This window comes from Misgurnus anguillicaudatus, chromosome 3, assembly GCF_027580225.2.
Source record: "Misgurnus anguillicaudatus chromosome 3, ASM2758022v2, whole genome shotgun sequence".
Taxonomy (NCBI): Eukaryota; Metazoa; Chordata; class Actinopteri; order Cypriniformes; family Cobitidae; genus Misgurnus; species Misgurnus anguillicaudatus.
Window position 1 is genome coordinate 32409239 of NC_073339.2, and position 50620 is coordinate 32459858.

The window sequence follows — 50620 nt, forward strand, 5'->3', positions numbered from 1 at the left end:
GTAAATCAATATTTTTATTTTCTACATGCAGCATATAAACGTGGTGCTGCTTGACTTCTATATTATTGTCATATTATTTATTGTATTAATGTCTAAAAGCACTGTTTGTTGTCACTCACTTTCCATTACAAATTCTTTCATTTAGACTTAGACGTCAGACTTTCTGATATAACTTTCTTTGTTACACCCTTAATACTACTTTATTAACATTTTTTAAATGAATTTAACTGGCCTGTCATTAAAGCCATTATGTACCCGATGCAATCTCAGAAAGTTTTGGTGGAATAAAATGAAAGAACAAATGATCATGATATAATTGCATGATCGCTCTCTCTTTGCAATGCTTTCAGTGAAGGACAGTTCATCATCAAAGACTACACCGAAGTTTTTGGCAGTTTTGAAATGAGTAATGTTTGTGCTGCCACCCTGTCATGTGACCAATTCGTTTCACGTCAACAACTGCAAACATATCAGGTGTTGGTAAAAAGCTACATTTACATCTGAAAAGATCTGCCTGGCTTACTGTAATTTATTCACTCTTTGAAATTGACGGCTCTTATAGGATAGAAAAGTGTCCATCCAATGCTTACTAAAATATTTAAGATATCAGGGGAAGCAGTAGACCATTGGGACAATTTTCATGTTTTTGGGGCAAATTATTAATTACACGTATTGATTTTCTCCTACTACTGTATATAGCGGGCCTAGATGACAATTTTCTTAAATTTATTTTGTACCAGTTTCGTTGCAAACTTTAAACCATGGGGAGAAAGTCTTTCTCTGGTCTTATTCCAAGGATATGGAATTCATTGGTCTTTTCTATTAAGAGGGCTCCATCTGTTGGTCGTAGTCTTTCCTTTTGTCTGTCTTATCGCCTTTTTTATGGATATGAACTTTTGTTGCTTTTAAAACGTAGAAAGTAGACTGTCAGAGTCAAAATTTGGTTTGTGTGAACAAGCTTTTTGATTCAAGAAAAGCTAAAATGATGGGTTGTTAGGGGTAACATTTGGTCATTAAATTCAGTTAATCTGTTGTTTTTTAACTTGTACTCCACTTGCATGTGTTTATAGGTCTTGCATGCTCAATATGGCATATTAACATTTTACAACAATGAGCCAAAATGAGAATAAAAGTAATACAATAAATAAATACAGTTTTTACAGTTGATAATTATATGAGGCAAATCAAAGCATAGGGCTAGTTTCAGATTCTATTTCACTGAATGTTTTAGATTAAGTTTCATTTGAGAGAAACTCATTTTAGAGATCCTTAAATCTCTATTTAATTTAATCTCGAATGATGAAAAGGTCACCAAACACATCACCCACAGATTCACTACTTTAAGTATGTGATTGACATATACAGTGCTTACCAAAATTTTCAGACCACGCGTCTATTTGTTTCAAAGACCGCCCAACATCATGAAATGCTTTAATGCAGACTTTAACACATAACTGTAATTGGGCATCTGAATAAAAATAATAATAAAGTGATTTACTATTTTCCTGCCTTTCTTGTAAAACTGTACAAATTCATAGTTAACAACAAAAAATATATTTTAGCATTAAAAATATTATTGTGACTAAAAAGACTTCACTGTAAAAAAAATGTTGCTGCCTTGAATGTTTTTGTTCAATCAACTCAGATTTACAAGTCATTTTAACTTATTATTATTTATCTTGACTAAAGATGAGTTGTTACAACTTTTAAAATGAAGTTGATATATGTCAAACAAAAGGCAGTAACATTTATTTGCAGTGTACACATAATGGTGGATACAGTAATTAACATTACAGAAACATTACTTCAGAATGTTCTTCCAGTAAAGTCATGAAGTAACTTGAGCAAAGATGAATAAGAGGCAACAACTGCATCTTAAACATGTTATAAAAAATGCAACATAGCCTATGTGGCATCAGAAGTAGTTTTAGTCTTAAATTAGATTTAGTTGTTGTATAATGTATCATAATTATAATTTTCTATTATTTCGTGATTTAAAGAAAACCAAGTGTGGTCTGCTTTCAGCTTGGTGAAAAACATGGTGGTCTGACTTCAGCTTTGTGAAATTAAATAAACAACACTAACAAAACAGCAGATGGGCTGAATAAAATGTAAAATTTTCTTGATACAGTTCGCTTTAGAGGTGCATTAATATAACAGATTTGTTTCCGAAAAAGGAAGGTTTGTAGAATGGATGGATGTATTTGGACTTACTTTTCTTATATTTAATTAAAACAAGCTTTGTTTTTTTGTATGTTAGGAATGTGTGTAAAATAAAACCTACTTTTTGCAATATTATCATTGACTTTATGTCATAAAGTCTATTTTTCATAAACTTTGTATAACACATAGAAAGAAACTGAGGATTTTTTTTAGACAGGAAGTCAATCTATTATGACGACTTATTGTGATGATCTATTTTTCAATCTCCCAAAAAAAGCTGCTTAGCAGGACTGTGTACAATAAATGAACAAAGAATAAACACCTAGCTGAAACCCACTCCACCTTTCTGAGAAATCGAAAGCAGAGCTTGCTTAAACTTAAACTGAAACTTACTGTACAGTTACCTAAACCGGACTGGTGAGATATTTCATAACACCAAGGAGACACATTGTTTTCATATTTATACTTCCTCTATTTTTTTTAGTGGACTTAGCTTTTGTTTTAGTCCGATATACAGAATCACTGTATTATACATGTTCTGTATACAGGTGCCAAACAAGCAACTGACATAATTGTATTGACAGACAGAATGTTAGGGTGAGTGATTGAATGCATCCAAAACTGAATCTTAGCACTGACCTTAGTATCTTGATGTGACAGCCAAAACCCCCATACACATCCAGCTTTTATCATATAATGGATATAGAAAATCAGGATAATGTAGGTGAAGATAAATAAAGGAAAATAATTAATTAGTGGTAAAAATAGGACTTTTGTACATGCAGCATAGTGGCACTGTTTGACTCCAGGGCAACAAAACAATTTTGTTCCAGAGTTTGTATGTGGCTGTCAAGTGACAGATATGCAAAGTTTCAAACACAATTCACAAAACACAGTACACTGTAAAAGCGAACAGTGTCATATTATTAATTGTTGTATTAATGTCTAAAAGCCTTTTATTCGAGATGTGCAGCATTGTTTGCTGTCACGTATACTTTCCATCATAAATTCTTTCATTTAACTTTCGTTGTTCCACCCTTAATACTCCTACTTTATTAAATATATCTTGGATTATATCATCTCTGGGACTGCCGTTCTGTGGATTCAACTATAATCAAATACACTACACACTTAAAAATAAAAGTGTTACACAATGCCATTGAAATTTTATTTTGACTATAAAAACTTAATAAATGATTATTTTAGAAACTTTGATGGAAAGATACTTTGGGCAACCACAAATATAGTTCTATTTGCTGTGTGAAGAACCTGTTTGTAGCACCTTTCTTTTTAAGAATGTACCCGTTATAAGTAATTTTAAAGGCCTTCTATAACCTGGTTCAGTTGATGCTGATTGGACTGATAGTAGCGTTTCAGTATCTTGGCATGACACCCTAAGGCCAAGTTATAGGGCGAGTTACCTTTTTCAGTGTTTTTAGATTCACTAAATGTTTTTAGATTATGTTTCACTTAAAACTATGAAGAAAAGGTCACCATATTCATCACTCACAGATTCACAACTGTAGATATGTTGGTTTTGCCGGTTGTTGATGAATAACAGCTGTGAATTATCCCAACATGCTTAAGCAGACAGTTGTAGCCTAGAGGTTGAGTTGGGCATGTAATCAGAGAGTTACTGATACTGATTCTGTTGTATTACTGTAATACTGCAGCTCTATCTGTTATTAGATACTGCAAATAAAAAAATCATTTTTCTATGTGTAACAAAAACGTCTCGGTTATGTATGTATCCCTCGTTCCCTGAAGGAAGGGAACGGAGACGTCACGTCATGACCGACGAATTGGGAACCGCTTCGCGGGTGACCTATCTACTTCGAGAACTATCAGAAACGCCAATGAACTTGGCATGCAGGTAATTGCATAATGCCGGCGCCGCCCCGCCAGGTGCGTATATAAGGGGCAGGTGCATAATACCAAATCATTATTGCTGAGAAGCCGAGCAACAGTGCCCGGCCTGAAAACAGCAATGGAACAGCAAACTGTGGCGAAGGGACGTGACGTCTCCGTTCCCTTCCTTCAGGGAACGAGGGTTACATACGTAACCGAGACGTTCCCTTTCAGTCGGTCACTACGACGTCACGTCGTGACCGACGAATTGGGAATCCCTACCAAAACGCCACTGCAGCTGAACCCTTCCAGTGCCTGCAAAAGCCCTCCGCCCTCCACATAAAGGGGCGGAACCTAAGGCGAAATGCAGAAGGCCGGTCACTACCTGTTCCTTAACCCACGATAGTGAAGCAGCGAACTGGGGAAGCGTCTAAACTGAGCGGAGCTAGAACACTGCGGAAGCCATCCCCTAAGAAGGTTAAATGGATGACATAAAATATATGAAACAACCGACAGGTTGCTCAAAAAAGTCTCTGAACAATACATGGTATGCCGAGAGATGCAGAGCAGGCTCTGCTAAGGAAAAACGTGGAGGATTAGAACCCCACGGACTATACACACAAATGAACCCCGCGTAGGGGACAAATGTGGACGCCTAGCCTACACAGGTTTACAGAGAATACAACAGTGATAGGTTGACAGCGGATGCTCCGCAACATCAGCTATCAGGGCGGTGGAGGAGAGGCAAAAACAGTTTTTGTGACGTTTTTGCCCCGATGGCCTTCCATAGTGGTGCAAATGTACAGCACCAAAACAGAGGCTCCAAGCCGACACACGAGCCGACCCTCGGCATTCTTAACTAGTTAGTAGAAAGAACCCGAGTGGAAACCGGCTCGACACGAACACTATAGAATCTTGTGAACGTATTAGGTGTCGCCCAGCCTGCAGCTCTACAAATATCTGTTAGCGAGGAACCGCGAGCCAGTGCCCAAGATGATGCCACACTGCGTGTAGAGTGAGCACGTAAATTAAATGGACAAGGCACATTCTGCTTTTGATATGCAAGGGCTATAGTATCCACAATCCAATGGGACATTCTCTGCTTGGTGACAGCTTTTCCTTTCTGCTGACCACCGTAACAAACAAAGAGCTGATCTGAGGTCCTAAAACTTTGCGTCCTGTCTATATACACACGTAGTGCACGAACAGGGCATAACAAAGCCATGGCTGGGTCTGCCTCCTCCTAAGGCAGAGCTTGCAGGTTCACCACCTGATCTCTGAAAGGAGTGGTGGGAACTTTGGGCACAAAGCCGGGCCGGGGTCTCAGTGTTACGCTGGATGCAGCCGGCCCGAACTGAAGGCACGAATCGTCGACCGAAAATGCATGAATATCCCCTATCCTCTTAACAGAAGCCAAAGCAAGGAGAGTTAATGTTTTCATAGTAAGAAATTTAACACTCACACTATGCAGAGGCTCAAATGGGGCTTCCTGGAGTGATTTCAGCACCAAGGACAGGTCCCAAGGAGGAATAGAGGGGGGACGCGAAGGATTCAGTCTTCGAGCGCCTCTGAGAAATCTAATGACCAGATTGTGCTGACCCACTGTCTTACCGTTTACGGGTGAATGGTGAGCTGATATCGCAGCGATATCGACCTTAATAGTGGATGGTGACAGCCTATTCTCCAAATGGAGCTGGAGGTACAAAAGCACAACACTAATCAGGCATTCTCGGGGGTTTTCACTTTGGGAAGAACACCAGTCGACAAACAGGTTCCATTTAAGCGCGTAAGCCTGTCTCGTAGACGGCGCTCGCGCAGCAGCAATAGTGTTAGATACCTCTTGCGGTAAATGACTCACATCCTCCGTGCCCCGTCCAGAGACCACACATGGAGGTTCCACAGGTCGGGGCGCGGGTGCCATAATGTGCCCTCTTGTTGAGAAAGAAGGTCCTTCCTCAGGGGAATCTTCCAAGGAGGGGCTGTCGCGAGGAGAGAGAGTTCTGGAAACCAACTCCTGTTTGTCCAATACGGTGCCACCAACAGCACGCTCTCCTCGTCCTCCCGGATTTTGCATAGGGTTTGCGCAATGAGGCTCACCGGAGGGAACGCGTATTTGCGCATGTTACGCGGCCAGCTGTGTGCCAATGCATCCACGCCGAGCGAGTCGTCGGCTAGTGAATAGAACAGGCGACAATGGGTCTTCTCTGGGGAAGCAAACAGATCTATCTGCGCTTTGCCGAAACGTCTCCAAATCTGCTGAACCGCTATGGGGTGGAGTCGCCATTTGCCGGGACGCGCAGCCCGAGAGAGCGCATCCGCCTCTACATTGAGCGTGCCCGGAATGTAAATGGCACGAAGAGACCTCAAATTCTTCTGACTCCAAGTGAGGAGGTGACGGGCGAGATGCGACAGGTGACGCGAGCGTAAACAACCTTGACGATTGATGTACGCCACGGTCGCAGTGTTGTCTGTGCGAACTAATACGTCTTTGCCCCGTAACTCGTTGCTGAAATGGACGAGCGCAAGATATACAGCCCACATTTCCCGGCAGTTTATGTGCCAATGCAGCTGGGGTGTCGTCCAGACCCCCGAAGCCGCAAGTCCATCGTACGTGGCCCCCCACCCCGTGTCTGAAGCATCTGTGTATACTATTGCATGCCTGGAGACCTGTCTCAGAGGCATACCGGCTCGGAGAAACGCACGGTCTAACCACGGAGTGAAAGTGCAACGACACGCAGGTGTAATGATAACACGGTGAATGCCGCGCAGCCACGCTCTCCTCGGGACTCGATCGTGAAGCCAATGCTAAAGCGGTCGCATATGAAGCAGTCCGAGCAGAGTTACAGCTGCGGCTGCGGCCATATGCCCCAGGAGCTTCTGAAATTGTTTCAGCGGGACCGCCCTCTTGCTCTTGAATGTATTCAGGCAAGTCAGAATCGACTGTACACGCGCTTCTGTTAGACGAGCTGTCAAATCGATCGAGTCCAGTTCCATCCCGAGAAAAGAGATTCTCTCCACAGGGCAAAGCTTGCTCTTTTCCCAGTTGACCCGAAGACCCAAACGAGCGAGGTGTTTTTAAGTTAAATCTCTGTGATCGCACAGCGTCTGACGTGTTTGAGCTATTATTAGCCAATCGTCCAGATACGCGAGAATGCGCACACCTTTCTCTCTCAGGGGTTTTAAAGCCCCCTCCACTACTTTGGTGAATACACGGGGCGACAGAGAGAGCCCGAATGGGAGGACTTTGTACTGGTATGCTCGCCCCTTGAACGCAAAACGGAGAAACGGCCTGTGTCGGGGGAGAATCGATACGTGGAAGTACGCGTCCTTCAGGTCGATAGATGCGAACCAATCGTTTGTAAGAATGCATGGAAATATGCGCTTGGGCGTCAGCATTTTGAACGGCATTCTGTGAAGTGCACGGTTCAGCGAACGCAGGTCCAGGATCGGTCGCAAGCCGCCGCTTTTCTTGGGTACAATAAAGTAAGGGCTGTAAAACGCCGACCTCATCTCGGCTGGAGGGACCGGCTCGATCGCGTCCTTCGCCAATAAGACAGCGATCTCCGCACGGAGGACGTGCTCATCGGCAGCTCTCACCGCAGTGAAACGAACGCCGGAGAATTTGGGGGGACGCCGGGCAAATTGGATCGCATAGCCGAGACGAATCGTGCGTAAAAGCCAACGCGACGGGCTGGGAAGCTGTTCCCACGCCCCCATATACCGAGCGAGAGGGACTAAAGGCACGATCGGTGTACCCGCGGCGGGCGCAACGGAGGTGATCGCCGGTGTGTGCGTAATGGCCGCACCGACAGCAGTGTTGTGTATGGTAACACTCACCTGAGTCCGCTGCTGGGTGGGTGAGTAAGGGAGGCTCTGCTGAAGACACCTCACACCACTCGATGCACCCTCTGGCGAAGGAGGAGGAAGACGATGGGTTATGAGCCCGTAGCTGTCTCCTACCGCCTGAGAAGTTGGAGAGCGCGGTGGGGTTATGAGCCTGTGCGTCGCTCTTGTTCTCCTCTGATGAGTCGGAGAACGAGGGGGGTTTATGAGCCCGCTCGTGTCTCCGGAACTCATCTGAAGACCTAGAGATGGAAGTGGAATTCGCTCTTTCTGTGAATTTGTGGGTGCCGACTGAAAAGTCGGCGGAACAGAAAATTGAAACAAAAGATTCCCCAACCGGCCCTCCTCCGGTGGGGGGAGTGGTGCCTTCACCATCTCCCGAAGAGCGATCCCCTCCATCTCTAGGTCGCCCGTCTCAGGGCCGCTTCGATCTCCTCTTTCCACCCTTCAAAGCGGGCTGAGCGGGCGGGGCGGGCTGCTGACGACCGGTTCCTCGCTGCTTAGAAGAGCCCCAGGGAGGAACGGAGGCGGCCGCCGCAGGACGCCCTCGGCGAGGAGCAGGCTGAGGCGCCAACGTGGACGGGGCAGGCGCAGGACGCTTCCGATGTGGCATGATCTGAGCGATGGCCTCAGTCTGCTTCTTGGTCGCGGAGAATTGCTGGGCAAACTCCTCGACCGTCTCGCCGAACAGGCCGGTCTGGGAAACCGGAGCATTCAGGAGCCGGGTCTTATCAGCATCCTTCATGTCCGCCAGACACAGCCAGAGATGGCGTTCCTGGACTACCAGGGTAGACATCGCATGCCCGACGGCGCGTGTGGTGACCTTGGTCGCACGAAGCGCCAGATCAGTAGCCGCGTGCAGGTCCCTCAGAGCCTTAGCCTGGTGAACCTGCAGCAATGCCATGGTCAGCGCCGAAGACTGCTTACAGGCCCGTGAGGGGAGAGTAGGCTGGTCCCGCCAGGAGGAAGCGACACCGGCCGGACACAACTGCATCGCGACCGGCCGCTCCACTGACGGGATACCAGTATACCCCTTGGCATCTCCACCCTCAAGAGAGGTGAGGGGTGAAGGCTGAAACGGCCGGTTCCAGGCGGAAAACGGGGTTTTCCACGACTGCGTCAGCTCTTCATGCACCTCGGGGAAGAAAGGCACCGGGGCGAGGACTGAGAAGCCCTGGCACCCCCGAAGAACCAATCATCGAGGCGGGACGGTTCGGGTGGGGGAGGTTTAGTCCACTCCAAGCCGACCGCCTCCGCCGCCCGAGCGAGCATGGCTGCCATCTCAGGGTCGAACACAGAACCCGCAACCTGGCCCGAAGGCGGGAACGGATCCGGATCGACATCCGAGGCTGACAACCCCCCTTCCGACGTTACGGTGGACATTGCGTCGGGTGGAGGCTAGACAGAGCGCCAGGACACCGTAGAACACGGGCCGCTCGTCTCCATTGGGACCTCCGCTGGCAACGGATCACGGCGCTGGGAACTACTGGACGAACCAGCAGACCGACCCAGCACCGTTATACGGAGGTCATCCTTCGCAAGTTTGGTAGCTGCGCCCTTAGCAGCACCAGACTTGGAAGGCGGGGGCCGTTGCCGGAGGAACGACACCCGTCTCCGCAAATCCGCCATAGTCATGCCCTCGCAGACGGAGCATGAACTATCACGCAACGCTGCCTCTGCGTGCTGGAGCCCCAGACTCGAAAGACAACGCTCGTGGCCATCCCGGGGGGGCGATGAACACACCGCATCCAGAAACGGAGCACGGACGGAAATCCATCTTTAAAAAGACGACCCCGACCGTGACACGAATGAGTGGCTGTCTTTAAAAAGACACAAAGCTCAAACGTGCTGCTCTTTTAGGGAAATCACTCTTTGTGCAAGCTGGTGAAACACACAGGGAGAGGCAACGCACTAACTCGAACTCAAGTCCTAAATTAAAGAGACAGAGAGAGAGAGAGCAAGGGTGGAGAAAAACACTGCGAGCCTCCGCTGAGGTGTCTTTGCCCAACCAACTTCAGCAAGCTGAGATCTTATTTTCTTCCCTTCACAGAACAGGATCTACGAAGATCAGTTTTGAAAGCTTCTCGAGAGCAGATGTCTGCCGGCTTCGAAGCAATAAAAGCTGATTTGGTATTATGCACCTGCGCCTTATATACGCACCTGGCGGGGCGGCGCCGGCATTATGCAAATACCTGCATGCCAAGTTCATTGGCGTTTCTGATAGTTCTCGAAGTAGATAGGTCACCCGCGAAGTGGTTCCCAATTCGTCGGTCACGACGTGACGTCGTAGTGACCGACTGAAAGGGAACTGCAGTATTACTTAAAAAAAAACTAGAGTTATCTTTTGTAAGGGGTATCTTGATTGTGCCAAAAAAGCTAAGTTCAACTGGAGGTGGTGTTTCTTCATCCACGCCGAGGTGTCTTCTAAGCAGGCTGTAATGCGTGATCATCCTGAATGAACGCCCGATTGATGGGATTTAGAAACAGTTTTAACTGTAACATCGACGAGCTGAGCTTTTCACCCAAAGTTGAATATTTTTCAGCTCTCAGAAAATCAGCCCAGTGCCGTATTTCAGTGCGGCATTTTTTTGCGAAATGCTGCACATCCATTGTAAACAATTGAAAACATACGCTGGCTGCCAGCATAAAAGCTTTGGTGTGCACGCCCCCTTAAGCTCTTTATCGTCTCCCCAGTGCAAAAAGCAGGTTTTGTTGTAGTTTCCAAAAATGTGAACTTTGAAGCCTGTTTACAAAAGTTTGCCTTTTCAGGACCTTAAAATTCTGTCGTCTTAACAGAATTAAACAAAAACACTTAAAAGTTTCCCATTTCTGGGAAACTGTTGTCATGTAAACTGCTCGTAAGATTAAATTAATATTACATCACAGGAACACAACTTAATTGTTGAAGAAGTATGCATAACATGCAAACCTTCTTGTGTGGGTGTGCGCTCAGTGGTTATGCAGGTAAAACAAGTAAATGCTCCTGGTCCTGGACCAATATAAAAGGACCAATATTTGATTTCTTCACAAACCCAAATTTCCTTCAACTGTTCTGTACTATATTATATTATATTATATTATATATTTTGTATTATAACTGCATCGTTAAAAGAACAACTAAGACACTTCCGTTACCCGGAGGCCCACTGTTCCACATAGATTCGACCACAGTCAAACACACTAATCAATTAATCTTGTATTGTTGGGGTGCCGTTGGACAGCAGGAGATCTGGGAGACAGTGGGCCTCCAGGCTCTGACAACCCTAATCTTACATATGGTGAGTTCATTTTTTATTTGAGTCTTTTATGTTTTACTTTAAAACCCACATTAGAGGTATTTGGTTCTGATGTCTTTTATTTTATTGTAGTCTAAAATGAAGAAAGATCCAGCCGATAATCCACAGCCGTAAGTAGATCAACATTTACTGCTAATGGCAGTTTTCTCCTTTATATTTAAACTCTTTAAATCCGTATCTAATTGATTATATTCTGTCTATAAATTTAACTTTATTAAAATTTTAGGGGCGGTTTCCCAGACAGGGATTAGGTTAAGCCAGGACTAGACCTTGGTTTAATTATGAAATATAATTAGTTTTAACAAACTTTACTGCATTAATAAAACATGCATTTTGTGTGCATTTTGAGACAAAACAAAGGGCACTGATGTATTTTTAAGATATGTAAGTGCAAGTTGTTTTCAGTTTGCAAATTTGAGTCTAGGACTAGTCTAATCCCTATCCGGGAAACCACCCCTTATTGTCTGTAGTAATCTAAAACTCCTTTTCTGAGTCTATGGTCGATTATTGTGATGGCTATCACAGGTCCGGAACCAGAAATGCCTTTTCAGCATATTAATGTGGTTTATAAATGCAGACACTCTCTTGCTGCATGCATCGGCTGTGTGGTGTGTGTGTGTGTGTGTGTGTGTGTGTGTGTGTGTGTGTGTGTGTGTGTGTGTGTGTGTGTGTGTGTGTGTGTGTACCTGGTAATAATCACGTTGTGGGGACCAATTGTCCCCACAAAGATAGGAATACCTGTGTTTTTGTGACCTTGTGGGGACATTTTGATGTCCCCATATGGAAACAAGCTTATAAATCAAACAGAATTATGTTTATTGAAAATCTGAAGTAGTAGAAGTGTTTCTGTGATGGTTGGGGTTAGGGAATGGGGTAGGTAAGGGGAATAGAATATACAGTTTGTATGGTATAAAATGCATTACGTCTATGGAATGTCCCCACAAAACATGGAAACCAGAATGTGTTTGTGTTTGTGTGTGTTTGTGTGTGTGTGTGTGTGTGTGTGTGTGTGTGTGTGTGTGTGTGTGTGTGTGTGTGTGTGTGTGTGTGTGTGTGTGAGAGAGAGAGAGAGAGAGAGAGAGAGAGCTCATTATTTTATTTTAATCTTGATTTGTATATTCTCTTCTTCTATCTTAAATTGTGATTGTTCATTTCAGTTCCTTAGCTTGTAGTTCTCCAAAAGAGGTGCCTGATCATGAAGTAGTTGAAGTAGTTCTACAGAATGGGTGAGTTCATGACTGTGAAAGTAGGCTACCTGATCTTGATCTTGTCCTTAAGAAACCGATGCCATACATTCTTAATTTTACATTTTAAAAGAAACATATTTTTTAAGACGGTATAAGCAACACACTTCTAACATTATTTGTTTTATTTTTTTATAGATCTCTTTCACAACAGCTGTCAGATGAAAATATGGATGGGCATTGGATTCTTAAACATGCAAAAAAACTTTACTACAGAGTCATACGTAATAAAAAAAATGCATTTTATGATATGCAATATTATGCTATAAATAATTATAAAATAATACAGCGAAATAATTATTATCTTCCTGACAAAGAAAATAAGATACTTTTAGAACTTCTTAATAAAGGAAAAACATTAGAAGAAATAAATAAACAACAAACAAATCAACGTGGGTATTTTTGGTTAAAACGTAAAGATGGAATATATGAGCAATATGGACCATTTCCTCCAAAAAATGGGAAACATAGTGAAGATTTTATTGTTGAAGAAGTGCTAAAAATATTAAACAAATGTTATACAAATTATGAAGAACTTTGGATTTATTCTACAAACAGCCCATGTTTAGCTAAAAACAGCAAAAATCGGAATCCTTGTATGATGAACTTGTATAGTTTAAGGGACATATTGAAAAATACTTATAATATAAAAACAATAATTGGCTTTTCAAAGTTTTATGTTTTAGCTGATTCTTTTAAGAATATTAAAAAAAATAACGAGGATAATATACCATACCATTTTTTGACACAAAATATTTTCCCAGAACTACAACTAGAAAATAAAGCATTTGAAATGAAAAAATATAAGACATCTGATAGTTGTGAAAGATTTTCAAATCCATTAAATCTTATTCCAGCCACATTAAGACAAAATGTTTTGATCGAGCAAAAAAATTTGTTCCAACATCCAGATTTACTGTGTACGTTTAATGAATTTAAGGAACTTGGTCGGGAAAAGATTAGAAATACTAAGGAAAAGCTCAAAAATATGTTTGGTAATGATTTAAGCAAAGTTCGGAAGGATTATTTTATGCTTCTTGAAGATATATTTTTAGAATGGTGGGATAAAAAGGTGAATGAAGCATCCAGCATATTTATAAACAAAATTGTAAGTGAATATTTACAAATGTGTGCTTTTCAGCTCTTTCTTAATGACATTCCAGACACTGTAAACAAAAACTTTATTGGCCTTTTGAACCACACTAATGATCCTACTCCCCCTATAATTAAATCTGAAAATGTTATTTTGATGAATTGATTAGTGTATTTGTATGTTACAACATTTATAATGATTTAAATAAACAATCCCAGTTACACTTCTCTATGTTTGATTTACTTTTTAGAAGCTACTATTTTTTTAAATCATGTTTGGGAGACTTCCTTGATATAAGATGTTGCACAAGAGTCCTATAGCGGCAGCATCTAATAGCTTAAACAAGCGCAATGCAGTGGGATCCTGACAGAAATGACAACCTGCTTTTGTTTGGAAACAGCTTGTCACATAATACTTTGTCAGTTTGTTAAACAGTTGTTTAGTAGGTAACACTGGCCCACAGCAAGAAGGTTAGATTGAGTCCTGGCTAAGCCAGGAGGCCTTTCTATGTTCATAGATCCTGTCAACAACGCCAAAATGCAGATCCAACTATGGCTAGGTCCAAAATTGTTATACCACAAATCCAACTTGATAGCTCACCAGAGCTCTGTCATGACAGGGTAAAATGACTCAGTCCATAACTCAAAATGTTAACTCTTATAAGTTCTTATAAGAAAAATGCAGATACAGAGATGGATGGGAAAACAGCAGGCAGTTTAGCTTTGTCAATGGTCGGACTAACTTCGTTGATTGACTGTCTGACTGTGTTGATGGTTGCACTAACTTTGTCTTACATAAAGCTGCATAAAGTCGAACAAGCTTTTCACAATCATGTGCAACACGCAGTGCCGAATAAGGCTCAATGAAACCTCTATTGCAGGTATGATGAATGATGATGTAGTTGGGTTGATAGAGTAAGGTTCAGACTTGGAAAACAGGGGTTGCAGTCCACATTTCAAATTATAATGTTAATATTAAAAAAGGGCAACTGATCATCTGGCCATTTTTACAGCAGAAATGTTAGCAATAATTCTGGATCTACAATGGGTGGAAGAAGTAAAACCCAATAAGGTGATCATCTGTTCAGATTTAATGTCCTCACTAGCATGCATTCAGAGCGGAAAGTCTACATGTAGACAGGATCTATTAGATGAAATGAATCAACTCATTTTTAAAATAAATCAACAAAACATAAGCGTAGGATTTAAATGGGTTCCTGCACACAGGGGAGTGGAAGGGAATGAGAAGGCAGACACGCTGGCCAAGAAAGCTGTTATATCAGAACTGGTTGAACTGAATATTACATTAACCAGGTCAGAAATTAAAAGTGTTATTAAGGACAAATTAACAGAATGTGGCAGGAGAGATGGGATAAGGAGGGAAAAGGCAGACATTTGTATAACGTACACAAAGAGGTTACAACTAGTAAAATCAGTGGGTTGAAAAGACAGGAGGAAACATAATAGAAAATGTAAAACCCATACTTCTAGAATGCACACAATACACCAGAGAAAGGGAAAACATGAAGAAAGCAGGAAATAAAGACCTAACAATGGAAAACTTGCATACAGTATATAAATAAAATAACCAGCATACAGTCCTCAGTTAGGGCGGTTATAGCTTTCCTTAAAGAAACCCAATTAGCAAGTAGAATTTAGTTTTCTTATCTTTTTATTATTATTTTTATTATTATTATATTATGATTATTATTATTATTATTATTATTATTATTACTATTATTATTATTATTATTATTCCATCCCAATGTGATCACACCTCAGTCCAGTACATATCTATGAGTCCAGTAGATGGCGGTAATGCACATTGATTGCAAACTGCACAAGAAGCAGAACGATCATGTGATCACGACAGTCAGCTGACAAGGAAGTCACGCACTTGTTCATTGAGCGGCTTTCGCTCGCAGTAATATTATTCCAGCGTTATTTTCAGAAAATCATTATTTCTTTTTTAAATACCCGTTAATTGCTTTAAGGATCTTGCTTATGTGTTTAAGATGAATCCTCGCGTGGCAGCGCTCATCACGCTGTTTTTGTGCGCTGGTGCAGCCCAGCACCACCTGGACACAGGTAATGTATATAGAAATAAACACACCGAATAACTTATGATGATTCAACTCATATTTTATGTGGTAGTTTACGTCAATGAGTACAATTCAGTTTGATGTGCCTGTGATACAGAGTGGCTGTCGGGTGATCTATACGAGTCTCCTCAGCTCCTGCAAGTCTCTAATAGCACAAACTCGTCAGGTTTGATCTATGGATTCATATCCTGCGCCGTCTCCGCGCTTTTCTACGGAAGCAACTTCGTACCAGTGAAAAAGATAGACACTGGTGATGGTAAGTCAATATTTTAATGCAATTTTCTGAGAAATGCAAAAAAAAAATATACTTTAAATCACGTAACTCAGTTCACACACATGCCTCAATGTTTTCATTAATTTTCACCCTCATGTGTATGAATATGCAGGTATGTTTTTCCAGTGGATTCTGTGTGCTGCTATATGGACCGTCTCCCTAGTGGTAAACATCATTCTGAACAGCCCAAAATTTTGGCCTCTTGCTATGCTTGGAGGAGCCATTTGGGCCACTGGTAATTTCTGATCACCTGTTATGCTGTTATAATTTACCGGCTAATATTGATAACAGCCCACATTTGAAACCCTGAATTCTGGGTGTAATTGTGCATACACCAAAAAGTAATACACTTATACATTCACTCTGAAAAGGAGCTTCTTGTATATGATTTAACGTATTACAAGTGAAATTATATAATTTCTTCCTGTGTATGGGCTTTATTTCTAGGTAATGTAACTGTAGTTCCTATCGTAAAGACTGTTGGGCTTGGTCTCGGACTTCTTATATGGGCTTCGTTTAATCTGCTTATGGGCTGGGCTAGTTCACGGTAAGCACCTGTTAAGAAAAACCACTAAAGATCTAGCGCTTTAATTTTTATATTTATCTATAATAGTCTGTGATAGGAAATTGCGTTCATTAAAGAAATATGAAAAAATGCTGTATATTTTACTATGAGGTTTTTAGCAATATGCACACACATGCTGACTATTTTTGGTGATTTTAGGTTTGGCTGGTTTGGTATAGAAGCTGAAACCGTATCCAAACCAGTACTCAACTACTGTGGAGCGGGTCTTTGTTTTATCAGGTAAATGAGCATTCATATCCTTTTTAGTAAGCCTTACAATTCAAAATGTTATGTTATCATTGAGTCTCATCATTCAAATAATATATTTTCATTATCTACCTACTTTTTCGTATGTTTACAGTGCCATTGTGTTTTTCTTTGTGAAGAGTGACGGTCAAAGATCAACAACATCTGAAGAAACACCATTATTAATAGACCATGTATGTATATGTTGAATTTGGAAAATTCTTGGAACAAATCCAAGTTTTATTTAATCCAATTAACTAATTGTATCAATTTTACCCACAGTCTGTGAACTCAGAAACGGTGAACGCGACAGATGATTCCTGGGTGGATGCATTAACACCACGCTCCAAACGTATTGTGTATGTTTACATATTCATCAGTCTAATGTCATTTGTTTATATTTGCAAAAAAATAATAATCAGACCACTTATTGGCATAACAGCTATTGTTACACAATAGCCTGGTTTCCATTACAGATTTCATTGCAGAAACATTTGTGAGATATTTTCTATGTCGATTTAAAAAAAGCAAAATTACATCTATTCTATTAACTGATATTTCAGACTACTATACCCAGAGTACTTCCCCCTCTATAACTGGGATAGATGCACCAGCACATAGTGAGGCGATGGGGTATACTGCAAAAACTGTCACGGGACAGAAGTGAGGGACGGCTATATATAGACCCTTTTACAGGTCACGTGATCAAATAGCCTCCACGTGCATTTGGGCAACAGAAGTGGTGTTATTCCCCATTGGTTCTAACGTGTTAGCAACTCAGAAAGTTTATTAAAACGGTTTCCCAGCATCAAAATGTCTGGTTGTTCAAGTTTGGTTGCACCAATATAATATACATATATATGTATCTGGCAACTTTATTTTTGGCCATCTGCTAACATCTTCTATCCACTCCACTATAGTACACGGATCTGGCAGCTGCGTTGAAAAAGTTGATAAATTCAACTTTTTTTAAAATAACTTTCTTTGTCTGTGTTGCTTCACTGCTGATTCTTGTCATACTTCCATTGCCTAAATGCGCGTGCATATGCTGCCACGTCATCATTATGTACAAACAGTAAAAGGGTCTATAAAGACCTCTTTGCGCTGATTGGTTGGATTGCATGCCCTCCCGAACTTAGTTAAATAAACTTCATGGTGCGATTTAAAGTGTACTCAATTATTGTCTGGTATTTTTTTTATTGGCTTGAGTTTGGCATGATTCTGAGGCAAAACTTTAAATGTTTATTTGTTGCAGTGGGTCGCTGCTTGCTGTCGTTGCTGGACTGCTGTATGGTTCATCATTTGTTCCAGTTCTGTACATTAAAAACCATGCAGCTGATCCAGATAGCCAATACAGAGGAGCTAGCCAGTTTGGTAAATACAGTTTTCCACATTATAAACCAGAGTTGTTGTTTTGGGGGTGGACAATTAGAAACATAGTCCTTTCCTTGTGATGATAAGGGCCCGGTTGCATAAAGCACCTTAAGTGTAATTTTCCCTTAAAGGGATACTCCATCGTTTTGTCATATTTAACTATGTTATTACCTTAACTAGGAAGAGTTGACACATACCTCTATCATCTTAGTGCATGCACTGAACCGCTGTGGCTCACTGCGACACTTTGGTAGCACTTAGCCCAGTTCATTCAATGGTACCAAACAGAGATAAAGTGACCAATGACCAAACACATCAAAGTTTTCCCTATTTTAAACGAGTAGTTATACAACCAAATATGGTGGCACAAAATAAAATGTGGCGCTTTTCAAAGCGGGTTAAAAAGGGTAACTATAATGTATGGCGGAATAGCACCTTTGGGAGTACTTCGACTCGGCGCAGTAAAACTCCCTCTCACTATGAGAGGGAGAAGGGGAGCATATTTTTTAGGGGTGACTTTTTAATGTTTAAGGGATTATACTGTATGCAACACTCCTTAAATTATTCTCTTAGGTAAGGGGAATTTACCCCTTAAGTGTCATACTTAAGAGAAAAACTTAAGGTGCTTTTTGCAACCGGGACCAGGTTCATACTATACTTATACACTGCTTGGTTGAGGCCCTTATCATTTTGTCCTAAGCCCCATGACTTTTGTGATGAGCATCTATTGAATTCTCAAATAGGACTTTATAAACAGGCATTCATATTTTGTTTGTTTAATTTGTTTGTGTATAGATCTGGATTATGTCTTTGCACAGTATAGTGGGATCTTTCTCACCAGTACCGTGTATTTCCTCCTGTACTGTGCCTTCAAAAAGAATAAACCACAAGTGTTTCCTAAAGCTGTACTGCCAGGTAAACTGCCCGTAAAAATTAATATTATTTCCCCAGCCTTTTTTTATTACTGAGGTTTTGTATAGAATTGCATATTTTTCTTCCAGGGTTTGTGTCTGGCTTGATGTGGGGCGTGGCCACATGCTGCTGGTTTCTAGCCAATCACTATCTAAGTGCTGTAGTGAGCTTTCCTATTATCACCACGGTAAGTAACAGATCTTTCTTCCAATCACAACACTGTTGTATACTATTATGGACTGTTATGTTCCTCCATTGGGTAGATTTCTACAGACTGAATTTAGAATTACATCTTCATCTGTAATCTAAAAACCGCTTGCTGTATTGCATTTTGTTTTGTATTACATTTTTGAATATTTTGTTTGTTTTGTACATTACAGGTTCCTGGAGTGATTGCTGCTCTCTGGGGTGTTGTGGTTTTCAAGGAAGTGAAGGTAAATACTTGCATGTATGGTATGTATGAGTGGGTTTGTATACCCTTTGGTGCTAAAATATAACTAACTCTCCGTCTTTCTCTCTCTGTGTGTGTGTGTCTCTCTTTCTCTTTCAGGGTTTGCGAAATTACATTGTCCTCATCTTAGCATTTTGTCTTGTTATATCTGGAGCTTTATTGACTGCATTTTCAAAGGTTTAACTAAATCTTCACCCAAGAAAAAATCCGTAAATACTAAAGACACATGGTTGGGGAAATGTTTTAATTATACCTTTACAAATTATTTTTTATAGTATTTTCAGAAATATTTTTAATACTTCAAATGAGATTTGTAGCAATTTTATATACTGTATAAAGGTCATGTTACACCAATAACCTAAACAATAAGGGTAATATAACTGTTTGTCAGGAAAAGTGCAATATTTTCATAGATTTTATGTTATTGGGAGTGAATTAGAAAACTTAAACATGTTTATTTTTTCATGTTTACACAATAATGCACCTCGTTTTACTTGTGTTTATTGTCTTTTTGCACATGTATTGATTGCTGGTTTTCATTTATCTAATAGATTAAGGCACATGATAAAAAGGGTTGCATCTGTAAAGTTGATTTGAAATCTTGTGCATTTCATTGTTCTTTTTATTGAGATACTTTTTTGTACAGAATCAAAATCATCTCCAGTTAAATTTGCTTGATTTTGTATTACTTTGTCATTTTAAGAGACAAGATTGATTTTGCAATGCAACTTTGTAAGCACCCTTTACTCTCACATTTGAATGTTTTAGTTTTTTTTTTGTCATTAATCTCTGTGAATCACTTCATTGACAATCTTCAACAAGAACATAATGCAAATTGCCAGGCAACATTTGTAATGTAGCCCTTTAAACACAGTTATGAATTTCTGCACAGGTATCGGTTTGGTTTAAGGAGCATTAAGATTTCTTTTGCGATGTAACTTTGTAAGCACATTTTCATTTCACATTTGAATTGTTTTTTTAAATTAGTTTAGAAACTAATTAGCATAAAATGCAACAAGTACTACTAACTTAACATAAATTTTGCATTGAAGTAATGATGGTGCTTTCTTTTTTATGTTGTAGTAATAAGGCAAATTGTGAAGTTTATCCAAATCTTTTTTTGTTGTTGCATGAAACAACATACTGGCTTGTTCTTCACAAGTTTTGTGGGATTCACAAAGTAATTGAGGAGTTGTTTTATTGTTATTATCACCAAAATATTTATTTTTAAATAAAGGGAAATTTTCAAGCTTTATGCTGATTTAATGTGAAAAAGAAAATATTCAGGAAAGGCTTGCTAAATAATAACTTATGCAAGACCAGAAGAGTTATGAGATGCAGAAAGACTAAAATAAGAACTGGAAAGAAAATTATCAAAAAAAATTTATTCTGAACTGTACAAAAGGTGTTAATGTCAAGTATAAACAATCAAAAATCCCCCAGCAATTAAACCGTTTAGTTCCACTTATTCCCTACTATTTCCTAACTAAAGCACTACGCTTATTGTATGTCTTTTAGCTGACTGCTGCATATCTGTCTAGTTAAGTAACAAATATGACTAACTTGTAATCAAACTTAACAAATCGATTCAGTTATAAATAAAGGTATAACATTCTTGGCATAATGTCAGACATTTAATGACTTGTGGTAAAGCTGCAAGCCTTTGTCAAAAAATAAACAGCTGTTCAATCACTTCACTGACATAAAACATGACCGCATCATTGACTTAATCTTCAACAAGGACTTATGGTACAAGTTGCCAGGCAGCACTTATGAAGTAGCCTTTAAACACAGTCTGAATAAGTTTATGAGTCTCTGCCCAGGTATCAGTTTGGTTTCATTGGAGCAGGAAGGTTGGCTGAGGCCTGCTCCAGGAAGGCTAGTGGGCCCTGTGGCAGTTCTGTGGGCTTCTTATGTTGGACGTTGATGTCCTCCAACACCTGCTGCCAGTGGTGAATCTTGCCAAGATGTTTCTGAATCAGCATCTCTTTTCTCTGTAGTTCATTCTTAAGTTCTGATGCATCCTGAAATAGACCAAAAAGTACATAGCTTATATGAGTGTTTTTTCAGACGTTACAATGGCACTAAATAATAACACAGAAATATATCTTAATTCTGGCATAGGGTTTACCTCTTTTTCCACCTGTTCTGGTTTTTGCACAGACAGCTGCAGTCTCTTCTGAAGAAAGAAGCATTCGGTTTGTCTGGCCACATCTAGAAACTTCTGTATACACTGATCTACCCCTGAAACACACAAAACACAATAGTAAATCCACAAAATACTACATTACATTAGAGAACGTCACTGGTAAAGTATATTATATATAAAACATATAAAAATAACTGTAAACATTTCCATGTTTTTGTACAGTGCTTTGAACTATACGGTATACGAATATGCTCATCTTTAAGTACCACGTCATCAAAGTACCATACTTTGAAATATTTAAAAAAAAAGAGATTAAAACGTCTTACCAGTCCTAATTTCCTCCTGGTCTGTCCCATTCACATAGTCTTGACTCACTAGAGATGCAAAACACGCCTGGAAGAAAAAATCTAATATTAAGGCTTGCAGAAAGTATCTGATACACGTCTTCTGTCCGCAACAAAGCAATTAAAACAACCCATTTTAACTATTGATTGCACGCAAATGTGTTTAAATGGTTAACTTTAAATATCAAAGCGTATAAAATCTGTTGTCTGTCCAGAACCAGGTATTCTGCAATGCATTTTAACTTTCTATCAATGGCGTGGCGTGTAAACAGCACCGGTTTCCTGACTATTCCTACCTCGAAAGAAGCTTCCAGCTCATCTACCAAAGTGTTGTTTGCTCCTCTATTTCCAGGAGTACCCGTGAGAAGCCCTGGCTGACCTGGACCGCCAGGACCTGGAGGTTGATGAGATCCAGGAGGTTGCTGACCAGGGAACATCCCTCCCATGGAAGACGCCATTTCTACACTAACATCAGCGGTCCTTCTGCGCATGCGTCAAAGGACGATACCGTTTTGTTTGATTGTAAAGTGTCGCCACCTTCTGCAGAAGACTTGCATTGCATTTCAAATACACTACAGCACGTTGTATTATTCATTAATAAAATACAGTCAGTGTACACCCAGGTGTATTTATATGATTTAATATACTTAAACTCAGATATATTATTGATAGAAATAAATGTATTTGCTTTAAAAACATAAAAACGCAACAAACAAACATATACACACATTCTTATGTTTTTTATATGGTGTTCATGTATTGTTATGATAATGATGATGATAGTTTTGAAAATGTCCCTATTTAATCTAGTCGTGATATATGCTTTTCACTTCTAGAATGCAACAGTTTAGCCTATGGATTAAACTGTTAACACATTCTTTATGAGCCCTAGTGTCATTTAATCTTAATTCTAATTTTTTATCTTCAGTTTTAAACTGAAGATTTTGGGTGACCAAAATCACATCACATGGTTGGCAGCCATACAACGTGCTCAAGCAGCTATTTCAGTCATATTAGTGCAAGACTATTAGGTGAGAGTAGGCCTATGCAAAATAAAAAGTATGTCTAAAACAGTATGTGAGAAATACCCAGCCAGAGGATCTGCTTTTGCCAAAATTTCTTATAATCCATGAGATGAACTCTTTTCTATCCTACGAGACCACAAGATCTGAGGAGCCGCTAAATATACCAGTACAGTTAATACTGGAAAACAGAGTCTGGTGACACTTTTAAGTGCAAGTAAAAATGTATCCTTTGTATATTTATTTATACCAGACTGGTCACAGTATGCAATTTCGGACACAGGGCATTTCCTATATTAAATGTGAGAAGACTAATATTTTTTAAGTCTGCTTGTACTTAGTTACTGGCTTCAGTTGGCTATAGTGATTTCTTGGGCCCTGTTTATACCTTGTATTAAAGAGCACCTATTTAATTGCTAAAATGTTATTTTGTGTATTTGGTATAATACAAGGGGTTTGCGTGGTTTATGGTTAAAAAAAGTCATTATTTTCGACATTGTTGCTCCATAAATCACTGACTTCCTCAAACGCTCTAATTTTGTAGAAACTCATTGTTGTAAAAGCGCTGTGTGTGTCATCCGATTGGCCAGCTAACCAGAACATTGTGTTTGGCCTGAATACCTCTGACATAAGACGGAAATGTGACGCTCCTTACCATGTTTTGAAGATTAGCAAGTTAATATCTTTACTACCTTATTAATACGAGCCAAATCTGATCCAGAACATGCAGATGACCAAGTTGATCGATCAACTTTGCCAGTGTGGCTTAAGCAGAACGTAAGATTGGTAAGGTCTGTCCCTTTCTGAGGATTTGAGAATTATAATTGTTGCTTTCCACAAAGATGGTAGGCCAGGGGTCTCCATCATGGTGCCCTGGTTGCCCACACGTGAGTTGCCCGCCAAGCACATTCTATTAATAACTTCAATTTTAATATTCATTTATTACATATTTTTATATAATCTTGGCTTTTTATGTATGTTAACATTGTAAACAGTAATAAAACATATCAACAAGTAGAATAAAATCAAATCAACAAGTAAAACAAAATTTTTTTGAGTAGACTATATCAAAAAAGTAGCCCTCCAGATTGATTTATCCAACAAAAAGGTTAAAGACCCTGACTCTAGGCTATAAGGAGATCGGTAACACCCTGCAACTGAGTTACAGACAGTACAATGGCCAGAGTCATAGGTTTTGTGGTTCCACCCAGAACAGGACTTGCAAGGTCAATCAAAAAAGCTGAGTACTTGTGTTGTGCGTCAGGTGCAGAATTGTTTTATTCTTTTATTTTGCAGAAGCGAAAGGTTAGATTGTCAGTGCTCAGACCATACGCCGCACACTGCCAAAAGTCGGTTTGCATGGCCGTCGTCCCTAAAGGATCCTCTTCTGAAGCTGGCACACAAGAAAGCCTCTAAACAGACATCAACAGACAAGCTTTTGAAGACAAGTTCTTAAGAAAAAGAAATATCTCAGACTATGAATTAACACATTTATTAAAAGGCAACATAATGCTTTTATGCAGTGGTGTAGTGGTGTCTGGAGAAGTGGGTATACTCTTAATTTATGCCCCCAGTAGAAGTGGGTATACTCTTAATGTATGCCCCCAGTAGAAGTGGGTATACCCCCAGCCATCAAATAAAGAGGTGGGTATACTCCGTATACCTGCGTATACCCTGCACTACACCACTGCTTTTATGTGCTAAAGATGTTGTGGAAAGAGCTTACACAAGTATTGTAGTCAGTATAACATTATACATGCTGGCATGGAAATATTGGTGGCCTGGAACAAGATCACATTAAAACTAATAAACTAGAAAAATCCCAGTCTAACATACTGTACATACAATACAGACAAAGAAGAAAGCCGCAGTGGTCCATTACTCTTGTATAAATTTGGAACTAATTATGTGTGGAAAATTACTGCTTTAAAGAAAATAATAAAAAAACTATTTAGACACTGAATCTCTGCAAAATTGTTATAATAAACCAGAAGAAGACACTGAGAGTGAGACCTTGGACTAATAAAAATGTAGCTTTTTGTTTAAAATGCCACCCATGGAGTGTGCATCCAATGTTATGGTCTGTTTTTTTTTGGTACAATTGAGCATGAGGATTATGTTTAAGCATTGAAAGTTATCTATACCAGGGGTTTTAAACGTTATGATGTCAAGGACCCCCAAATATGATTAACATTTTGTTAATCTGTATGTAGCAAGAAATTGGAGATAAATTAATAAATAAACTTTTTTTTATTTCTCTGAAATTTTCTGCGGACCCCCTAGAAGAGGGGTGGGCATTCCTGGTCCTGGAGGGCCACTGTTTTGCAAAGTTTAGCTACATTTTTCACATTAATATTATTTACAGTTACTTTTCTCTGACTACAAACACTCAACAAACAAACGGTGCTATATAGCACCAAAAGTGGTTCTCTGCTCGCAATCACAGAAGAACCACCTCCAGTGCCACACAGCACCGGTGAAGCACCCGCAAAGCACCCGTGTAGAACCACACAGGGGCCATATAGCACCACATATGGTTCTACATAGCACTATATGGTTCTACACGGGTGCTTTACTGGTGCTTCACCGGTGCTACATGGCACCAAAAATGGCTCCTCCATGACCACGAGCAAAGAACCACTTTTGGTACTACACAGCACCGTTTGTTTGTAGAGTGTATATAATATAATATATTAAGTTTCAAACTGTGCGTATTTATAAAACATATCATTCACTTATAAATCTGCTGGATTAATAACAGTGTTTATTCAGTTTAGATTCTTGTTCAGGTCAATAAGTGTCTGTTTTGGTTTACCAGCTGAAGCTCTTGAAGGTTCCATTATGAATGTGTGACTGTTAAACACTGTAAATACTGAAAAATGTAGGAGAAAAGATCAGGCATAATCACAGATGTTATTGTTCAATTCATGGTCAAAAAAATAAAAGCATTAAATTAATAGCTTACTCTAATTTCTCCAGTTTACAGTCCGGATCCCTCCGTAGATCAGAAAGCAGTTTCTCTTCCGAGTCTCCTAGTTTATTAAAGCGTAGATCTAATTCCCTCAGGTGTGAGGGGTTTGATCTCAGAGCTGAAGCCAGAGCAGCACAACCTTCCTCTGTAATACTGCAGTCACACAGCCTGTAGAAAGACAAAGGGCAAATTCAATGGGAAAACATAACACTGTGATGTTATGTTTATATGAAATTTGACACATTGCAAGATCATATAAAAAACACTAAATTGCAGTAAAAAAGCTGCAAGCAATATGTCAGAAATTATCCGTTTCAAAAAACATTTCCATTGATTAATGGATAATATTACACACACCATAGTTTCTCCAGTTTACAGCAGGGATCCTTGAGTAGATCAGAGAGCAGCTTCACTCCTAAATCTCCTGGTTTGTTAAAGCTCAGATTCAGTTCTTTCACGTGTGAAGGGTTTGATCCAAGAGCTGAAGCCAGAGCAACACAGCCTTCCTCTCCAAAATTACATTCCCACAGCCTGCAGGTAATGAAGAACATGAATAAACATAAATACACAAAAACACATTTAAGAGCTTTTCACACTGCGCTTAACCAAAGGTTATCTTCGTTCTAAACCCCGCTTTTAACCCTGGGTTAAGGAGCATTTCACACTTGTAATTTACAAGCAGGGTTATCCCTAAAATTAACCTGGGGTTATGAAACCCTGCTCCGAAGCAGTGCAATGCAGTGCCAAATGCTTGCAGTGTGAAACAAAGCAGGGTTACGTTCATACCGCTGCCGACTTGAACTTCCAAATTTACTGGAAGTCATTCATTTACAATGGAAGCTGGCTTCTTTAGCTGGAAGGAGCGTCAAATCCAATGGCAAAGCATTTTTTGGGCGTTTTGAGAGACTAGAGCGTTAATCAGAAAGTTGAAAGAAGCTCAACTTTATGGTAATGAGCTATGACGCAACAGCAGCGGCAAAACGCCAGCAACCATTCCGAATATAGTCTAGACGTTCTTCGCTGGCTGATTCCAGAGAAACATACAATGTAAACTTTTATTCCTACCAAACATTAATTCAGAGAAAACAGACTTGAGAGCGGCCAAAGCGTCAACAAGCTTCCCCGTACTTTTTGACAAGTGTCTTTGACCGGGCGCCTTGAGCTTCTTTGGAAGCTCAAGTCGGCGGCGGTGTGAACGTACAGTAAGAATGTTATGACTTGATGCTTAGCAACAGACAGCCAATCAGAAACTGAAGTACATGTACCTCATATCACCATATGTGTACTGAAAATACCTGAATTTAAGTAAAAATTTGAGATTTACGTTGACCCCTGTTCTGTCAGTGACGCGGTCAGTTTGAGTCGCTTTTTATCCAATCATGACTGTTGATACAACAAATATGCAAATAAAATTTTAACCCAGGGTTTAGGAATGCACCGTGTGAAACGTCAGATTATGAATACCCAGGGTAATCTCTTAACCCCTGATTAAGAATGAACAGTGTGAGACGTGAAATGGAAAACCCAGGATTCCATTAACCTGTGGTTTAGAATAAACCAGGGTTAACAATTTCAGGTGTGAAAAGCCCTTTACTCACTGAATCTACCATGTTTGACCCATTCTACAGTGGGAGCTAAGCAGCACATGCCCAGAGCTGTGGCTTGTGTAGCAAAAATACAACAAATGCACATTACTATATTTTGACTAAAGCCTAAAGGACAAAGGCTACATATATTTAAAGGTGTATGTATGCATTTGGCAGACACCTTTATCCAAAGCGATTTACAGTGCATTTAATATAAATTTTTTCAGCATACATGTTTTCTGGATATCGAAGATCAATTGAGGAGTTCAGACGCAAAAGCCATTAAATGCAACCTCATCAAATTTATATGTAAATAATAGAGATAATATTAAGACCGCAAACATCTGGAGCAAATCTGAGCAAAAGTCATGTACTGTAGCATATACCAGGCTTTAGGTCATGTTTACAAAGCAGAAGACTATGTCTGTCAGTCCTGTATTTTATTATGGTTGCTTCCACATACAGTTCAGTTATTTACAGCATCCTATAACAGAACATGACTTTACTGCATCACATATAAAGCCAGATATTGGCAAGTAAAATTAATCATTCCAGACAAGCTGAAATGTTGAACCTTGGAATGTAATTTTCAGGATTTCAATGATAGGCCTATTGACATTAAAACTGTAGTAAAAATTGAGTGAAACATCCCACACTGAATCAACCTTCAGTTCATTTTAAAACACTCACCCTAAAATCTCTAGTTTACAAAGTGGATTCCCTAGCAGAGTAGAGAGCAGCTTCACTCCTGAATCTCCTGGTTTATTATTGTTCAGATTCAGTTCTCTCAGGTGTGATGGGTTTGATATCAAAGCTGAAGCCAGAGCAGCACAGCCTTCCTCTCCAAAATTACATTCCCACAACCTGCAGAGAATGAACACATGAGACAGCTGAAGAAACATAAACAAATAAATAAAAAAATAAAAAATAGCTCCTCAAAACTGGCAATCGATGTGGCGTAAGATGTGGGTGCTCCAACAAGAAATGAGATTTATAAACACACTTAACTTAACATAAGAATCACCCATGCCAAACTTGAGGCACTTGTTGGTAATGGACAGCACCTGTCGGTCCCCCACAAAAGACACCGTCTTGATGAAGGTGAGTGCTATTAGGATAGGTTCTCACTGAGAAATGGCTTTCCTTGGGGCTCAAATGAGGCTCTTTGTAGACCTGAAAGGACCACTGAGAGGTCCAAAGAGGGACTGGAGAGCAGCCTAAGAAGATTTCATCTGTATGCGCCCCTAAGGACTCTTCTGATTAGGTCATGCTGTCCAGAAACTTACCCTCAACAGTGACATCATGCCATACAATCTACATGCAGGTACCAGCTTAAGAGCAGGTAAACCAGATGGCTATGTTTGCCATGGCAATTCAAATCTTGTTTTATTTTGTGTGTGGAGGGTGGACAGAGTTGTATTTTAAAGTTTAATGTTTTTACAGCATGACATGTTTTGGTAATAAAAAATTTGTGAGGAAGCATTGGTTGACCTCTTCAAGTGGTGGCTGTTTGTATCGTGATAGATGTATCGCAACTGCAAATTCCACCTGAAAAATTTTGACATCCCCTAGACTTCACACCGCCAAGGGAGCTAAGGATGGAAGAGCCAGCGAAGAGTGAACAGTCCAAGAGGGGTGCCTTCCACGACTTCGGCAGCTCCTCATGCCCTTTGGGAAGTAGGGCACTGGGGCAGAGTGGGGCTTTAGCAGCATATCCTAATCCCAGATACAAAGGCAGCTCACCCGAGATAGCACATGTGCCATTTCTGCATCCACCCCATCCTGTGCTTACCACACACAAGTTAGCAGATAGCAGAACTTTACCCACTAATGCTGTGTCAGATAATTCGTCTTCATCTTGAGCTGAGAATATCATGGTAAGTCTGTTCTGATTGCTTTTTCTCATTGACCAGCTATGTTGTAAAAATTTTAGTTTTTGCTTTATTCATCTTGAAAAACATCAGAGTTTTCTTAGATGTAAAAAATATTCCAAAATAATAATACTCACTTTAGTTTCTTTAGTTTACAATGTGGATTCTTTAGTACATCAGAGATCATCTTCACTCCTGAGTCTCCTGGTTTATTAAAGCGCAGATCCAGTTCTCTCAGATGTGAGGGGTTTGATCTCAGAGCTGAAGCCAGAGCAGCACAACCTTCCTCTGTAATATCACAACTGAAAAGGCTGTAGGGAATATAATGAAAAATTTACTTTTGGTCACAACCTTCGAATGTGACTAGCCTAGGCTGTGAAGAAATGGATCATATTCTATCCTATCAGTGTTTACCTTACATGTCAAAGCTATTAAATGGTAATAACACACACCATAGTTTCTCCAGTTTACAGTGTTGATCCTTTAGTACAGCAGAGAGCAGCTTCACTCCTGAGTCTCCTGGTTTATTACGGCTCAAATTCAGTTCTCTCAGGTGTGATGGGTTTGATCTCAAAGCTGAAGCCAGAGCAGCAAAGCCTTCCTCTGTAATATTACAGTCACACAGCCTGCAAAAAATAAAAAAGACAAAACTGATTTATTTCACCACAAGGCTTTTTGTACTTTAGAATTGTATAATTTAAATCAGTATTTTCAATGACTGGTCGTTCAAGTGTTTAAGTGCACACGCACGCACGCACGCATGCACACAGTCATTCTGGCCCATCTGATGCCACTTTTACTTTTTTGTCAAAGTATTCAAGTTGCTATTCTTTGAATCAAAGTGGCTGTCCTATGATTCCTTGTTGAGTGGATTCAGGTGTGTTTAAATAGTAAGAGTTGGAAAATGTATAGTTTTGGTGTGCCTCCAGTGATTGGGAAACACTGATCCTTCCATCCATCCTGTTCATAACTCTTACATCAAGCAGCAGATGGAATAAACCTGTTTAGTTAACAACCTATCTTCAGAAGCTAAATCTTGTTCTGTAGCTGGAACAGAGCCGGACAGTAACGGAGTAAATTTACTTGAGTACAGTACTTAAGTACAATTTTGAGGGATCTGTACTTTACTCGAGTATCATTTTTTTTGGAGTACTCATGACTTTACTCAAGTACATTTGAGAGGCAAATATTTTACTCTTTACTCCACTACATTTCTATCCATAACTGTGAGTACTTCTTTTTTTTTCTTAAAAAAACAGAAAAAATAAAAATCTCAGAAACCCTCAATTTGTTGTTTCCCTCTCTTAAACGTGATTGGATTGTGCAGGCGCAACTGATTGGGACAGCCTATCAGCAATCACCTTCAGCTTTCCACCAAAGTAACTATGGTCAGATTTAGAAAAGAGACAAAACCACTGACAAAACAATGGATGAAGACGCAGCAGGCCCATTCTGGGAATGTGTCAACCCGTGGCCCCACCTCGCCAGACTATTTAAATTTTCTGAACAACTTAATGATAGTTTTCTTTTCAAGTGTTTGCTGTGTTTACCAAAACAAAACTTCAGCAGCAGGAATCACTGGTGAACCCGGATTACTATTGTTCAAAATGAATTACTCATCAAAACATCACATCCTTACTTGATCTGGACAAACTCAGCATCACAAGACAGGTTTAAGACTCCAGCTTCGACATTTGTCTACTGTTTATTATTAAACTGGTTTGCAGTAACATTAATTTCTTAATTTATGCCAGGAGTCCAAAATAATGAATCTGTAACGCTCGTTATTTTGAATAGAAATCATCATCCGTAAAACTTTTATTCTCCTCTTCTTCGGTTTATTTGTGTTTAAATACATAAAATATACAGAATCTGCCAGGGCTATTAGTACAATGGTGAACATATTTGGGGAAATAATGATTAATTATCACATGTTAGTAAAATATTTAGTCATACAGAATAAGATTTCTATTCATTATCTACTGAATTATGCTATCTGAAGAGCTCAAACAGCGAACGGAGCGAGATGTGAGTCCTCTTCCTGATTTGCATCAGATTTGACCTCAGAGCTCTATCATTCGCTGTACAGCTGTCAATCATCTCACATGGTTCAGCGTGCACTGTGGCAGTAGTAATGCAACATTTAGAAAATGTACTCTTGTACTCTCGATACTCAAGTACTTTTAAAAACAAGTACTTTTACTTAAGTAGACATCTGACTGCAGTACTTTTACTTGAGTAAAATTTAGCAAGGGGTAACTGTACTTTTACTCAAGTACTGAAGCTGTGTACTCTGTCCGCCTCTGAGCTGGAATTGGGTGTTTATGATAACACCATTGGTATTAAAAGATTAATTCAACTTTCTGTCAGTGTTTACAACACATGAAAGAATGCACATGATCATTCAGCCTTGCTTGCAGTCCCTCACTCGCCAATGGCAACCCACTAGCATGGACACATTCATCACTCCACTTCCCTTTGCTGCTTCCAATATCTATATAGCAAAGAAGGATGGGGGCCTCCTACTCTACGTTTAATTATTTTGTACTGAATAAAATCACTGTCAAGTTTCGTTATCCAGTACTATCCACTTCCCCTCACTCCCAGTGCTTTGGAACTATGAGGCAGCTATGGAGTCATCAGAAGTCTTCAATGACTAGGAAGTCTTCAGTAAGGTTGACCTGTGTAGTGCCTACAATTTAATCCAGATATGTGAGGAGAATAAGTGAAAGTTTGGGGATAGGATTGGGGATACAAGCCTAGGGCATGTACCTATCCCTTTTCGAATGAGTCAAAATAAATAAATAATAATAATGAAAAATAATTAAAAAACTGCCCTTTTTTTGGGGGGGGGGGGGTTTGCTCTAGAAGATTTGAATATTGTTTTGTCAAACTTAATTAAAGAAACAACTCACTGTAATTTTTCCAGTTGACATTGTGGATCCTCCAGGCCAGCAGCGAGCAGCTTCATTCCTAAGTCTCCTAGTTTATTGTTGTTCAGATTCAGTTCTCTCAGGTGTGAGGGGTTTGATCTAAAAGCTAAAGCCAGAGCAGCACAACCCTTCTCTGTAATATTACAGTCACACAGTCTTCAAAGAAAAATAAAAAAGACAAATGACTTCTGTTAAAAGAATTTGAGACATTCGTTTTTGAATGATGTACCCAATGTCATTAGAACCTTATCTTAAATCAGTTTAGTTATTGTAATATAAAAACTAATGGTTTACTGGTGTGTCAATACTGTGGAAAACACTGTATGTCTAAGGCTGATCCTTTAGATCAGCAAGCTCTCTTTACACCAATGACAATTACTGCATTGATGCATGTATGTGAGATACCCATTTAGACAAATCCCAACTTATAACAAGCCCAGTCTAACCACCAATCAAGGTAGAGAGAGCTTTGCACAATAAAGATGTTGCTTTGAGAATGAGAAATTACTCTAGACTCTAGACAAATTTGGCAACTGGAGATTATGGGACACTATCATCTATTTAAATAAATAATAATTCACAATTCAACAAAAAATTTAAAATGTAAAACACATTCTGTAGTATATACTACAAATAACATGTAAACCAAACAGCAGTCAAATAGGTTTCTCTATTGGTCAAGTAGAGTAACTTTTTAAGCATGACAGTGAAACATCATTAAAAAGTTGGTTTTGGGATCTAACAGAGTGGTGAAGCACAATATAAACAGGGAAATAACTTGGAGTGAGTATATAAAGCTTAATAAAGACGTGTGGAAAAGCATGTAACACTTTCTCCAGATCATTAAATGATAAGATGAAAGTGTATCTCTTGAGCTATTAGATAAGCACAGAGACATTGCTGTGATTGCAACAACGTTGTAACTTTATTGAACTTACAAAACGGTAATAATATCACCACAATAACACTCAACAAAAGTGAACCACCCACTTAAGATGGACATGTTGAATACTCTAACTTATGTGAACCGCCTTCTTAAGGTGTTGAATATGTGTGTGTGTATATTGGTGTGTGAATTAGGTACGTCAGTCAGTGATATGTGAAGTGGTTGCATTTGCCCCTACACAACGCATTCACCAACACTGCAACACCAGCTAGCTTGGAGCATGCACTTGTATAAGAATCCAATCTCACTTGTACAAGGTATAACGTGAGCAATTCTCTGTCAAATGCGCTGTACTTCTGCTCATTTGGGCGCAGCTGCCGACTGAAAATGCAAGGTGATGCCAAACACTGCCTACTAGCTGATAGGGTCATGTGCCAACAGCACAGTCTGAGGCATCGGTAGTGATTGCAATGGGGCCACCTGAAATCGGATGAGAGACCATGGTTGCATGTGCCCCAATGCTTGTAAAAATTGCAGTTAGGCCGAATTGACACTTGGCAGGGTTAATTATTAACCAGAGACAGCCGAACACCAATCGCAGATGAGCCAGGTGCTCTGGTCTGGTGGCACAACTAAAATGTCATCCAAGTACACGAATAAGAATCTTGTAAGATTGGTCTTGTAAGATTGAGTCCATCATGCGCTCAAATGTTTGTGCTGCATTTTTCAGGCCAAAGGGCATCATCAAAAATTTGAAAAAGCCAAAAGGTGTTATTTCTGCTGTTTTTTGATGGCACCTGATGGTATACCTGAATAAGATCCACTTTTGAGAAAACAGTTTTTCCTGCCAGGTGGGGTGAAAAGTCTTGAATGTGTGAAAATGCATATTGGTCAGGCGTGTTGATGTCATTAAGTTGACGATAATCCCCACATGGGTGGTAGCCACTGTCGGCTTGGGCTTTGTGGGCTCTGCACTATGCCCAGTTTTTCCATGTTATCAAACTCTGCTTGAACTACTGCCAACTTTTTGGTGAGAATGGAAAATTCAGTAAGCGGGCGTAAAAAATATAATTTATGAGCCATTATCACCATTATCAGCTGAATGACATACAGTAGAGGCTGATCATTCATTTAAATGCCATGCTGAAGCCCTCATTATGGGACATACAGATGCAATTATTGAGTCAGGTGCCATACACTTGTGGGATGGTATGCTGTATGATATTCATGTGCCAGTTGCGTTATTTCTTGTAAGAACAACTGTTTAAACAGAAAACACTGTTTATGCTCACACATGTTAGCATGTAATGTAATCCATCAACTCGGATGGTTGGGAATCTCTGAGGCCCGGCAGCGAGAGCAAGCGATGTGGTCTGTCAGTTTTTGATAAACTTAAAGTCTTTAGCAGATACACCTTCAGCATAGTGTATTTATCCTTGGTTGAGGGATTTTCCAGGATGCGGATGGCTTGTGTGGCTGTGTCACTGCCAAGAGCGGCAACAACATAATAGCATTTCATGTCAATCGCTGTTTTTTCCCATAAGGCAAACTAGCCTCACCTTGGGCAAACCACACAGTCACTTGTTGCTCCCAAAACTCCGGCAGCTTTAGAGATACAGCATTTGCCTGAATTGTACAGTAAGTTAGTTGTTCTCCGTCGGGGTCACCAATCTCTTGAGCTACATTGGTGTGATTGCAACAACAACGCAGTAACTTTATTGAACTTAATCGTTTTGGTGATAATATCATCACAACAACGCTTTAACGAAAGTGAACCACCCTTTTAAGTTGGACTTGTTGAATATGTGTATGTCAGTGTGTGAATTATGTAATTCAGTAAGTAATATGTGAAGTGCTTGCATCTGCCCCTTTTTAATTTACTAACAGTGTTTATTAGTTTGTCAAACTGAAAGACAGGCTTTACATGGGCTTGTTTCTGCTCTCATGATTTTCCTGCAATAGATTCAAGGTCAGTATAGTAGAGATCAACTTTGCAGCCCTGATCCAACACACCTACCAGTAACTTTCAAGTATAGTGATCCATGACTATATGTATCAGTAAAAAGCACCTTTAAAAAATGACCTCTTAAAACTTTGCTGAAAATCACTGTCGTATATAATAGTGGAAATATATTTGACACTGTCAAATACTCACTCAGCTTTTCTAGATGCTTTGACAACTGGCAGCAAACTCAGAAGACATTTTTCGGATGGATGGTATTTACTCAGTCTAAACTCATCCAGCTCTTCTTCAGAGTTCAGTATCACAAACACCAGAGCCGACCACTGAGCACGAGATAGTTTGACTCCAGAGAGACGACGGACACCTTTTTTGCTCACATATGTTTGGACTTCCTGCACTAAAGTTCGATCATTCATTTCATTCAGACAGTGAAACAAGTTGATGGATTTCTCTGAGTATATATTTTCCATGATTTTCTTTTTAATGTAAGCAACTGTTTCCTGACTGTTATGAGAGCTGCTTACTGTCTTTCTCTGGAGGCCTTGTAAGAGAATCTGATTAGACTCTAGTGTGAGACCCAGAAGAAATCTGAGGAAAAGATCCCACTGTCCATTCTCACTCTGTAAGGACTTGTCCACTTCTTTCTTCAGTAAATCAGTCATAGAAAACCTGAGCACATTTCGAAGTCTTGCTTTTTGTTTAGAAATGGAGAGCATCTTAAATAGAGCAGCTAGAAACTCCTGGATGCTCAGATGTACAAAGCTGTAGACCTTCCCAAGCTGCAGTCCAGACTCCTCTCTGAAGATCTGAGTACAAACTCCTGAATACACTGACACTTCTCTGACATCAATGCCACATTCTCTCAGGTCCTCCTCATAGAAGATCAGGTTCCCTTTTTCAAGTTGCTCATAAGCCAACTTTCCTAGTGACCAAATGCTCTTTCTAATCTGATGAAAATCTATTTCATGTTTCCCATCATACCTTTGAGTCTTTAGCTTGGTCTGAAAGATCAGGAAGTGCGTAAACATTTGTGTAAGAGTCTTGGGGATCTCTGCATTCTCTGCTTCACCCAACATTCTCTCTAGAACAGTGGCTGAAATCCAACAGAAGACTGGTATGTGACACATGATGTACAGGCTTCTTGATGATTTGATATGTGTGATGATTCTATCACCAAGGCTCTGATCACTTATTCTCTTGCTGAAATACTCCTCCTTCTGAGAATCATTAAAGCCTCGCACCTCTGTGACTTGATCTACAAACTCAGGAGGGATCTGATTGGCTGCTGCTGGTCGAGAGGTTATCCAGAGGAGAGCAGAAGGAAGTAGATTCCCCTGGATGAGGTTTGTCAGCAGCACATCCACTGAGGCACGTTCTTTTACATCTGACAATCTTTGATTGTCATGGAAATTTAGATTTAGTCGACACTCATCAAGACCATCAAATATAAAGATGACTTTGTAAATATTCAAATCTGTTAACTTAAGCTTTTTTGTTTCTTCGTAAAAACAATTTAGAAGTTCAACAAGACTGATATTTTTCTTGATCAAATGTTTCAAATTCAGTTCCCTGAAAGGAAGTGGAAATATGAAATTAACATCTTGATTTTCTTTTCCTTCAGCCCAGTCCACAATGAACTTCTGCACAGAGACTGTTTTTCCAATACCAGCAACTCCTTTAGTCAGCACAGTTCTAATGGGTTTGTCTTGTCCATGTAAGTCTTTAAATATTTCACAGCATTTGATTGGTCTTTGTTGTGTCTCTGGTCTCCTGGACAATGTCTCAATCTGTCTAACCTCATGTTCATTATTTACCTCTCCACTCCCTCCCTCTGTGATGTAGAGTTCTGTGTAAATATCATTCAAATGTATTGAGTCACCGTGACTGGAGATTCCTTCATGAATTCTCTGAAATTTCTCCTTTAATCTGGATTTAAGTTTTTGTTGATACACAGGCATCAATTCTGAAAAAGAAAATTAAGCAGAATCACCACTTTTGTTATTTACAAGTCCAGATATAGACAGTTTCAGCGGCAACAACATAAACAAACAGATTTTGTGGCCTGTAACACACTCGAGTCCAGTGTAACTCAGAACTACTTGTTTATTATTATTCGCGCCAGATCACATTAGATCCAGTGTGGACTCGCCTATCGCATTCTAGTGACATCACCAGGGATGCTGGTAACTTAAAGTGACATAACACCTAAACTCTACATGGCCCAAACTTAAAGCAACACTATGTAGTTTTTCAACCTTCATAATATATTTCCAAGAACCTTGTGATGGTACATTGACTTACAATAGGTGGAATGACATGTATGCAATAGCCTGACGAGGTCTGTATTAGGGATGCACCGAATCCAGGATTCGGATTCGGATTCGGCTGAATACTGGGCTTTTTGACGGGGTTCGGGTTCCGCCGAATCCTAGATTTTTTTCCCACCGAACCGAACCCTTGGCTTGCGCTACGCTGGTCGACGTCACGCGGCCGTTGATTAGACACATCGGGTGCTGACGTGGAGATGAGCTTTTTCTTTCAGTGAGCCTTAGGGGCTGGACACACCAAAACTTTTAAACACGGCTGAAAACGCCTTGAGGACGCCAAATGCCAGCTGTTTTTCAGCCGAGCGCTTGGTAGCTGTGATGCTTCAGCTGTGAGCCGGTTGGTTGCTGTGGTAATGTCCCGCCCCTCCTCCACTGTAATTGGATGGCCGTGTGAAAACTGACATTGACGAGCGGAGCTTCTCACTCAAAGTTAAATATAGTTTTCAGCGCGGAGCTGCTTGCTTATTGGAAAAACGAGCGTGTCGCAACGCATCGCTTTCATTATGCATAGGCTTATGGTAATTGTCAAAATAGTTTTTCCAACTGGTCATCCTGGCATAATGTACAGTTAAAATTAAATAAAATGAAAAATACACTGCTGTGGACGTTGTTTACTTCATTAATGTGTTTTACTGTGTTAGGATAAGGATGCGAGTAGGATTCGGTATTCGGTTTCGGATTCGGCCGAATCTTAAACGGTGGATTCGGGATTCGGCCGAACCTAAAAAATCTGGATTCGGTGCATCCCTAGTGTGTATCGCTTTTACTGCCACTACGGAACTTTGGGGTGCGGGCACAGAAAGAACTACAAAATTTGACTGCTTTACGGCATACCTCACTTCTGCCCCCACTCCCATTTCGTCAAGTTCGGACGTAAGAGCCTAACTAACATTTGTTTGTGCTGCCACGTGGGTGTATGTTGTTATCATGGCCGAAGCAGCAACGAAACCCAAGAAGGCAAAGGTTTTGTCGGAGGAGAGGAAGAGAAAAAGGGAGAGTGACAAAATTAAAGGCGATGACACGAGAATAAGGGGTTGTGCACATGAAAACTTTAAAAACATTTTTTTTAACTTTTATGATGATTGGACAGCCGTGTGAGAACTGACATTGAGTTTTTCACCCAAAGTTGAATATTTTTCAACTCTCTTGTGTCCGGGGCTCCAGCATGCTGAGGCAAAGTTTCGCGATAGTTCATGCTCCATCTGCGAGGGCATGTCTATATTGGATTTGAGGAGACGGGTGTTGTTTCTCCGGGAACGGGTCCTGCCTTCCAAGCCAAGTGCTGCTAAGGGTGCAGCAATGAAGCTTGCGAAGGATGACCTCCGTATAACGGTGCTGAACCGGTCCACTGGTAAGTCCAGTGGCCATCAGCGGCCTGATCCATCATTAGTGGAGGTTCCAAAGGAGACAAGCGACCCGTGTTTTACGGGCATCCTTGCCCTCTGTCGGGCCTCCACCCAAGACGTTGTCCACCGTAACATCGGAGGGGTGGCTGTCAACCTCGGACGCCGATCCAGATCCGCGTCCTCCTTCGGATAGGTTTGCTGAGTCTGCAGTCGACCCCGAGATGGCAGCCATGCTCGCTGGCGACGGCGGTCGGCTTGGAGTGAACTGAACCTCCCCCACCCAAACTGTCCCGCCTTGACAACTGGTACTTCGGGGGTGCTTGGGCTTCTCAGTCCTCACACCCTGTGCTTTTTTTCCAGAGGTGCATGAGGAGTTGACACAGTCGTGGAAAACCCTGTTTTCCGCCTGGAATCTGTCATATCAGCCCTCCCCCCTCACCTCTCTCAAGGTGGAGCTGTCAGGGGGTATACTGGTATCCCGTCAGTGAAGCGCCTGTCGCGATGCAGTTGTGTCTGGCTGGTGTCGCTTCCTCCTGGCGGGACCAGCCTACTCTCCCCTCACGGGCTTGTAAGCAATCATTCGGTCTGACCGCGGCTGCTTACCGGGCTTGTGGGGAGGCAGCTTCAGCCCTGCATGTTATGGCATTGCTGCAGGTTCATCAGGCTAAGGCTCTGAAGCAGAGGTGGGCAAATCTGGTCCTGGAGGGCCACAGTCCTGCAGAGTTTAGCTCCAACCCTAATCAAGCACACCTGAACTTCATTTGCAAGTGATACTGAAAACTTTGATTAGATTTTTCAGTTGTGCTTGATTATGGTTGTAGCTAGACTCTGCAGGACTGTGGCCCTCCAGGACCAGAATTGCCCACATCCCTGCTATAAAGAATCTGCACGAGGGAGGTCACCACTGTGCACTGACAAAATACCGTTCAAAATGCTGACGCCCAAATGCATATTTCAATGCATTCGTCCAAACCTATGGTTTACATCTATCGACCTGAAGGATGAATCTCATCTAACTAATGATGCAGTCACACAGAGAATCGTTATACAGTAGGTACTTGTAATATTGTATTTATTTGGTTTTTACATATCAAAAACAGGCGAAATGTTAACTAAGATTATAGCAGTTCATAAGAATGAAGTCTACAGTAGCCTACTGCTTAGTTCAACATCATTTTAGATTTTTAGTGTTTCGACATCCACAGAAAGCTTAGACACTCACTTTCACTTCATTCCACACAATGTTGCATTAAAGCAACCTAAAAGATATTATTTGTTAAAATTAGTTTTTAATTTTGGAAGTGATTAATGTTTTAGAAATTTTATGTGAATCATGAATGTTTTTACAATGATTTTAGTACACATAATATGTAGTGTAATGATCCAGATTTCTTACTGGACTGTAGTGTGTTGGCGAGGTCTGTCTGGTTAATCTTTCTCAAGATGTGCACTGTGATTTTCAGAATCATCTCTTTGACTCTGCTGTGACTCCTATCATCATCATCATCCTCTCTCTTGGAGCATTCTGGATAATCTGGACTCAGCAGTCTCTTAAAACTGTTTAACTCATTCTTTATTACAGAGATGATTTTGTGCTCAACTTCCTGATATCACAGTGAACAATAAAACAGTGAAGCTTTATTTAATAACAGAGAGAATGAAAATTCCAATACACAAAGGCAATGTATTTGTATTATTAATTTATTTTATAAAAAGACCAGCCAAAAGCATTAATAGACATGTCTGAGTTATATCATAAATGTAACTCAGTAAAGCACATACTAGTGCTAGTATGTGGGTAAAACAATTCAAAAGATAAAAGGAGGAGTTTTTATTATTGCTCAAAAGTCACTAACAAAGGGCTGATGGGTTAAGACATTACACAAAAATACCTTTAAAATGTATTCCATCTTTTGTGCATTACATGATTCGGGTCCAGCCTGTTTTTGACTGTAATTCAACACATTTACTTTAATTGCGTATTTACATTATTTAATGTATGCAATACAGTTAATAAATAGTTAACATAATATTTATTAAATTAACAACTAAGCAATACCTCAGATCAGCAGAAGAGTCTCCCCTACTGAAATTTGCTTGTAGATCCATTGATAGATCACTCTTCATAGACACACAACTGCAGGGTGCAGGATATTTTTTCTCACACAGACTAAAACAAAACAGCAATCAAACTTTGAATCAAACATGAATCTTACACTGCTCTAAATTTAACCACAGCATGGTGAAAACAGAACAAGTTGTGTTTTTGAGGAAAACATTCCAGGGTTTTTCTCATTTTAATGGACTTTAATGGACCCCAATACTTAACAGTTTTAATGCAGTTTAAAATGGAAGTTTTAAAGGATTCTAAACGATCTCAAACGAGGCATAAGGGTCTTATCTAGTGAAACGATAAATAAAAAATATGCACTTTTAAACCAGCGCGACCTCACGTAATTGCGTAATGATGTCGAAAGGTAACATGTTACATATATGAAACCATTTTAAACACTAAACTGACACAAAGACATTAATTAGTATCATTCGATATACAACAACGTCTGAACAGTCCTCTTTTTCCGCACTTGTAAACACTAGGGTATAGTTTTGCATACGTCATCCGTGACCTCTTGACGCAATGACGTGTTACGTGAGGTCGCGTTGATGCGTCACATAGGAAGACGATAGGTTTTGGTTTAAGTGAATTTTTTTCTTCCCAAACATGACAGTCGTTTCACTGGATAAGACCCTTATGCCTTGTTTGAGACCGTTTCCTTTGCAACTGCAATTTTAAACTTTATTAAAACTGTTAAGTGTTGGTCCATTATAGTCCATTAAAATGAGAAAAATCCTGGAATGTTTTCCTAAAAAAAAAACATAATTTCTTCTTAACTGAAAAAAGAAAGACATCAAAAGTTTGGATGACATGGTGGTGAGTAAATTACCTGGATTTTTTCATATTCTTGTAAATGAGCATTTTTTTACCAGACTGAATAGATTTAGCCAACAACATTTTTGAATGACCCGAGGCCAGGATTAAGCAAATTTGAAGCGAAAGTAATTGATGAACATTTAATATGTTTAGAGAGCAATCTGTTAATATCATTATCTCATTTCTGATGGAGGTGGGGTTTTCAGAGGCTTTTGCATCTGAGCCCCTTAAATGGATGTCTTTCTTAACTGACTCTGAATTTAACCGTTTAGTAGACCTAAATTATTGCTTCATTTAAAAGATGGGCTGAAGTACAAGACTGAGCAAAACTAAAATGCACTGATCCTGCGGTTTGAAGTTTTTCAATAGAACAGAAATGTTTTTTTAAGTATTTCAGAACCTAGAGATTAGGCCTGAAACCCTTGAGCTCAACATTACTGTACACCCTGTCAGGAACAGGAAACGAACCCAGGCGCAGAGAGTTTAACAGAAACTTTTATTAAAACAGAAACAAGAAAACAAAACCCTCGAGGGGGCAAAACACACTATGCAAACAAAACACTAAACAGGCTTGACTTAACACGACTTGACAATGAACTACACTTACTTGACTGAATAATAGATCTAACAAGTATTAACAGACAGCGTAAGCACAAAACGAACGAGCACAGGACAGCAAACACAAGGGCATTAAATAGGGGAGCAAATCAAGAGGGGAACAGGTGACATGAATCAAGCAATAATGAGGTGATTAACGAGGAGACGAGGGGGTGGGGTGATAGACGAGACAAGCAAAGCACATGGCCTGATAAACAAAGCCACATGCTTTGACAAAACATGGCACTGCCAGAACCCTGTCTCAAGAAGCTAGAAACTATGACAAGAAAGAGTCCAGATGGGATCCTGACAACACCCATTCTGAACTCTTAACCTTTGAAAAGTAAACAATAAGAGAATAAACAGAGAGGTCTTTCTGTCACGCATTATGCCTGTGAACCATAATAACTTACTTGGGCTCATCAGAGGAGTTTTCCTCCATGCAGTGTTGTTTAAAATCCATTGGTTGGTTTCTCATCAGAGACACATTGCTATGTGAGACCGATTGATTAAAAATAAAAAACAACAACATGCTATTAATTTATTGTTTATTTACATGAAATAGTTAAAGCATGAAAATACTTAAACTTCACTCACCTCTTGTCCTTTTTATTGTCATAGTCTTCAGACAGACTCACTCTAAAGGCCATTTTATTATCTGAAAGCAGATGTTGATCAAACCAAGTGAGTTTTGTATCGTCTTAGAAATACAATTCTCTCTCAAATCTCTCTCTGTCTCAACTGTCAGTCAACATTAATGACCAGTACAAATTTCACCCCATCAATAATATCACAGACAGCAGCACTAAATCACACAAACACTTTGTTAAATAAAAGCAAAAGTAGAATCAGATCATTCCAGATTTCCTGATGTACTTTAAACTCTTTTAAAATGGATCTGTATCAAATTCTTGGTGTTTAAAATTTGGATCACAAGTGGACAAGAGAAACACATCACGTTTACACCTTGTATTTTAATCCGTCACTTTTGTCGACTTCCAACTGCTTCTGCCCTAAATACTAAAGGGGTGAGCGAGTTCTCTGCTTTTCGTTTTTTGCAGGATTTTCCCCCATCTTGTGGAGAAATTGTATTTTGCATTCAAACAAATAGTGCTCTCTAGCGCCTCGCTTTTCCAAATGCGTGTTGCAACTACGGTACACTGTAAAAACATTCTGTAGAAATTACAGTAATACTGGCAACTAGCTGAAAGTAACTTACTGTAGATTTTACATTTATGTTATTTACTGGCAACAGTTTGTTCAAAGTTAAATGAACATGAAACATTTTCAGTCTTTATCTTTTACAGTAAGTTACTGGTAACCAGCTGCATAATTACAGCAAATTTTTTTACAGTGCTTGTGTATTCACTGATCTCCTTGTCGGTTTCAGCTGGTTCACATGTTCTATATGAAAACGCATGCATTGTGGAAACACTTTGGCAGGCTAGTGCTTTTTGTCTCTCTTTGCTAGTTTATCAATATGGCGGAACCACAACGAGGACATATTTATGAATAAAGACATTGATTTGGACTAAAAAAAATTTAAATCCTACTTACTGTCCCTTTAAGGACAGAAAAGATATTAACCTCTGTATTAGTAAGTGAGGTGTTGGCGGAAAAGATGGGATTTTAGCCAATTCTTAAAGATGACTACAAAATCAGAAGAATCTTGTCGCAACCAGCAGACCATTCCATAGATTTGGAATAGATTCAGGAAAGATACATGATAGTGATTTGTTCCCTTTTTGGAATGGCACCACAACAAAACGTCACTCGTTGGCAGAGCTCAGGGATCTAGAGGGTACATAAGTCTGTATAAGTCAGTGAAGGTAAAGAGGTCCTGACTCAATGGTGGTTTTAAAGGCCAGGAGATTTAAATTTGATGCAAGTTACTATAGGAAGCCAATGTAACCTGACAAAGAGAGGAGTGATGTATGCCCTCTTTGGCTCATTAAAGACCACTCTTGATCCATTCTGGATCATCTGTAGGGGTTTGGTTGTGCAGGCTGTGAGTCCGGCCAGTAGCACATTGCAATAGTACAGTCTGGACAAGACAAGAGCCTGGTGTCACGGTAGGAAATCCATTGTTTCCTCCGTGTCATGTGTTGTGTTTTTACTCGTGTTTGTTCCATGTGCTTGTTAGGTTCATTCCTGCCACCTGTGTGTTGATTGTCTCGCTCCAGCTGATCCTCATCACTACTCAGCTATATCTACCCTCCGCTCTCTGTGTTTGTTGTCAGATCCTCTCTTCATGTTCACGCTGTGCCCGTTGGATTACCGTGTTCTGGTCCTGTGTTGGATTAGTGTTTGTGTTGTCTTCGTGTGAATGTTCCGGTCTGTTACTGGTTATCACCATTGGACCATCATCACAACAACACCGTCTTCACCTACCAACACTTCATTCGCCACCGTAGTCCTTCGTTCACCATTGCAAAGACTCTGGATATTAATCAGCTCTGTCATTCACCATTTCATTACCAAATTGTAAATAAACATTCATTGATTTCCTGCATTTGCTTCCTCCTCATTTTACGAGTCATAACACCTGGACTATGGCTTGTGTAACATGCTCAGATAGGAAAGGTCTAATTTTCCTAATTTTGTAAAGGATAAATGCTACAAGAGCAGGTGGTGCTGGCAACATGATCTGTGAAGCTAAGCTAATCAACAACTAACCACTCCCAGGTTTCTGGCTGACCTGGAAGGCGTAATGGTCAAGGAAACTAGTTGAATAGAAAGGTTGTGATGAATCTTACTGTGGGTTTACACCAAACGCGAAGCGTGCAATCGCATCACGTTGCTCGCTCTAGATTATGCGCGGGATTTAACTTCGTGTCATGCAAATTTTTCGCTCAAGTTGAATATTTTCAATTTGGGCGCGTGTTTTCACGGCAAACGCGCCGCCCATATCGCGTCATTCGCATTGCCCCACGCGAGAACGCGTCTGATCGCGTCTTTGCATTGACTTTGTATGTAATGCACTCGCATTTGGTGTAAACCCACAGTTAGAGCCAGTTAATAATATTATGTCAAAGTTACTGCTTGTGGTGTTAGTAAACATGCTGCACAGAGTTTTGTACATATATGTACAAGTTTTAACTTTTACATTTAGAGCAATTTATGAAAAAAACTCGCATAACTTTCAAACGCTCGCGAAATTAAACAAAAATGAAAGACGGGAACAAAGCTGCTTCAGTTTTATCAATGAAAGCCTAAAAATAGTGCTGTACACTGTGTGTTCATGCTAGAAGTCAGGTCTGGTGTAAAAACATTGTGGTTGATACATCACATTAGATAAATAGAAGGAAAGTAGACGGAAAGTACACGTTCTTTCGTGGCTGTTCAAAGCGCATTTAACCATGTGTGTTTACACCACAAAAGCAATCCGGTCAAATGCGTTTTTGACTACCTTTAAATGTGGTCGAAAGTAGATGAGCTCAAAATGTTTTACATCTGGTTTATACCTGTATTTAGTGTCATCCACTTCTGATACGATCAAACAAAATGCATCTTAATACTAGTTGTAAACAGACTCTTAATATCAGGTATAAACAGCCCCATTTACCCAGTTCAGACACAAAATTTCAAATTGCTCACAATACCCTGCTGAAAAAAACAATAAAACCATTACAGAAGATTCTGGTTTATTGGTTTTATTGGGAATTTTATTGGTTCTAATGGAATATGGCCCAAAACAAGCTACAGACGTATTGTGTGTTTATTGTCTCAAATGCATAGCTTATTTACAGCAGTTACATAGTCATAAGTTACTCATAACAGTTTATTATCATATTGAGCATTTTACCAATAAACTTTAAAAACTCTAATACCAGATAATGAGATGTGAACAAATTTTACCACACTTATTCAAAAGAACCTTGAACTAAACTAAACTAAACACAGTAGCTAAAATACATGAATCTGTTAAAATATAAGTGAATTAAACAACTTTCAGAATCAGTATAGTAGATACTACACATTGTTTTTCTCTCTGAATGTTGTTTACTCACATTCCAAAATGGATCCTGCTATGATGGCTTAGCCTATGTCTCAACTGATAGCTAAAAAATTCTAAAAGTAGGAAAAGCCTATTCATTTTAGAAAAAATCAATTATGGTCATTGGTACCAATTCCCCCTGTACAGACACGTGAAAGAAGCCATTGAAAATGTAATATTATATATACAAATTAAAAGTTTTACCTGTATTTTAGTAATCCAGTGAAGTAAACATTGTGTTGAGAAACTCCTGACGACAGGAACAACAACTACAAAACTACATTACGCTTTTTACATAACATACAGAAGCAGGTTAATCTAAAATGGATGACCAAACAATAAGCAGTGTGTACTGTATAAATCCGCAGCTCATTAAAATAATAAAACAACTTTAATTCCCACGAGCACTTCTACAAATAACAACACCAAAGTGATTAAAGGAAAGACTGCTGCGGCCTCTGTTTCTGGAATGCTGCCTGGAATGCTGCTGCTCTCATGGTTAACGTGAGCAGAACCCGGGTACAGAGAACTTTAATAAATAAAAGTGAAACCCAAAATGAAACTTTAAACAGAAAGGCCCAAATTTCAGCAATAAAAACTAGGATAAAACAAAAAACAATGAAGGGGGAAACAGAACCATAACACTTCACTTGGCTAGACCTTATTCAGTAAACTCAATAACAATCCAACACAGGAAATCAAACGCAAGGGCAATATATAGGCAAGAAACAGAAGAGAGTACCAAAAGGGAAACAGATCAAGGTATAAACTAATAAATGAAAGATTAATCAGGAAACAAAAGAGGTCAAGACAATGCAACAGGAGAGCACATGGGCACAGAAGACACTAGTATTCAGATGCAGTCTTAACATAAGCCCTTTTCACAAAGACATTCCGGAAAATACACGGAAAATGCATCCTGGATTTTTCCGGAATCCTTAGATTTTTTGTTCATTCACACTGCCATGATTAGCCGGCATCTGATGGTCCCGGAAGACCTGTTGAAAGTCCCGCCTGTCATGATTCTGCCCTCTTGTCCTTGTTTTAGTATTAGTCATGAGGCAGGATCATGACAGGCCCATGTTTTGTGTGAAAGCACTGGCCTTGTTTATTTAAGCCATGTGCTTTTTGTCTTGTCTCCTGACCCCGCCCCCTTGTTTCCTCATTAATTATCCCATTATTGTTTGATTCATGTCACCTGTTCCCCTCTTGATTTGCTCCCCTATTTAATTCCCTTGTGTTTGCTGTCTTGTGCTGATTCGTTTTGTTTAAGGCCTAGTCCACACGGACACGGGTATTTTTATAACCGTGAGTTTTTTCACGCGGTTCGGCCGTTCGTCCACACGAAACCGCCGTATCAGGGCACTGAAACCGAGCATATTTGAAAACCCCGGCCAGGGTGAGCTTTTTAAGAAACCCCGGTTACAGTGGTGTCGTGTAGAGAGTAAAACTGGGGGTTTTGCCTTGCGACGTCAGAGTGTGCGCCGTTATCCACTGTGTTTGACGTCAAGATTGTGCGCCGCTGACTGCTTTGTTGAGGATTCTGTGCAATGGCGAACGCATCTTGCTAATAATAACTGTGCTAACTGGGCTTCTAACATGTATACAGATATATGCTCAGTTATCTCACTATATTGCGGAACACGATTTGGGTTATATCCCCGCCTGCTGGTGTGGCATGCTCTTGACAGCGCCTGATAGCGTGCTTTTGCTTTATCGTGTGGATGGATATTTAATTTAAACCGAGCATGTGTGGACGGGATTTTTTTTTAGGGAAAACTCCGGTTATAAATATACCCGTGTCCGTGTGGACTAGGCCTAAAACCTGTACTTACCTGTGTGATTATAAGTCAAGAGTATTTGTCAAGTTTATGGTTCTATTGTTTATATCCAAGTCTTGCTCCTGTCTTTGTTTAGTCAAGTCCTGTTAGTTTTAGTCTTAGTCATTGTCAGTTTTAGTCTTAGTCATTGTCTTGTTTTACCCCCTCGTGGGTCTTTTGTTTGGAAGTCTTGTTAATAAAAGTTTTGAGTTCATCACGCCTGCACCTGGGTTCTCTTCCTCTCTCCTTTTGGAGGGAATCCTCACACCGTCCTCTCTTCTACGCAGCATCTGAAGTTTGCATATTATTTATTATTTCTCTCTCAAGAAACCATTCGCGTGCATTTTTGTTTATGATAAGACTATAAAGGAGCATGTGACGCGCCGTTCTAATGCTGGTGAATGATCTCAGCTTCTGAGTGGATATTTGACGTGCTCCCTGATCTCTGCTTTAATACAGTTTTCAGACATTTCTCATCGTGATTGTTTATATGCATTTTAAAACCCGCAATTTGAGGAGCTGAACGATATATCTTGTTGGGATGACGCACTGGTATTTTCGTTTATTACAGCTCAAATGAGCACGTGACGCGATATTCTTTTGTGCTGCTGAATGATCTCCGTTTCAACGCAGTAAGTAATGAGCTAACTTACCTGATATCTGCTTCAGTCCAGTTTGCTGACATTTCTCGTTGTGAATGTTGTAAATCCCTCATTTTAAAGAGTTGAACCAACTTCATGCTGCCATGACACGCGTGTCCTCACTATGGCACGTGCGTCATTGTTTATGCATCTCATCGATCATTTCCTGATAACTGCTTCAATCTAGCTTGCAACATTTCTCGTGGTGAATGTTTATATGCATGTTATCTCTTGTTTTGAGGAGCTGAACCATAACTTTTGTTGTGATGACGCGTGCGTCCTTACTACGACACGCCCATTACGGCATTGTTTCGGCTTCCTGTTCACACAGAGGGTTTTCCGTGTATCTGACTAGGTCCTCTTTCCGGCAACGATCCCAGAAGATTTACGGAACAAGTTTGTGTTCACACAGACGCTTGTCTGGCAATTTTACCGGTATTTTCTGGGACCAAAGGTCTGTGTGAATGGGGTTTATAGAGGCATAGGTAGGCGGCTGCTTGGGGCCCCCTACCAGCGGTCATATTAGGGGGGCCCCCAACAACCTAAAAAATAAATAAACGAATAAACCCTTATCATCATGAACACTGCAAAAGCATGGTAAATTGTATTAATATTCTTTGAAGTAGTAGCTAAAATGTCCAGTTCATGTTTATCTGCCACTACACACATACACCCCCTTCTTTCACATTGAAATGGACTAGCCCGTGAAAGATAAAAGGTGTGTTCGAGATCATCCGGCGCTGCGCAGACCGATCGGCATAGTTTGTTGCTTGCAGTCGAGGGAGGAGCTGAAGACGGAGCCGTCAAGCCGGACACCTGCTGCTTGCCGTAGTGACGTATGCACCGTTTTTCCTTTTTTTGTATCACGAATACAGTGAATTAGATGGTGAATTTGTTAAAAACAAACCTTTCAAAAAAGAGTTGCAACAACAAACATTTTATATTGAATATTTTAATTGCAGTTTATACTGTATGGCCGAAAATAACATATTTTTTTGGTATTTTCATTTTTATTTTATTACACGACACATTAAAACATATGTATGCATAATATTAAGGTGTTTTACCTGTTAGAAAAACATAATAATGTTTACAAGTGAAACTGAAGGTTGGATTAAACTCGAAAAGCATGGGATCTTTGTCATCAGTGAAGCAACCAATCACGAAGAGCTGTGTCGTCATCACAACTCCGTGCAGCCCCTCTGGAAAGGCTGCACCGGCTGAGCTAGCTGGCTACTCTCGAAACGTTCTCACGGTACTTTAAAACCATATGAAACAGTCATGTGCCTTCAGCGCTAGCACAAGTCAGACAAAATTACTAACTGGCATGCACTGCTTCAAGTCAGCCGCCGATTGGTCTGTGCAATGTCGCATGAAGTCGAACAAAGTCACAGAGTGACAGGAGGACTGGGAAAGTACACAAACTGAGATGTATCAAGAATATAAACGTGAAAAATGAAACAATCTTACCCAAGCGGCTCAAATTAAAGAAAAAAAATGATGATGGGGCTTTTGTGAGTCAAAAGCCTAGTTCTGCTTAATAATAGCCATAGCCCTACACTGATAAAAATGATTTTGTGTAAGTAAATAACGTTACTACAGAAAAAAAATTAACCCTTATGTTATGTTGGCGATGTTTTCCTCCACTATGGGGTGCTGTTAAGTCTTAATTTGGTCACAACTTTCTCTGTATTTCAGCAAATGGAATTATTTTTGTGACAAATCTTATATGTGTCTTCTTTGCCACATATTTTGGGAAACATTCATTTTGAAGTAAACAATTTTTATTTTTAATGATCGGATGGGGGGCCCCATGCATACCTTC

The 50620-nt window shown here is 39.9% G+C and overlaps 3 protein-coding genes across 3 annotated transcripts; 1 reads left to right on the plus strand and 2 right to left on the minus strand.

Annotated features, from left to right (window-relative positions):
* Positions 1-15391: 15391 nt before the first annotated feature.
* On the plus strand, positions 15392-20465 carry tmem144a (transmembrane protein 144a). The gene is made up of 13 exons (XM_073864752.1): positions 15392-15410; positions 15502-15574; positions 15686-15844; positions 15975-16097; positions 16310-16409; positions 16587-16667; positions 16789-16867; positions 16956-17032; positions 17929-18047; positions 18843-18962; positions 19049-19146; positions 19340-19393; positions 19510-20465. The coding sequence occupies exons 2-13, from the start codon at positions 15502-15504 to the stop codon at positions 19591-19593; spliced, it is 1167 nt and encodes a 388-aa protein (XP_073720853.1). The 5' UTR covers positions 15392-15410; the 3' UTR covers positions 19594-20465.
* A 315-nt stretch (positions 20466-20780) lies between these two features.
* On the minus strand, positions 20781-22396 carry med28 (mediator complex subunit 28). The gene is made up of 4 exons (XM_055205516.2): positions 22200-22396; positions 21886-21952; positions 21542-21654; positions 20781-21434 (listed from the first exon to the last, which is right to left on the minus strand). Exons 1-4 carry the CDS (start codon positions 22392-22394, stop codon positions 21237-21239), a joined length of 573 nt encoding a protein of 190 aa, XP_055061491.2. The 5' UTR covers positions 22395-22396; the 3' UTR covers positions 20781-21236.
* A 3212-nt stretch (positions 22397-25608) lies between these two features.
* On the minus strand, positions 25609-46746 carry LOC129444700 (NLR family CARD domain-containing protein 3-like). Its single transcript, XM_073864738.1, has 14 exons — positions 46539-46746; positions 42935-42995; positions 42751-42828; positions 40868-40978; positions 40701-40758; positions 40205-40412; positions 35328-37098; positions 32269-32442; positions 29806-29979; positions 29491-29664; positions 28173-28346; positions 26254-26427; positions 25891-26064; positions 25609-25797 (listed from the first exon to the last, which is right to left on the minus strand). The coding sequence occupies exons 2-14, from the start codon at positions 42985-42987 to the stop codon at positions 25782-25784; spliced, it is 3339 nt and encodes a 1112-aa protein (XP_073720839.1). The 5' UTR covers positions 42988-42995; positions 46539-46746; the 3' UTR covers positions 25609-25781.
* Between the last annotated feature and the right edge of the window lie 3874 nt (positions 46747-50620).

Coding starts and splice junctions, on each gene's coding strand:
- tmem144a (XM_073864752.1), top strand. CDS start 15,502: ATGAATCCTCGCGTGGCAGCGCTCATCACGCTGTTTTTGTGCGCTGGT. Junction 16,098..16,309: donor AGGAGCCATTTGGGCCACTG/GTAATTTCTGAT, acceptor CTTTATTTCTAG/GTAATGTAACTGTAGTTCCT. Junction 16,668..16,788: donor GCGGGTCTTTGTTTTATCAG/GTAAATGAGCAT, acceptor GTATGTTTACAG/TGCCATTGTGTTTTTCTTTG.
- med28 (XM_055205516.2), bottom strand. CDS start 22,394: ATGCGCAGAAGGACCGCTGATGTTAGTGTAGAAATGGCGTCTTCCATG. Junction 21,953..22,199: donor AGCTGGAAGCTTCTTTCGAG/GTAGGAATAGTC, acceptor TTTTTCTTCCAG/GCGTGTTTTGCATCTCTAGT. Junction 21,655..21,885: donor CCAGGAGGAAATTAGGACTG/GTAAGACGTTTT, acceptor TGTGTGTTTCAG/GGGTAGATCAGTGTATACAG.
- LOC129444700 (XM_073864738.1), bottom strand. CDS start 42,987: ATGGCCTTTAGAGTGAGTCTGTCTGAAGACTATGACAATAAAAAGGAC. Junction 42,829..42,934: donor GACAATAAAAAGGACAAGAG/GTGAGTGAAGTT, acceptor GGTCTCACATAG/CAATGTGTCTCTGATGAGAA. Junction 26,065..26,253: donor TGTAAACTGGAGAAACTATG/GTGTGTGTAATA, acceptor GTCTTTCTACAG/GCTGTGTGACTGCAGTATTA.